General features: G+C 41.2%; 1 long non-coding RNA gene and 1 pseudogene across 1 annotated transcript; one reads left to right on the top strand and one right to left on the bottom strand.

Moving 5' to 3' along the window:
* Positions 1 to 12116: 12116 nt before the first annotated feature.
* Positions 12117 to 13490, top strand: LOC122702597. Its single transcript, XR_006343283.1, has 2 exons — positions 12117 to 12326; positions 13092 to 13490. It is a non-coding gene; the product is annotated as an uncharacterized LOC122702597 (long non-coding RNA).
* An 11674-nt stretch (positions 13491 to 25164) lies between these two features.
* Positions 25165 to 71725, bottom strand: LOC122703092 (annotated as a pseudogene).
* Positions 71726 to 72089: the final 364 nt, after the last annotated feature.

Here is a 72089-nt window from a genome sequence, read left to right as displayed (position 1 = left end):
CATAATGACTGAATAATTGGGGACACTTACACAACATTTCTAGCCTATTAGGGCACAGACCCTGCCAAGTTGGCCATTTATGTTGTTAACATTTCACTGTTTATAGGTGCAGTTTCAATACGAGAGTCTTCAGAGGCCATCTGGCAGGCAATTAACTGGTGTGCTTCAAGAGAAAGGAACAGCTTTTGAATTTCTCTCAGAGCTTTGAAGGTTCCACTCATGGGGCAAACTGTTCCACAGAATTGTTTTCTGAAATATGGTGGTAGAAGCCAATTGGATACTGTTTTTACGGATCAAGATAACTGAGGTCACATTGCCAATAGTACCACCTCCACACAATCCAGGTTGGAAAGAATAATTTCTAGATCTTTTTTATTCCCCCACAATAAAATATAGGCTTTTCAATCCTACAAGAACAATTTTGTTCAATTCACAGGAAATTGCTTTGGCGTAAGATCCAAAACTATCTGTGGAACAATTTACCCATGATGATTTTTAACATGTCACAGTGGAAATGGGACTCACAACCTTTGGAGAGTCTCCCAAATGAGAGAGGACTTTTGAAAGCAGTGCTGGTGTGAGGTAACCATAGTACAGCCTTGAATTTCAGACCCTTCCTAACTTGCTAGCTGAACTAGCTTACACTGTGGATTTCATTTTATGATGCCAGGTTAATAGTGTGAAAGTTGGTAGAACCTGCTGGCTTGTTCAGTAAGTATCGGCCTTTCTGAAAGGGAAAAAGATGAAAGGCATCATTTTTCATGTGCTTGTCGTAACCTTGATTCTCTAGTGGGCTACCTGGAGGTCATTGCACACAGCATGGTGGCCCACCAGAGCCAGGATGGATTCTCCTACAAGGATTCCTGAACTCAGATCCGACACCTTGAAACAGGGAAGCTTCTCCCTTCCTGTGATCTAAACCTCACTGAGTGGATGTCAGAAAATGATGGCAATGTGATTGGTGAAAATGTACGTTGTTAAGAGAGGTGATAGTGTTAATTTGGGCTTCCCTGGTGGCTCAGTGGTAAAACATCTGCCCACAATACAGGAGACCTGGGTTTGATCCCTGGGTCGGAAAGATCCCCTGGAGGAGAGCGTGGCAACCTACTCTAGTATTCTTGCCTAGAGAATGCCATGGACAGAGGAGCCTGGCAGAGTACAGTCCACAGAGTCACACAGAATCAGACATGACCGAAGCAAGTAAGCAGCAGCAGCGTTAATTAAAAAAAACTGTATGGAGATTGTGATGAAGGGAGGAAGACTACACAGACATAAATGCAGGGTTCCCGGAATCCAAGGGTTGACCACCTGGTAGTATCATTGCCCGGTGTGAGGACCTACCAGGGAAAAGCAGCGTGCCTTTGCCATTCTCATGGGGAGGACGCGCTTAAATTCACATCCCCTGCATGACCGGACCTCACTTTGGAGACTATCTGACTGTCTGCCTATGCCTCCCGCCCCTACCCCACCCCCGCTGTGGCCCATCGCACAGAATCTTTACCATGACTCTGGATCAATCAGAAGTCAGTTTCCTACCCATCACATCACTGAGCAGACCCAGGGGGTCAGGCCTGCCTCAGGTCTATTTCTGCCCTTCAGGAGAAATTATTTTCCTACAAAATCCTGTTCAGACAATAAAACAGCTGCAGCCTCAGTTCATTCTGAGCTGGGGAGCAAGGACCACAACGTCTTTGCTTTGTCCCTTTAACGTACAGGCTTCCCTGGTAGTTCAGTTGGTAAAGAACATGCCTGCAATGCAGGAGACCCTGGTTTGATTCCCAGATTGGGAAGATCCCCTGGAGAAGGGATAGGCTACCCATTCCAGTATTCTTGGGCTTCCCTCATGACTCAGCTGGTAAAGAATCCTCCTGCAATGTGGGAGACCTGGGTTCGATCCCTAGGTTGGGAAGATCCCCTGGAGAAGGGAATACCCACTCCAGTATTCTGGCTTGGAGAATACCATGGACCAGATAGACCATGGGGTTGCAAAGAGCTGGACATGACTGAGCAACTTTCACTTTAACACACAGCCAGGGAGCTTGGGTATTTGAGCCTCTCTTTTCTGTCCTCAAGGAGACTCGCTCTCATCTGCTTTTCCTTGGGAAGATGCTGCTTGACCTCCTGTAGTAACAGCACAGAACAAGGAGAGCATCCAGGCATCAGACAGCTGTCACCAGTGTGCCAACCAGTGGATAAATCTGACTGAGATGACACCCGCAGAAATCAAGTCTTTCCTGCAGAAATCAAGTCGATAAGGCAGAGTTGTTGCTGTTGTTCAGTTGCTCAGTCGTGTCTGACTCTTTGCAACCCCGTGGACTGCAGCACGCCAGTCTCCTCTGTCCTTCACTATCTCCCCGAGTTTGCTCACATTCATGTCCACTGAGTCAGTGATGCCATCCAACCACCTCATCCTCTGCCATTCGCTTCTCCTTTTGCCTTCAATCCTCCTCCTCTTAAGGCAGAGAGACCACTCCCATCATCTTTCCTTCTTCTTCAGAGCTGTGACCGCCAAACCCAGGTTCCAGGCGGCTAGGGCTACACAGGTCTGTATGGACCCCACTGCTGGGGATTTTATTATGGAGGAAGGAAGACCCCCTTATGCAGGGGTCCTCAACCTCTGGGAGCTAATGCCTGCTGCTGAGGTGGAGCTGATGTAGTAACAGAAATCAAGTGCACAATCGTGAATCATCAACAAACCATTTCTGCCCCCTGCCCCCATGGAAGAATGGTCTTCCATGAAACTGGTCCCTGGGACCAAAAGGGTTGAGGACTGCTGCACTTACCAACCTCAAAGCATAGGCTACAATAATTGACCCAGAAGGGTCAAGTCCACCCACTGTAATCAGGGGGTGGGATCTGTTACCATTAAAAGGTAAGAGAGGTGTCCTAGGCAGAGAAGAGCTACCACATGGATGGGTTGCAAAGCTTGCTTTTCCTGCCTACTAAGAAGGCAGTTTTCATCTCCATAGAGGCCATGTTGATCTACTGGGATTGCCAACCAGTGCAGAGTGTTCAACCTAGCTGAGCAGTTAGTATTCAAGTGTCCATAGTTTTAAATAACTGTGTGAAGACTTGTTCTACCAGGAAGTAATCACTAAACAACTGAAAACTTGTAAAATCAGTCTCCATTCAAATGTCACTCCTCCTTGAGATGAGCATAACTATCCCTGATCACTCTGGCTGTGTCTTCATCAATCTCTCACAAATTGTAATTGCACATGGAAATATAATGCAAATCCCATGCAAGTTGTTTGTGAAGTGATATTGTCGAGTTTTCAAAAGATGTTGGATTTTGATGAAGTTGGTGATCTGAGACTGGAGAACAGCTGGTACCCAATGAAGAACAGGGAACAAGTAAAAACACAAGAGTACTGCTTGAAAGGAGGGGGATTTGAATAACAAAGGATTAAGAGAACACTTTTAAACCTTGGGAAAATTCATGAAGCTTTGAAGTGTTTTTGCCAAAGTGCCTCTCTTTAAGATCATCTTTTGAAAGTTGAATGGGAAGTGAAGGGCTTGGTTGGTTATATGGCAAAATAATGCCAGTAAAAACCATCAACATTAAGTTCTTTTTTTGTTCATTCTAAGAGGTAGTTTGTCATGGCAATTATAACTATTAAGTATGCTTTCATTTTTCAAAATAAAGTCCAAACCTTTTTCACTGTTTTCTGTAAAAATTTAGTTTCTATATTATGGTAGCTCAGTTGGTAAAGATCCGCCTGCAATGCAAGAGACATGGGTTTGATCCCTAGGTCGGGAAGATCCCCTGGAGAAAGGAATGGCTACCCACTTCAGTATTTTTGCTTGGAGAATTCCATGGACTTAGGAGCCTGCTGGCTATACAGCTCATGGGATTTCAGTGTCGGACATGACTGAGCAACTAACACTTTCTTTCTAGTGTCAGTTATCTTCAGATAATGATATTGCAATGATATATATATATATATTTGATGTGATGCACATAATACATGACACAATGATAAATAATTAGAAACATTTAAACACAAGGACTGAAATATAATTTTTTTCCCAGTTACTCCTCGTCAACTTTACATTCTTATAATCAGCACATCCAGATCATGAGTGAATGAACATGAATCAGAGGTCTGCAGATTTTTTACCTTGTTTTCTAAGACCATAAGTGAAGATGTGTGCCAACTGCGATTACCAGGTGAAGTTAAATAAACTTCTTAAAACCTGCAGTGCTGCATAATGCCAGCTTTATTTTTGGGGGCGGGGGCGTCTTTGTCATTATTTAGCTGTGTGACCTTTCACAAGTTACTTCCCTTCTCTGGGCCTCAGTTTCTTGACCCATAATGTTTAAGGAGGCTAAAACAGATCACTAGTCTCAACCTTGGTTAGACGTTAAAGTCAACGGGGGGAGATTTTAACATGTGTTCTCTTTTAAAAGCTCAGAGCCTCCCTCCCTCTCCCTCCTTAGATCAACTGAGTCAGAATTTCAGGGGGTAGTACTCAGGCAAGTTCCTCAACTGACCCTAATCCAGTAGGATGTGAAGTCACTGAGCCAGGTGGTTCTTATATCCATTCACTTCCATCATTATTTAATTTTCTTAAAGTTCAGTTTTAGTCCCTGGGACATAGGTAGGTGCAAAGGAGGTGTTTATATAACCCCATCTCATTCGGGTTGGGTTTTAAGCCTTCATCACAAATAGCTTCCTGATAAACAGTGAAGTCTAGTGGGGGAAAAACACCACCACTGTTCTTGCTACATTTTCTGTGAACAGTCTTTCTCACTTCAAACAACTCCCTGTTTCAGTGAAGCAGGGTGCTGCCACCCCACCATAGAAATGTCCTCCAGCTGCTGTGAAGAAAGTGAGGTGACAGACACAGAAGGGACCAGATGTGCTAACAGCATGGGCTGAAATAGTCTTTGGACTTTTCCTGGTCACTGTTGGCCCCAGGGCTCCCATGCTGTTGATCTCCCCTGGGTCATGGGAAACTGCCTGGTGGATTTCTGCATGGGGACGGGCACCCAGCACTGTTAGGTCCCAGACCAGAGCTGCTGGGCAGTACCGTCAAGACGAGCTTTTGTGCCAGAGAACTTCAGGCACACTCTGCTCACAGTAGATTCTATACAGAAATTAAACTGAAACCAGCACAACCCAAGTCCTATTACTGGGTTCCCATCTTTTCCCCCTCTTGGAAAATGAGACTATCTGAAATTATTTACTGAAAAAACAAAGGAAGATTGAGTGATAAAGATTTTGTGGCAGCTTCTTGTGATTAATTGTCACAGACGGACCCAATGACAACCAAAATTGAGTTAGTCTCCGGTGAGCTGTCTTTTTGACTAGGCCTTGCCTTTAGCCTGGGCTTCCCTGGTGGCTTGGATGGTAAAGAATCTGACTCCAATGCAGGAGATCCAGGTTCAATCCCTGGGTCAGGAAGATCCCCTGGAAAAGGGAATGGCAACCTCCTCCAGTATTCTTGCCTGGAGAATCCCATGGACAGAGGAGCCTGGCAGGCTATAGTCCATGGGGTCACAAAGAGATGGACATGACTGAGGAACTGTTTTTGTTTTTTTTTTAAATTAAGCCTGCAGAGTCCAGTTTTAGCAAGAATTCTGCTAAGGTGTTTTAGTAAGCATCCTCCCATCTTCGATATTTAACCAAATTCCTCCCTCTCCCCCTCTCTTATTATCTGATCACCCCGGCCTGACTTCAGCAAGAGTCCTGCTCAGTCAGTTTATCAAGGCACCCCTCTTCCCCTCCCCCACCAAGTCTTGATGTCCCTTGTCAGTAATTTTGCATCCACTGACACTCTCATTCTGTCCCTTGCCTATAAGAAGACTAATCCTTGCTGTATCTGGAATTCAGCCCTATCTTTCTCCCCTGTTGTAATAAATTCAAAGTATGTTGGTTGCTCAGTCATGTCTGACTCTACACTACCCCCATGGACTGTAGCCCACCAGGCTCCTCTGTCCCATGGGATTCTCCAGGCAAGAATACTAGTGTGGGTTACCATTCTTTTCTCCAGGGATCTTCCCAACTCATGGATCAAACTCACGTCTCCCACACTGCAGGCAGATTCTTTACTGCTGAGCTACCAGGGAAGTTTAATAAATTAACCTCCTATGCAGTACTGCTGAAAAACCGCTCTATGGTTTAAGAAGTGTCAGGAGAATTTTAACATAGGTACATGATAGCTCAGCACTGTCCAAGCAAAGGCTGTGGAATATTAGCTCCTCAGGATGTTTATAAAGGTTGCAAGCTTGGAAAGAGGGCCTGGGCTTCCACAAAACCAACAGTTTTCTTTCCTGTAGGACTTTTTTAAAGATCTTTTAAGATGCTAATGGGCCTTATGTCTTTCCAAAAGTGGGATATAAAATACAGAGTTTCCCAAACTTATATGATCTCTTTTTATAGAAGTATCTGTTATCTCTAAGTTCCGGTGTTGCACAAAGCCCATTTTGTAAAAGCTGGAATAGAGTGACTCAGTTGGGGGTTTCTAACAGTTTTATCAAGCATGGACTCAGAAACTGACTGCTTGAAAATGATCTGTTCGAAGCCTTTCATTGTGTAATAAATAAGCAATCCAAGGTCTAGAGAAGTTACTTGGCCTGGTACCAGGCCATATACACAATGAAGAAATTATAAGAATTAAAATTCAGACGCCCGGATTTGAGCCCCTACTCTTTAGGCTAAATCCTACTGTTATTAATCTATAATTACAAATCAGCAAATGTTTCTAAATCTGCTGCTACAATACCTGCCTTCTGCTCAGAAATCACGTTTATTAGTTAGTTGGTTTGCTCAGGCTGCCACACCAACAAACCACAGACTGGCTTAAACAACAGAAATGTATTTTCTCACAGTACTGGGGCTAGGCCTCCAAGAACAAGGAAGGTGTTCTGTGGGCAGGGTTGGTTCCTTGTGAGGCCTCTCTTCTTGTCTTGCAGAGTTTTGTCTTCTCCTTATTTTCACATGGTCTTCCTTCTGTACGTGTCTGTGTCTTAATCTCTTCTTATAAAGATACCAGTCATATCAGATTTGGGCCCATCCTAATGACCTCATTTTAACTTACCTATTTCTCTTTTTAAAAAATTTATTTATTTACTTATTTATTTATTTTTGGCTGCACTAGGCCTTTGTGGCTGCACCCGGGCTTTCTCTAGTTGTAGTAAACAGGCTTCTCACTGCGGTGGCTCTCTTGCTGTGGAGCATGGTTCTAGAGCATTTGGGCTTCAGTATTTGTGGCAATAGTTTCAGTAGTTGTGGCTCGTAGGCTTAGTTTTCCTGAGGCAAGTGGAATCTTCCCAGATCAGGGATCAAACTTGTGTCCCCTGCATTGGCAGGAGGATTCTTTACCACTGGATCACCGGGGAAGTCCTAACTTAATTCTCTCTTTAAAGACCCTGTGTCCAAGTAAGGTCACATTGTGAGGTCCTGGCGGGTAGGACTTCAAACATGAATTTTAGGGAGATATAATTCAGCCCCATGATACATGGGTAGCATAGAGATTTATTATTTAATGTAGGATGGAGATCTATTGATATTTGCCCCACAGTTTGTTTTCAGTGCTGTGAACCCACCTGGAAGGACTTACAGTGAAATATGTCTCCCATCTTCGGGAAGCCCAAGCTCTCCTTCCCCTCAGAGAAAGAGCCACATGTTTGCTGGTTTTTGATGTCTGAAGGAGGGAAGATTCCAGGCTTGAGCAGGATACCCTGGAGACCATTCATTCCAGACTTTTGTGTTTGGAAGTTCTGTGCCCTGAAGTAATTTAGCTGTATTGTCCAAGAAAAGGGACTCAGAGTTTGGGGATTTAAGGAGTTAAGAAAGAACTGGTGTCTGCTTAATAAGTCAGATTCTTTGAGATTGGGAGGGGCAGGTGAGAAGCAGGGACTACAGGGCAACTGGATGAGGATAGATGGCATGGGGCACATGCCGGAAAGAACTGAACACGAAGGGCTGTGGCCACGGAGTTCACTGTGGGGAACTGATATTAGATCTCAGATGGTTGGATGGCATCACCGACTCAATGGACATGAGTTTGAGCAAACCCTGGGAGATAGCAAAGGACAGGGAAGCCTGGCATGCTGCCATCCATGGGGTCACAAACAGTCAGACACAACTTGGCAACTGAACAACATTAGATCTCAGGATGACAGCAGTGTACCTGGGATGGCTAGTGGACACTGCGTCCATCCTCCCTTCTCCTGTTTAGGGACTGAAGCTCCAAGACTGTCAGCGGGGCACAGAGATACCCAAGTAGTTACTACGGTTCCTAGGCTCTTTGCAGAGCTGTGTGATTTCCTTGCAGAACAGGGGTGATCTAAACGCTTAGAGACAACACTGTGTGATCTTGAGCTTCTCTTTCTTCCTTCCTGTGAGCCGAAACATGAGCATGGGTGGAGGTGAATCAGCTCAACCATGCTATGAGAAGAAGCCCTGGGAGGGTGCGGATGCTGAAAGGGACTCAGAGGAATGGGACCCAGGTCACTGAACGACCCCACAGGGCAGCACTACCTCACTCATCCTGGACCTCACTGCTGGACTGTTCTTGAAAAAGAAATTAACTTTTAACTGTTTAAAGCCACAGTGTTTCAGAATCTTTTTGTTACAGCAGCTTAGCTTATACGCATACCTTAGATATAGCAAGTAAGAGTTTAAGGTAAACTATGTTATGAAGAGGGCTTCCCAGGTGGAGTTAGTGGGAAAGAACCCGCCTGCCAATGCCGCAGATGTAAGAGACATGGGTTCCATCCCTGGGTCAGGAAGATCCCATGGAGGAGGGCACAACAACCCACTCCAGTATTCTTGCCTGGAGAATCCCATGGACAGAAGAGTCTGGTGGGCTACAGCCCATGGGGTCACAAAGCATTGCAAACACGCATGTTGTGAAGAAATTTAAGTTAGTTTAATGTATGCTGATAAAGCATGTTAATGTTACTTCCTCCTTAAAAGTCAGTTACAATTGATTTTATTTTTAGATCTAGGAAAACCATTAAGTAGATTGTATTTTGATGAGCCATAGTACTTTTTTTGGACTAGAGTAAGGAAGTCTTTTTGGCAGAGGGAGAACAGTTTATGCTGACATACTTAAAAATAATACATCATGTTTTTCCCCCTTCAGTTTTATTGAGATATAGTTGACATACCTCAAGCATCTTGTAGTGGCAGAAAATAAGGGTGTGTTAAAAAAAACCAAAAAACAAAGTCAAAGCCCACAGTGATTGAGGAATGTCACAGGAACAAAGGAGGCAACTGAAAGAGCATCCAGAATTCAAAGTGGAAATGATTTGAGCAAGAAAATAAAATCATTCTGGAACCCAAAGTATAAAGTAAGTAGTCATGAGTTCATACAGATATAAAAAATGACTGAATAAATGAATACATGAGGGAGAAAAGACAGATCTGTTGTGCATAAGAATTCCAAGTGTTCAATGTAGACACTCTACCCTTTAGGAAGTAGAGCATAACCTCCCACTCCTGAAGTGTGGGCTGAGAAAAGTGACTTCCTCCCAAAGAGGACACTGTGGACAAAGGGGAAAGAATGACTTTACAGTGAGAAATCTGACAGATGCTACTTCAGCTGGGTGATCAAAGTCGACATCAGCCATGGTAAGTTTATTTATGGTCATTACCTTTGATATGATGTGATGGAAATGGAACTTCATTTTTTATGTCTTTCCTCCTTCAAACCTAAAAGCCCAGAATTATAATGAGGAAAATGCCAGACAAATCCCACTCAAGAGACTTTATAACAATGCCTGACTTTAAAACTGTCCATGTCTTCCAACACAAGGAAAGTCTGAGAAACTGTCATAGAAAAAAGGAACCTTGGGAGACAAGATAACTAAATATAATGTGGTATCTTGGGTGGGATCCTGGAAGAGAATGGGATGTTATGAAAAAGATAAGAAAATCTGAATCCAGTTTGGGATTTTGGTAAATATTATTAATTCAGTTCAGTTCAGTCACTTAGTCATGTCTGACTCTTTGTGACCTACAGCATGCCAGACCTCCCTGTCCATCACCAACTCCCAGAATTTACTCAGACTCATGTCCATTGAGTCGGTGATACCATCCAACCATCTCATCCTCTGTCATCCCCTTCTCCTCCCGCCTTCAATCTTTCCCAGCATCAGGTTCTTTTCTAATGAGTCAGCTCTTCGCATCAGGTGGCCAAAGTATTGGAGTTTCAGCTTCAGCATCAGTCCTTCCAGTGAATGTTCAAGACTGATTTCCTTTAGGATGGACTGGTTGGATCTCCTTGCAGTCCAAGGGACTCTCAAGAGTCTTCTCCAACACCTCAGTTCAAAAGCATCAATTCTTTGGCACTCAGCTTTCTTTATAGTCCAACTCTCACATCCATACCTGACTACTGGAAAAACGATAACTTTTGACTAGATGGACCTTTGTTGGCAAAGTAATGTCTTTGCTTTTTAATATGCTGTCTAGGTTGGTCATAGCTTTTCTTCCAAGGAGCAAGCATCTTTTAATTTCATGGCTACAGTCACTAACTGCAGTGATTTTGGAGCCCCCCAAAATAAAGTCTGTCAGTGTTTCCACTGTTTTCTCATCTATTTGCCATGAAGTGATGGGACTTGGTGCCATGATCTTAGTTTTCTATTATTAATTAATAGTATGTTAATATTGACCCATTAATTGTGACAACATGTGTGACTAATGAATGATGTTAAAAATGGGGGAATTGGGTACTGGGTGTATGAAAACTCTGTACAATCTTCACAATTTTTCTGTAAATATAAGCCTATTCTAAAAATAAGTTTATTAAGTAACAAAAATGAAAACAAAACTTGTATATTGCTGGTACTCAGTCCATTAAAGGATTGTAGTAGTCAGTGTTTAATTTACCTTTGGTTTTGTTTTGTTGACTCAGTGCTTATGGATGTGAAAATTATAATGTAAACTGTCATTCAGACTAAGGAAAATCTTGCAATAATTAAAATCCTAGAGGAGAGACTCTAAATTTGAATTCCAAATCTGACTCAAAAATATCAGAAATTCACATTTCAGACGTTCTTATTCAAGGTTTGTGGCTCTCATTTTATTTTATATTAAATAAAATTAGACATCAAATTGAAAAAAAATAGGGTTCTAGTTGAATAGGTTGCATTTTTTCTTTCTCAATGACTCATAACATAATGGTACACCATGTAATGAATGTATCTTACATTTGATTAAGTAGAATATTATCTTTTAAAAGTGTTTAATAACTGATGAGGAAAAGGTTTCTAATTTAAATTTGTGGGAGGGTTTAGTATTTTTATTAATTTGCACATTTTTTAGTATATTAGAATATTATTTCTCTCTTATGTAATAAATATCTCCCCCTTATATTTTTTGCCTTTTAATTTTAATTATGATGCTTTGTTATAGAGTGCCTTTGTTACCAGCACCCTACCTGGGGCTCCTCACTAAGCAGGATTTCCAGGGAGGTGGATTTTTAAGTGGCCCCAGGAATCAGTGGGTGAGAAAGGAAGGAAAGCCAGTACAGATGCATTATTGCTTTGTCTGTGTTTGTGTGTGTGTGTGTGTGTGTGTGTGTTCAGTCTCTTCAATCATGTCCGACTCTTTACCACCCCCTGGACTGTAGCCCACAAGTCTCCTCTGTCCATGGGATTTCCCAGGCGAGAACACTGGAGTGGGTTGCCATTTCCTTCTCCAGGGGATCTTCCTGACCCGGGGATCAAACCCAGGTCTCCTGCATTGCAGGCAGATTCTTTGCCGCTGAGCCACCTGTCTGTATGGCCCCATTGGGCAACAGGAAGCCCCACTGCTTTGGCTATGCAAGGACAAACAGTAACTAAGAGTGTTAATTCTCCCTGCTGCTAAGGGATTTCCGTCCTCTCCTTTTTCTCAGAGCATTTAATTTAGAAAACGGGGAGGTACTTTCTCAACTCTTTAAAATGTATTCCTTTGAATACATTAGTCTTTTGTTAGCTGGCCTTTTTTTGCATTTTTTTTAAGCTTTTTGACTCAGGAATGCTTTCTCAAGAACCTGAGAGACATCTCTTAAAAGGAAAACATTTTGAGAACCACCTTTTTGAAATTTAAGCATCAAAAGAAGTGGTTTCCTATCACCTCTACTTCAAGAAATAAAATGTCTCCAAAAAAGGTAAGAAAAAATCATTTGCAAAATTAAAAAGCCAGCCAACCCAAGAAATAAATAAAGGTGGAATCTGGGGGGAAACAAAAGAGGAAGTTTCCCTCCCTTCCAGTTCCTGGGGTGGGGGGAGGGAGGAGCCTCACTTTGGTGAGTGCTTTGCCCCAGTTTGTAAAACGACCTGCTGTCATACGGACAGAAGTCGGTTTTCCACCGGATAACCCCAGCTACAGGTAAAGTTGGGGTGAACTGTGTGACCAGTGCTACTGTCAGGTCACAGCGCTGCAGGACTAGTTAGTGTTAACCTTGAGAACACGCCGGGAGGGGGCTCTTTCTGCTTGGCAGTGGGAGGTAGGGAGATGCCTTCTGTCTCTGCATTCTTTTAGCAGGTCAATTGCCTCTGAGGCACCTGGCATTCTAGTTGGAGGCTTGTTCAATAATAACAATGTTTTCTTTTTCTGCTACCAACGTGGAGAGGATTTCTGGGTTGGGAGAAGATTCTGTTTCTGTTTCCTGAAGAGCTCCCACTGGAGGCAACCAGCTTGGGGGTCACGGCCCGGCCCGTGAGGACCACAGGAGCCTGGAAAGGATGCGCTGTGGGGCTGTGTGCAGGGTTCAGAGGGGGGAGGGCTTCGTCCCGGCCCCTACCCACACCTGGTCTAATGGCGTGCCCAGCCCCCGCCGCGCTCACGGGTCAAGGTTGCCTGAGTGCAGAGACGGTCACGATTTCCTCCGAAGGGAGGGGCCGGGCAGGGGGCGGTGACAGGTGTGGGGCTCAGGTGAGGCTGTGCGAGGCTGGTCAGAGCAGGAGCAAAGCCAGTCTAGCAGCAGAGGTTGGAGTAAGGAGAAGTGACGTGGGGCGAGAGGGGTGCTAGCACACGTGGGCTTTTTTGTTTGCTTTTAAAGGAGTAAAAACATTAGAGTAGGTTTGCTTTGGCTCCTAAGATTACCCTAAACTAACAACTGGTGTTTCCTCATTTGGTCCTGCTGCCTTGCAGGTATTTGCTTAGGAGTAGCTCCACCATGGTGTCACACCATCAGCACAGAGGAGCACCCTGGAGCACTGCAGAGCAGTGGATCTAGGGCGTGGAATCTTCTTGTTGAGGGGCACCCAGGGAACCATCCAGCCGTGGCATCCCCCCTGAAACATGGATTCCCTTGTCAACATCCTGTCCCTTTTGTCATCTACTCTTTGCTTCAGATTTCTCTGTGGCAAAGAATTCCAAATGATGGTAACAATGACTGTTTCCAGCAAACGTTGTAACATTCTTTAAATTCTTTTTCTAAATCGCTAGAAAGTTGAGCAAGTGGGCCATTAGGAAATGTTGCCAAGGTCAAGATGAAATTAGACAAAAAAATTATAATAAAATTGGTGCTTTGCTGCCTGGATAAGGAAACCGGATCTGTCTTGTTTAAATACTGAACTAGAGCAAACATTGATCAGCCATAGTGTAGCATAATGAGGCAGATATGTTACATTAATATATTCCTAACTATGAGAAGTGATAGAATATTTGCCAGAAAAGGTACAACTGTACCAAGCTAAATTTACTGAAGAAAGCCTCAATAAAAATATTTGAAACAATGAAAATTAACCCTGACAACACAACTATAGTTCCTGAGGCAACAGAACTCTTTAAAGTAGCCTTGAATGAATTGATAGCAACTACTTTTATAAAAGGGAGAAAAGAGAAAAGAAAGATTGTTACAAAAGAATGCTCTGTACCTCTGAAAGTCTGCCTTAGTGCTATAAATGTTTGCAGAGAAACCCAAGACATTGGGGGAGTTGTCCAGAACAGAACTAGTGCAGTAAAGACACAGGGGGGGCTGATAACACACCAGCAGAGAGAACCCGAACACAGCTAAATTATATGAACAGATGATAAGGATGCCAGAGGAATGAACCACCCTAGATAATGAAATAAGATCCAACATAGCAATAATGTTGGTACCCAAGAAACCAGACACTGCAATTACACAATACTGTAAAGCAATTATCCTCCAATTAAAAAATAAATACATTTTAAAAAAAGAAATTATTAGAGAAGATATTCCTGACATGAAAGCCTGTTTACTTGTGGCTCTTGAGAGAGGTGTTTTCACAAGGGACAGAGGAAGCAGAGACATTGTTCTGAGAGGGTGGAGGGCTAGACTGAGAAATTAATTTACCTTTCAGAACTGTGTCAGCTAATTTCCTGTGTCTAAAGTTAATGTCCTGATTAGAAAAGACTGGGCATTCTGGCAGATGGACTGGGACTCTGCATGTACGTGGATGAGGTATGGGTTCCTATCTGCCCACACCTCTGTTGTTTATGCCAACTGGAGTTGGGATGCAGCCTGAGGATGTAGAGAGGCAGAGTTCTCAGCTATTGTAACTTGCTAGTCCCCATCTGTGTGCTGAGGCTAACATTGTTAAGAGGAAGAGAAAGTTGCTAGCTGATCTTGGGCCAAGACAGTTAAGTAAGAGGAGCCATGAAAATATCGTTTCTCATGATGTACTCTGCATATAGGTTAAATAAATAGGGTGACAATATACAGCCTTGATGTACTCCTTTTCCTATTTGGAACCAGTCTGCTGTTCCATGTCCAGTTCTAACTGTTGCTTCCTGACCTGCATACAGGTTTCTCAAGAGGCAGGTCAGGTGGTCTGGTATTCCCATCTCTTTCAGAATTTTCCAGTTTATTGTGATCCACACAGTCAAAGTCTTTGGCATAGTCAATAAAGCAGAAATAGATGTTTTTCTAGAACTCTCTTGCTTTTTCGATGATCCAGCAGATGTTGGCAATTTGATCTCTGGTTCCTCTGCCTTTTCTAAAACCAGCTTAAACATCTGGAAGTTCATGGTTCATGTATTGCTGAAGCCTGGCTTGGAGAATTTTGAGCATTACTTTATTAGTGTGTGAAATGAGTGCAATTGTGCTGTAGTCTGAGCATTCTTTGGCATTGCCTTTCTTCGGGATTGGAATGAAAACTGACTTTTTCCAGTCCTGTGGCCATTGCTGAGTTTTCCGTATTTGCTGGCATATTGAGTGCAGCATTTTCACAGCATCATCTTTTAGGATTTGAAATAGCTCAACTGGAATTCCATCACCTCCACTAGCTTTGTTCGTGGTGATACTTCCTAAGGCCCACCTGACTTCACATTCCAGGATGTCCGGCTCTAGGTGAGTGTGAGTGATCACACCTTTGTGATTATCTGGGTCGTGAAGATCTTTTTTGTACAGCTCTTCTGTGTGTTCTTGCCGCCTCTTCTTAATATCTTCTGCTTCTGTTAGGTCCATACCATTTCTGTCCTTTATTGAGCCCATCTTTGCATGAAATGTTCCCTTGGTATCTCTAATTTTCTTGAAGAGATCTCTAGTCTTTCCCATTCTATTGTTTTCCTCTATTTCTTTGCATTGATCACTGAGGAAGGCTTTCTTATCTCTCCTGGCTATTCTTTGGAACTCTGCATTCAAATGGAAATATCTTTCCTTTTCTCCTTTGCTTTTCACTTTTCTTCTTTTTACAGCTATTTGTAAGGCCTCCTCAGACAGCCATTTTGCTTTTTTGCATTTCTTTTTCTTGGGGATAATCTTGATCCCTGTCTCCTGTACAATGTCACGAATCTCCGTCTATGGTTCATCAGACACTCTATCAGATCTAGTCCCTTAAATCTATTTCTCACTCCCACTGTATAGTCATAAGGGATTTGATTTAGGTCATACCTGAATGGTCTCGTGATTGCCGGGAGAAATATCAATAACCTCAGATATGCAGATGACACCACCCTTCTGGCAGAAAGTAAAGAAGAACTAAAGAGCCTCGATGACAGTGAAAGAGGAGAGTGAAAAAGTTGGCTTAAAATTCAACATTCAGAAAACTAAGATCATGGCATCCGGTCCCATCACTTCATGGCAAATAGATGGGGAAACAGTGGAAACAGTGGCTGACTTTATTTTTCTGGGCTCCAAAATCACTGCAGATGGTGATTACAGCCAGGAAATTAAAAGACGCTTACTCCTTGGAAGGAAAGTTATGACCAACCTAGATAGCATATTAAAAAGTAGAGACATTACTTTGCCAACAAAGGTCTGTCTAGTCAAGGCTACGGTTTTTCCAGTGGTCATGTATGGATGTGAGAGTTGGACTATAAAGATAGCTGAGCACTGAAGAATTGATGCTTTTGAACTGAGGTGTTGAAGAAGACTCTTGAGAGTCCCTTGGACTGCAAGGAGATCCAACCAGTCCATCCTAAAGGAGATCAGTCCTGGGTGTTCATTAGAAGGACTGATGTTGAAGCTGAAACTCCAATACTTTGGCCACCTGATGCGAAGAGCTGACTCATTTGAAAAGACCCTGATGTTGGGAAAGAGTGAGGGCAGGAGGAGAAGGGGACGACAGAGGATGAGATGGTTGAATGGCATCACCGACTCAATGAACCTGAGTTTGGGTGAACTCCAGTGGTTGGTGATGGACAGGGAGGCCTGGCATGCTGCAGTCAACTTCATCTAGTTGAATGGATCTTAATCAAAGTTAATTATGTGTCTATATATATATAACAACCAATTATATTAGCTTGCCAATTTCTCCCCACATGTTAACGTTGCTCTTGGACCTGAAAACAGGGACATGCCCTTCAGTTGATCCACGTAGCTGGATGACACATGCCTGGCACCAGGGTCGTCTCACTGCCAGTCCTTCTTGAACGAGTAAACCTTCAGAGATTACTGGTTTTGGATTCATCAGTTAAGGCTGATAATAGTCCAGCCATGAATCTTAGCTTTACGTCTGAACTACTTGGTAGTCCTCATGTTGTTGTAGTTCAGTTGCTCAGCCGTGTCTGACTCTTTGTGACCCCATGGACTACAGCACTCCAGACTTCCCTGTCCATCACCATCTCCCGGAGCTTGCTCAAACTCGTCCGTTGAGTTGGTGATGCCATACAACCATCTCATCCTGTCGTCTCCTTCTCCTGTCCTTAATCTTTATACTTAATGAAAGATACTAGCATCATCCCTCTTTTAAATATAGGAAGAAAGCCATGATCTGGCCTATCACCATCCCCTTTTAAAAATACAATTATTTATTCATTTAATTAACTGCACCAGCTCTTTGTTGTGGCCCTTGAGACCTACGATCTTCATTGCCGTACGTGGGAGTCTTTAGTTGTGGCATGTGGGATCTAGTTCCCTGACCAGGGATCAAACCTGGGCTGTTGACATTGGGAGCACGGAGTCTTAACCACCAGACCACCAGGGAAGTCCTTGCCATTCTTACTTAGTATAGCACTTGTGCCAATTAGTAAGCTGTTGTCTCTCAACTCTAAATCAATTTTTCTTTGAGCTGCTCTGTGAAATGGGGCTGAGACTCTGAGAAAAATATATCTTCTTTGCCACGTTAGATTTTATCAATTGGAGGCAGGATAGGAGACTGAAAGGTAGAAATAGAGAGAAGGGAGTTGATCCTTCAGTTTTGCTTGCTTTTCTAACAATTTTCCCCTGCAGTGACTTTTCACCTCAGTGGTAGTGGTTGGTTCTAGTATCCAGCTTTGTTCCCGATGATCACAGGATCAGCCTCATTCCACCCACTCAGTTAACAGACAGCAGTCAGTCTGTGCCCTTTCTCAAAATTCTGAGTCCAAGCTCTGATCTGGATTCAGACACTTCAGGAAGGAACCCTGGCAGTCAGGGTGAGAAGCAGGAGCAAGCACACAGACAGGAAGTCTCAGGGCTTCCCAGGTGGCACAGTGGGAAAGAGACCTGGGTTCGATCCCTGGGTCAGGAAGACCCCCTAGAGAAGGAAATGGCAACCCACTCCAGTATTCTTACCTGTAACATCCCATGGACAGAGGGGCCTGGTGGGTTGTAGTCCATGGGGTCTCAAAGAGTCGGACATGACTGAGTAATACTGAGCAAACACACACATACACCAGGAAGAAGATAAGAATCCACACACAGGAGACAGAAGTCACACAGGAAGTAGACAGGGAGTCACCAGGAAGAAGACAGGAAGTCACACACAGTAGACAAAAGCCACACATGAAGTAAACAGGAAGTCACCAGGAAGCAATTAGGAAGAGACAAATTCCTTCTTCCTTCCAGTGTTGAAGACTTCCCCTAATGCCCCTATGGACAGAGCCAGACATGGATCTGCTGGCAAAATGGAAGTGTGGTTTTCAGTCTCAGCTCCAACATCACAGAGTGTGAAAGGGTGATTTTCACCTAGTAGACAATGACTTAGTAACTGGCACACAAGTCTCTTAAGCCTGTTCCTCCAACATGTTGAAATGAATGATTACCTTGCCTCTGTTGGTTTTTTTTTTTTTTATTAAAACCTCACAAACATAAGTTACTGAGAACTTATTCCTGAAAATAACAATCATAATAACGTTCTTCACATAATGACTTTCCTTCCTCTTTGTTTATACTGTTCCACTTGGCTGTTCTACACATACGAAGTCAATTTGCGGTTGGAGAAAGGCCTTGTAATGGTATGAACACCCTCTCACTCACTCTCCAATTACCAAGTATGTAGGGGTTATGTCAACACGATAGGATGTTAGAGTGACAAGTGTGCTAACATCAGTACATGGACATATTTATATAAAACCAAAAATGAAAAAGCCAAAAGTAGAACATATTAGGGGTGTACCTTACTTATTACAATGTAAGGTTTATAAATGTACATGAAAAGATTCTAAATAAAGTTGGAATAATAGTAATTGCAGTTTAATGTTACATTAAGTTTTTCTTCCTATAAAGTCACAGAAGTTCATAATTGTTTCTTAAAAGACAAAAAACGATATGAGAATATTTGCTCATTTACATTTCCCAGAATGCCTTCCTCTCTGATCTTAGTGTTCCTTTTAACTTGTCTTTTTTTTTTTTTTAAATCTTCTTTGAACAAATGGAGTAATGTTGATTTTGTCTGGACTATACTCACAGCTTTTATTTATTATTATTATTTTTTTTAATTTTTATTTATTTATTTTTTTGTCATACATTGATATGAATCAGCCATAGATACTCACAGCTTTTAAAACAAATCTTGCTTTCACAGCTGCTTATTCGAATATTAACAGGCTGAGTGGAGTTTGCCCTCTGAATTAATTCTCAAAATAAAACAAGATTGAGATGTACAATGAAGAAAAGTAAACTCTAAAAACTTAGGACTATCTATCATACAGTGAATTGTTCTTTCTCCTGTTTATTATTATTATTATTATTTTAAGAAATAGCATTACTTGACTTTGTCCCACTTTGTGCAGGAGATGTGATTATAGTAGTTTGTGTGCCTGATGATAATACAAAGTGAAAAGGAAAAGAAAAACTACCTCTTATGAAAATGTTTTCTTTAACAGGAAACTTTCTATCCCTGGTTGCAGAAAAGGAAGAGAGAAAGTAGCCAGGAAGATTCAGTTTGCTGTGTCATAAGCATCACTTTGGGGAATGATCAAGGTATCCTAAAGGCTTCCTAGGCGGCTCAGTGATAAAGAATCCACCTGCCAATGCAAGGGACACAAGAGACTTGGGTTTAATCCCTGGGTGGGGAAGATCCCCTGGAGGAAGAAATGGCAACCTGTTCCAGTATTCTTCCCTGGGAAATCCCATGGACAAAGGAGCCTGTCAGGCCCAAAGAATGAGGCATGGAGCAAAAGATTATTGGATTAGGATGACCCCAGATTCTCTTTTATTGAGCTCAAGGTCCTCTAATAACTGTTCTCACTAGCATTCTTTCCTTCTCATCACATCTATTGTTCTTCTCTTTATTTTCCCATTCATCTTAAAGGAATATTATTCTAAAACTTCAATTCAATGTAAAAGCTATATACAAAGTAATTACTATGTGCAAGATATTCCAAATTCTGTAAAAAAAAATTCCTCTCATCTTTTAAACTAGCTTGAATTTATTATATTACACACAAAGTAATTTTAACTAATGTACATGTCTTTTTGTTTTTGTTTTCTTGTTTGACTGTGTCATGTGGTATTCAGTATCTTAGTTCCCTGTCCAGGGACCAAACCCAGGTCCCCTGCTTTGGAAGCACTGAGTCTTAACCACTGGACCACCAGGGAAGACCTTATTTTTTTTCTTTTACTCATTTAAAAAGGGTTATTTATTTATTTGTTCTTATTTCTGACTGTGCTGTATTTGAACTTATTTCTGTTCTTCATTGTTGCACTCCAGCTTTCTCTAGTTGTGGCAAGCTACTCTCTAGTTGCGGTGTAAGGGCTTCTTATTTCGGTGTCTTCCTCTTATCGTATGTGCCTAGGGCATATTGTTGTTCAGTCGCTCAATCGAGTCCGACCCCATGAACTGTAGCACACAAGGCTTCACCGTCCTTCACCATCTCCCAGAGCTTGCTCAAACTCAGGTTCATTGAGTCGGTGATGCCATCCAACCATCTCATCCTCTGTCATCCCCTTCTCCTCCTGCCTTCAATCTTTCCCAGCATCAGGGTCTTTTCTAATGAGTCAATTCTTTGCATCAGGTGGCCAAAGCATTGGAGTTTCAGCTTTAGCATCAGTCCTTCCAGTGTATATTCAGGACTGATTTCCTTTAGGATGGACTGGTTGGATCTCCTTACAATCCAAGGGACTTTCAAGAGTCTTCTTCAGCACCACAGTTTAAAAGCATCAGTTCTTCGGTGCTCAGCCTTCTTTATGGTCCAACTCTCACATTCATACATGATTACTGGAAAAACCATAGCTTTGACTAAACAGACCTTTGTTGGCCAAGTAATGTCTCTGCTTTTTAATGTGCTGTCTAGGTTGGTCATAGCTTTTCTTCCAAGGAGCAAGTGTCTTTTAATTTCATGGCTGCAGTCACCATCTGCAGTGATTTTGGAGCCCAAGAAAAGAAAGTCTCTCACTGTTTCCATTGTCTCCCCATCTACTTGCCATGAAGTGATAGGACTGGATGCCATGATCTTCATTTTTTGAATGTTGAGCTTTAAGCCAGCTTTTTCACTCTCCTCTCTCACTTTCATCAAGAGGCTCTTTAGTTCTTCTTCGCTTTCTGCCATAAGGGTGGTGTCAGCTGTGTATCTGAGGTTATTGCTAGGGCACACAGGCTTCAGTAATTGTGGCAGGCAGGCTGAGTAGCCCCAAGGCATGCTGAATCTTCTCAGACCAAGAATCAAACTTCACTGGCAGATGAGTTCTTTACCACTGGATCACTGGGGAAGTCCTAGTCATTTATTTTTTAATCAAAGTATAGTTGCTATACAATGTTATATAAATTATAAGTGTACAAAATATAGTGATTCACAATTTTTAAAGGTTATACCTATACATACTTATTTCTTATAAAATGAGATCCAAATTTCTAAGAACTACACTCAAAGTTCTGTATAATCTAGATGTCTCTTACCTTTTCAACCTTATTTCTTATTGCTTCTTAATTTACATTTTTTCTCTAAACAGCCCAGCATACTCTGTGTTCTTAAATGCATCCTGTTCCTTTTTGGACCACACCTCTGCTCATTTAAATATCATTTTCACGTCACTTCCTCTCTTTGAACCTTATCCATCCTTCAAAGTCCACTTATCTCAAAGCTCCCTTATACAACAGAGACAACCCTCCTTTTGATGATTTATAGGCCTTCCTATATGTGCAACTGATTTGGCATTTGTCATATATTCTCATGAATGATTATGCATTAAATTTTTAAAATATGTATCAACAAAATTGTAAGATCCTTGGGGCCAGAAAACACATCTTTTGCTTGTTTGTGCTCTTAAGGAGAAGCAGAAACAAACACTTTCTGATTCACTATTGATGGGTGGGCCACTTCTAAAACCTATACCCAAATAGAAAATTATACTTCTACTTAAGGGAATAAAATATAACTTTTATATTCTTTCACTAAAATGTGTTTATTGGGCACATTCTGTAATAGGGGAAAACTTTGTATTCTATTACAAGTTCATCACTAAAAGGGATGTTACCCATAAGCTGAAATTCCGCATAATGGAATCCCATCTCTGGGAACTCTGCCTCCCAGATAATGAGCTTTAAGCTAAATACCATTGTTTAGCATCCTGACCATGCCCACCTGTGAAATGACTGCAGGAGGAAGAAATTAGCACACCCCCTCCAGAGGCTGATGGGTACTGGGAAGTGTTTGACTTTATGTCCTTTTTTTTTTTTCTCTAAGTATAAAAGAAGCATGAATTCTAACTCAGGCAAGATGGTTCTCTGGGGGCACGAGCCCACCATCTTCTCCATCTGCTGGCTTGCCAAGTCAAGTTGCTATTCTTGCCCCAACAACTTGTCTCTCGATTTACTGGCCCATCTTGCAGTAAGCAGTACAAGCTTGGACTCGGTAACTGTTCTAGATGCTAGGTGCTGGTGATGAGGTCCAGCGGGGTATCCTGGCCCTGCGGACCTCACGGCCACCAGCTGGGACACACACAGCTCACTGGGAGCTGAACCCAGAGCGCAGGTCACAAGACACGGACTGTCACAGGAGAGAAAGGACAGTCTGGAGCTGAAGGCCGTCAGGCTCAGGCCAGGAGCTCCATTCTGCCGAACCAGCGAGATTCCACAGCTGTGGGGCTCCAGAGGAACTAGATACAGAGCATAGCTCTCTTCCACTCCAGCATTCGAATTCAACCAAGAAAGAGACACAGGACCCAGAATGAAGGAGGTAAAGACGTGGCCTAGGTCTGTGGCAAGTGCGGTGCTATCAGCCTCCCCTCAACTGAATTTACTCCACTCACGGCTGGCCTCACCTGCAGACAGAATCTGCTCTGCTAAGCTCACTGCACACCAGATAGCAGAATAGGATCCGAGGCAAATTATCCTCTAGCCAAGTGAAAAATTCGGGAAAAACAGAAAAGGTAAACTATAGTCCTGAGATTTCGTATGGGACTAAAACCTACTGATGCATATTGTCATCTCTGCGCTCTTCTCTGGGCCTCTGGGGAGTCAAGTCGGTGACCTCTGGCCAGGTGTTACCATCAGGGATAGCATCTGGACAGGAGAGGAGTGGAGGGAGAGAAAGCCTGGGTTTAAATACCAGTTCTGTCATTTATTCACTGTAATGCTATAAATAGCATAGTGTCATTGTCTTCATCTGTAAAGCAGGAATTTTCCCTTACAAGGTTTTTATATGGTGAATATTCAATATTTTTGATGCTGAAATCCTCAAATGGGGTTGAATTAGATTCAACTGGTGTTAGAGAAGACTCTTGAGAGTCCCTTGGATTTCAAGGAGATCCAACCAGTCCATCCTAAAGGAAATCAGTCCTGAATATACATTGGAAGGACTGATGCTAAAGTTGAAACTCCAATACTTTGGCCACCTGATGCAAAGAACTGACTCATTTGAAAAGAACCTGATGCTAGGAAAGATTGAAGGCGGGAGGAGAAGGGGATGACAGAGGATGAGATGGCTGGATGGCATCACCGACTCAATGGACATGAGTTTGAGTAAACTCCAGGAACTGGCAATGGATAGGGAGGCCTGGCGTGCTGCAGTCCATGGGGTCGCGACTGTGTAACTGAACTGAACTGAAATGACCTCAAAAAATGTTCCTAAAATGTTTAAAGATTCCTTTTGGGTCTCCAACTTACCTTCTGATTAAGTAAAGCAATTTCCTCTCTAATAATAAAGAGATGAAAGTGATCTCCTGTTGCAAAGAGGATACAGTCTAGATTAGTTAACATGTGTTCTGGAAGCTTATGTGTTCTGGCTTAGGGAAGGGTGAAAACATATATAGTTAGATATAATGTCTTCATGAAACCTGACAAAACAGCAAAACTTGGGAGGAGTTGGGGTGGGGAGAGTTGATAGTTGATAAAATTATTTTAAATTGTAGAAGCCCAAAGGCCTCAAGGGTTTGTTCAAACTTCAACCTGAAACACTGCATGCATATTTCAGACATTCTGACACTTTGTGGCATCAAAGGAACACACAGTCTTTCTCAGTGACCTTGAACTCCAAGGTCATCATGCTATAAGTGCCCCACCCTCTTGTGTTAATTAGCTAAGATAAATTGTTCTGCTCTAAGAGGTGATATTCCTTTAATTTTTTTTTTTCTCTGAACACCACCCCTTCCAAATTTAATAAAAAGCCACATCTGGATTTTCCAGGGGCCCCAAGTGTGTCTAGGCACTGCAGAATGTCGTCATGTCTTTTGGTTCTCTGCTGGGGACACACCAGTCGTCAGCCTCATGGTTGGTGTTGTAATGCTTCCAGGCAGCTTTGCTATACACCGGGAGTTTTTGTATTGATTGTGTTGAGACAGCCTTAATGTAGATGACTGCCTCTGTCCCATGGCCCTCTAGAGAAGAGATCTTTAGGTCTCCTTGGAAGTACTGTGCATAAAGATGTGATATGGGTGATCCATAACCAAAACCAGTCAGGGGCACTGCTCGGGACATCTCGACATGAGGCCGGGGTGCAGTGGTGTACATGTAGTTAAAGAGTCAGTCAGTTGTCCTCAGAGGAACACCACCTCCTCAGTCACTCATCTTCACAGTCAAATCCTCCTTACCCCATGTGATGTGGACCTGAGTAGGACATTTGTCGGCGTGATGCTCCATCCTTGCTCTCACTGCATTCATTTAGTTCTTCAGTTCTAGTTTGGGAGAGTTCAGTTCAGCTCAGTCATGTCTGACTCTTTTTTTTCCATTTTTCTGACTCTTTAATATAATACAAATCACACAGACGCCTAGCATTTTCATCAGTTCAGTTCAGTTGCTCAATCGTGTCCGACTCTTTGCGACCCCATGGACTGCAGCACACCAGGCCTCCCTGTCCATTACCAACTCCTGGAGTTTACCCAAACTCATGTCCATTGCATTGGTGATGCCATTCAACCATCTCATCCTCTATTGTCCCTTTCTCCTCCTGCCCTCACTCATTCCCAGCATCAGAGTCTTTTCCAATGAGTCAGCTCTTCACATCAGGTGGCCAAAGTATTGGAGTTTCAGCTTCAACATCAGTCCTTCTAATGAACACCCAAGACTGATCTCCTTTAGGATGGACTGGTTGGATCTCCTTGCAGTCCAAGGGACTCTCAAGAGTCTTCTCCAACACCACAGTTCAAAAGCATCAATTCTTCCGTGCTCAGCTTGCTTTATAGTCCAACTCTCACATCGCCATCTTTAATAAGTTCAACCACATTGCAGTTTCGATTTATGCTTCCAAGGTGTTCTCGATGCGATAGGCTTCCTTTGCCTTTTCCACCAAATAATAAAGAGTGCTGATTAAGTAACATTCTAATTGAAATTCAACTCATGTAGAAAGGATCCAAAAATTACTTAACATCCTGGCTGATGACAGGATCCACCCCAGAGCTCTCCTTGTTACCCAACCACACCTTCAGCCATTGTGGGAATCACCTCATTGTGTCGGTTCCTGATCTGTATCACTGCATCTGTAAACTCATAAACAGTTTTAGCATCTTCAGCACTTTTGTCCTTAAACCAGCTCTGTAGCAACTGAACTGATGGTGTCCAGAGAAGATAATCTGGAAGGAGACTTACTTCTTTCATAATATTTGCCAATCTCACAGGCACCTCTTGCCGCAGAAACAGAAGTGAGGTCTTTTCTCAAGCAAGCACAGATCCGAAGTCCAGGAACTGCTTCTTGCAGCGCCCTGGAACTGCGAGAAGCGCGCAGAAGTTGCCCTTGGCCCAGAACGCCGCGCCCGGGGCCTGGGCCGGCCGCTCCAGCCTCCTGCCGAGGTCCGCCCCAGGAGCCAGGCCCGGGCGCCCGGGCAGGGCGGGACGTCAGCAACGTGGTGGCCTCGGGGGTGGGGAGGCGCGGCCACCGCCCGCCTTCCCGGAGCCCGGCCTTGAGCCTTCTTGAATTTTTCATTCCAACCGAAAAACATGAATCTACCCATGCGGTGAGCATTTTGTAAACAGAACTTAATATTTGTTTTTTTTTTGTTCAGTTGGATACTATAATGCACTCTCAATAAACAATCTTTAAAAATGCCACTATGGGGCTATTTGTACTTTTCTACTTAATTTTTATGAAAAACATTTTTTAAAATGTCATGTTCAGTTCAGTTCAGTCGCTTAGTCGTGTCTGACTCTTTGCGACCCCATGGACTGCAGCACGCCAGGCCCCCCTGTCCATCACCAACTCCCAGGACTTACTCAAACTCATGTTCGTTGAGTCTGTGATGCCATCCAACCATCTCATCCTCCATCGTTCCCTTCTCCTCTTGCCTTCAATCTTTCCCAGCATCAGGGTCTCCATGTAAATGAGGCAGCATGAAAAAGCAATAAAGGATGATTTGAAAACCAGGAAAAGAATGATATTTTATCAAAAAGGATCATCAAATTGACAAGAAGCCTGCTAGTCAGTCTGGACTATTTATTTATTGCTAGAACTTCTATTTGCTATAGTTTTGTAAGGATATCTCTCCTTATTGTTGGTGGTCTTCATTGCAGAGCTTCTAATAAAACTGGTGCTCTGTTGGTTGAAAAATTGATAGCATGGGATCCTTATTTTATTCAACAAACTCTATTGGCTGTCACATGAGCTCATGTAACCACAAAGACGTTCGTCTAAAGCAGAAAACAGACACGTTGCTTTAGAATTGGGACTATCCAGAGAGAGACAGAGGCTCTGCGACCCTTCCACTTTTATGCGATCCTTAAAACAAGAAACACTTCTCAAAGCAGGATTCTCAAAGTGGTAGTGTTCTGGAATGTTTATGTTTAACCCTCCAAGCGGTATGAGGGAAACCTTCTTGTAATCCTGTTGGTATCTCTGTAGTTATTTATAGGGCTCATTCAGAGATAGCTGGGAACAGCTGAATCCAGGCCCTGTGTAGATTGGCCCTGAAGTGCATGGACAACACAGGAGATGGACCCTGGTCTTCGTGCCTGCTCCTGGAAGAAAGACACATGAGCTTTCCGGTGGCTGGAGTGGTTTGAGCCCGTGTTTACAAGGGCAAAGATAAATGAGAGAGGAGATGACTATCTGGCCAATGCAGATAACACCGCCGCTAACTCTGCTTTTAAAGGCAAAGCAGGAGGCTTGAGCCTGAACTCTGGGGACTGGACAAGGAACCACAGCAACAGCTGTTGTCCTGTCCACATCTCACCTCAATGGCCAGCCAGTGGCAATTGTCATGGGGCCCCCAAAGCCACACACATACCCCCCACAGTTTGTCCTCTCTCACCCACTAGAGTTTAGGATACCAGACACCTGGTCACCCTGAGGCTGGCGTCACCCCAGAGTCCCTTCTCAGCCCAGGCAGAAGGTCATGGGGTTTGGGGGACGAATTCTGGCTGGGTTTGAGTTCTGTCTCCAGAACATGTGGCCATGGATACTTCCTAATCTGTAGAGTGGGCATACCAAAGTGGTAGCCAGCTCATGGAGCTGAGGTGATCAAACATGAATTGCCTAGCTCATGTAAGAGTTGTCTCAAAGGAAGTAATTTGGGGGAAGACACCACAACTGGTTTCCACATTCATGGATGACTCTTACCTAAATCGGTTATTCATACATTAGTCGCAGTGGTAATTTTTGAAGTCGATCATTCTCTCTAAATTTACTGAATGTATTAGAAGGTCTTTCTCTCCTTTCTCATGTGTTCTTCATTTGTTGTTTAATCACTGGTCTTCAGTGTTACTTTTGAGAAGTCAATGCGTTCTCATGTGGCATCCAAATCCTTATCTTCTGCTCCATTCTCTCTCCAGAAGTCTACGATTTTTTTTAAGCTCAGTAATGTGAACTTTCATTATTATAATATGTCTTATTTTGGGTCTTCCTGTCATGGGTTGTGTTGGGTATTTGAGGAGTACTTTTATTCTAGGGGTTTATAGTTTAGTTTGAGGAATTTCCTCACATTCATTCTCTGACCATTTCTTCTCACTCTTTTCTCTGTTGAATTCCTGTTACTTAGATGTTGGACTTCCTCAGTGATATTTGACATTTATTTTTTATTTTTTAGTCCACCTCAGGCAGCATGTGGATCTTATTAATAATAGTTCTCCAACCAGGGACTGAACCCTTGCCTTCGGCATTGGGAGCTCAGAGTCTTAACCACTGGACAGCCAGAGAAGTCCCAATGTTTGACATTTATACCCACCTCTCCTTTTCCATCTTAATCCCTTTATTTTACTTTTAGAGGGGGTTTCAATTTTAGCTTTCCGACCTTCCACTGACTTAATTTTTTTGACTTATCTATTTTTAATTTCAAAGAGATGAGGTCTTTCTTGCACTCTGATGACACCTTTCTTTAAAAAAATTCCTATTCTTGTGGCTATGTTTTTTCATCTCAGGATATTAATATTAACTCATGTTAACTTTGATTCATTTCCTCTGAATTCTTTTTTTCCCTCAGTTCATTTTGGCCTCTTGTTTGCTGAAACATTTTCTCAAATACCTAGCAATCCCGAAATCTCATATTTAAAAGTGGGGCACAGAAAGGCTGACTGGAAGTTGTATGTGTGAGTGCATGTGAGGTATGTGCATATGTGTGTATGATGTGTGATATATGTATTTATTCTGTGGTATGTGTGTGACTGTATGTGTGAGTGTATGGCATGTGTTTGTGTGAGTATGTGTATGGTGTGTAATAGGTGTGAGAGTGTGTGTGTGTTTGTGTGGTATGTGAATGTGTGTGGTAGATGTGTATGCATGACTGTGTGTGTGTGAATGTGTGTGCTGGGGTAGGGCAACATGGGAAGAAGGGGTTGTGGACTGTCGGACTTCCCCCATAATCTGATCAGGAAGGAAGCCTGTTTATTTCAGAGGAGAGTGGAGTTTGGGTTTTGGGTATCAGAAGTCTCCTGACTTTATCAAAGATGGATAATTTTCTTTTTTTTTTTTTAGCTTTCTTTTTTGTTTTTGTTTCTGGATGATTTACAAGAGGAGAAAGAGGTGGGAGGTGGGAACATCTTTTAGTCATCTCAAGACAAGAAGTTCTTGTCGAATTATTTCTAGCGTTTCCCAAAGTAAGAAGACTAGCAAGAGAGAACATAGGCCCAGTGACAGAAAGTCCTTACAAAAAAAGCTGCACATTTCCTTGTTTCTTTCCATGACTGTTACCATAAGTGACAGGCACACAACCAGTGTAATGTGTAAATGCAGGATTTCTCCCTCCTGGAAGACCTGTCTAGCACATTTCACAAATCTTTCTCGAATAGAAATTGCTCTTTACTGCAGGCAAAATGCTGCTGGATTTTCACAGTTATTTTGGAAAGAGTTCCATATTGTAGCAACAGAGGTGTATCTTTCTGTGAGTGAAAGTTGCTCAGTCGTGTCTGACTCTTTGTGACCCCATGGACTATATAGTCCATGGAATTCTCCAGGCAAGAATACTGCAGTAGGTAGCTATTTCCTCTCCAGGGGATCTTCCCAACCCAGGGATCAAACCCAGGTCTCCCACATTGCAGGCGGATTCTTTACCAGCTGAGCCACCAGGGAAGCCCAAGAATACTGGAGTGTGTAGCCTGTTCCTTCTCCAGGGGATCTTTTTGACCCAGGAATTGAACCTGGGTCTCCTGCATTGCAGGTGGATTCTTTACCACCTGAGCTACCAGGGAAGCCCCGAAATGGAGCAACAGGAAATGGATTTACATTCCTTCTCTGAATCGATTACAATATATACAATAAATCAGTTATTAAGACATTGGGTGTGCGTGTGCATGCTAAGCTGCTTCAGTGGTGTCCGACTCTTTGTGACCCCGTGATCTATATGTAGCCCTCCAGGCTCCTTTGTCCATGGCATTCTCCAGGTAAGAATCCTGGAGTGGGTTTCCATGCCCTTCTCCAGGGGATCTTCCCAATCCAGGGTTCAAACTCATGTCTCTTTATGTCTCCTGCATATACAGACATGGTCTTTACCACTAGCACCACCTTGGAAGATCCTATCTTTCTGGGTCTTTAAAATTTCAAATCCATAACATCTGATGACACCTATACAGATTGAAGAAGTTCTTGCAAAGTCAGGTAGTATGTAAGGGCAAGAAAACCTCAAAAGTCAGTATTCAAAGTCATTGTCCCAAGTAATCGATAAATATTGGCAAACAAACAGATTGGCAAGAGGAGATCTTGCAATTTGACAGAGTTTAGAGAGCAGCAGATTCATGTTACTGTGCTCTGGCATGCAGAATTAATTCAAATGCCAACTTTCTATACAAGTTTTTAAATTATTTTGCTCAGCAGAGTAGTTTTTCTCAAAGTGTTCCAAGAAATAGCATAATGTGTCTTCATATATCATCAATTTAAGCCATGACTTAAATGTATCCAATTACTTACTGAAACTATTGCTTGGCCCTGTGTATTCGTTTCATATCTAATATCTGCATACTTCATTGAGATAATTTTATATACTTAATAAAGCTGTGGTTCCCTTACTACTGTTTTTTTTTTTTAACAGAATTTCTTTTTTTTTTAATTGGAATATAATTGCTTTACAGTGTTGTATTAGTTTCTGTGGTGAAAGTGAAAATGAAAGTTGCTCAGTCGTGTCCAACTCTTTGCGACCCCATGGACTGTAGAATCCATGGAATTCTCCAGGTCAGAACACTGGAGTGGGTAGCCTTTCCCTTCTCCAGGGGATCTTCCCAACCCAGGGTTCGAACCCAGGTCTCCCGCATTCCAAGCAGATTCTTTCCCAGCTGAGCCACAAGGGAAGCACCACGAACTGTATAAAAGGACAAAAAGATATGACACTGAAAGATGAGTCCCCCAGGTCTGAAGGTGTCCAATATGCTCCAGAGAAGAGTGGAGGAGAACTACTAACAGCCCCAGAAAGAATGAAGTGGCTGGGCCAAGGCGGAAATGACATTCAGTTGTGGATGTGTCTGGTGGTGAAAGTAAAATCCGATGCAGCAAAGAATAGTTTTGCATAGGAACCTGGAATGTTAAGTCCATGAATCAAGGTAAATTGGACATGGTCAAGCAGGAAATGGTAAGAATAAATATCAACATCTTAGGAATCAGTGAACTAAAATGGACAGGAATGTGCAAATTTAAGTCAGATGATCATTATATCTACTACTGTGGGCAAGAATCCCATAGAAGACATGCAGTAGTCCTCATAGTCATCAGAGGAGTCTGAAATTTACTACCTGGGTGCAACCTCAAGACATAATGATCTTGGTTCATTTCCCATGCAAGCCATTCAACATAATAGTAATTCAAGTCTATGCTCCTATCACCGATGCCAAAGAAGCTGATCAGTTCTATGAAGACCTAGAAGACCTCCTAGAACTAACACCAAAAAAAGATGTGCTATTCATCATTGGGAATTGGAATGCAAAAGTAGGAAGTCAAGAGATACCTGGAATAACAGGCAAGTTTGGCTTTGGAGGACAAAATGAAGCAGGGCAAAGGCTAACTGAATTCTGCCAAGAGAATGCACTGGTCATAGCAAACACCCTTTTTCAACAACATGAGAGATAATTTAACACATGGACATCACCAATTGGCCAATAACAAAATCAAATTGAGGACAGTTTTCTGTAGCTGAAGATGAGGAAGCTGTATACAATAGCAAAAATAAGACCTGGAGCTGACTGTGGCTCAGACCATCAGCTTCTCATAGCAAAACTCAGGTTTAAACTAAAGTAGTGGGGAAAACCACAAGGCCAGCCAGGTATGACTTAAATCAAATCCCCTATGAATATGCAGTGGAGGTGATGAACAGATTCAAGGGATTAGAACTTGTAAACAGTGTGCCTGAAGAACTATGGACCAGCGGTCTGCAGTATTGTATAGGAGGCAGTGAACAAAACCATTCCAAAGAAAAGGAAAAGCAAGAAGGTAAAATGGTTATCTGAGGAGGCCTTCAGTTCAGTTCAGTCGCTCAATCATGTCTGACTCTTTGCGATCCCATGGACTGCAGCATGCCTGGCTTCCCTATCCATCACCAACTCCTGGAGCCTACTCAAAGTCATGTGCATTGCATCGGTGATGCCATCCAACCATCTCAGCCTCTGTCGTCCCCTTCTCCTCCCACCTTCAATCTTTCCCAGCATCAGGGTCTTTTCCAATGAGTTGGTTCTTCGAATCAGGTGGCCAAAGTATTGGACTTTCAGCTTCAACATCAGTCCTTCCAATGAATATTCAGAATTGATTTCCTTTAGGAATGACTGGTTAGATCTTCTTGCAGTCCAACAGACTCTCAAGAGTCTTCTTCAGCACCACAGTTTAAAAGCATCAACTCTTCAGTGCTCAGCTTTCTTTATAGTCCAACTCTCACATCCATACATGACTACTGGAAAAACCATAGCTTTGACTAGATGGACCTTTGTTGGTCAAGTAATATCTCTGCTTTTTAATATGCTATCTAGGTTGGTCATAGCTTTTCTTCCAAGGAGCAAGTGTCTTTTAATTTCATGGCTGCAGTCACCATCTGCAGTGATTTTAGAGCCCAAGAAAATAAAGTCAACCACTGTTTCCCCTGTTTCCCCATCTATTTGCCATGAAGTGATGGGACTGGATGCCATGATCTTAGTTTTCTGAATGTTAAGCTTTAAGCCAAGTTTTTCATTCTCCTCTTTCACTTTCATCAAGAGGCTCTTTAGTTCTTCTTCACTTTCTGCCATAAGGGTGGTGTCATCTGCATATCTGAGGTTATTGATATTTCTCCCAGCAATCTTGATTCCAGTTTGTGCTTCATCCAGTCTGGCATTTCTCATGATGTACTCTGCATGTAAGTTAAATAAGCAGGGTGACAATATACAGCCTTGATGTACTCCTTTCCCGATTTGGAACCAGTCTATTGTTCCATGTCCATTTCTTTTTTTTTTTTTTTTAATTGTTTATTTATTTGGCTGCATGCAGGATCTAGTGAAGTCATTCAGTGGTGTCCGACTCTTTGCGGCCCCATGGACTGTAGCCTACCAGGCTCCTCAGTCCATGGGATTTTCCAGGCAAGAATACTGGAGTGGGTTGCATTTTCCTTCTCCTCCATGTCCATTTCTAACTGTTGCTTCTTGACCTGCATACAGATTTTCAGGAGACAGGTCAGGTGGTCTGGTATTCCCATCTCTTGAAGAATTTTTGAAGGATCTTGAAGATCAGAGTTTGTTGTGATCCACACAGTCAAAGGCTTTGGCGTAGTCCATAAAGCAAAAGTAGATATTGTTCTGGAACTCTCTTGCTTTTTCCATGATCCAGCGGATGTTGGCAATTTGATCTCTGGTTCCTCTGCCTTTTTAAATCCGGCTTAATGTCTGGAAGTTCACAGTTCATGTACTGTTGAAGCCTGGCTTGGAGAATTTTGACTATTACTTTGCTAGCATGTGAGATGAGTGCAATTGTGCATTAGTTTGAACATTCTTTGGGATTGCCTTTCTTTGGGATTGGAATGAAAACTGATCTTTTCCAGTCCTGTGGCCACTGCTGAGTTTTCCATATTTGTTGGCATATTGAGTGCAGCACTTTCACAGCATCATCTTTCAGGATTTGAAATAGCTCAACTGGAATTCCATCACTTCCACTAGCTTTGTTTGTAGTGATGCTTCCTTAGGCCCACTTGACTTCACATTCCAGGATGTCTGGCTCTAGGTGAGTGATAACACCATCGTGGTTATCTGAGTCATGAAGAGGAGGCCTCACAAATAGCTAAAGAAAGAAGAGAAAACAATAAGCAAAGGAAAAAGGGAAAGGTATATCCAAGTAAACCCAGATTTCCAAAGAAGAGCACAGTGAGAAAACAAGGCCTTCTTCAGTGAACAGTGTATAAAACTAGAAGAAAACAACAGAAGGGCAAAGACTAGAGATCTCTGCAGGAAAATTGGAGTTATCAAGGGAACATTTTGCCCAAAGATGGGCACAATAAAGGACAGAAATGGTAGAGACCTAGTGGATGCTAAAGAGATCAAGAAAAGATGGAAAGAATACATGGAAGAATGGTACAAAAAAGATCTAAATGAACCAGATTACTACAATGGTGTGGTCAGTCACCCAGAGCCAGACATTCTGGAGAGTGAAGTCAAGTGGGTTTTAGGAAGCACTGCTGTTAATAATGCTAGTGGATGTGATGGAATTCCAACAGAACTATTCAAAACCCTAAAGGATGATACCACCAAGGTGTTGCGTTCATTATGTCAGCAAGTCTGGAAGACCGGGCAGTGGCCACAGGACTGAAAGAGGTCAATCCTCATCTCAGTTCCCAAGAAGGGCAGTACCAAAGACCGTGCTAACCATCGGATAATTGCACTCATCTCCCATTCTAGTACGGTCATGCTGAAAATCTAGCATGCTAGGCTTCAGCATTATGCAAACCAAGAACTTCCAGATGTCCAAGCTGGGTTTAGAAAAAAAAGAGGAACAGAAATCAAATTGCCAACATTCTCTGGGTCATAGCGAAAGCTAGGGAATTCCAGAAAAACATCTACCTCTGTTTCATTGACTACCTCGAAGCCTTTGATTGTGTGGATCATAATAAACTGTGGAAAGCTCTTAAAGAGATGGGAATACCAGACCATCTTACCTGTCTCCTGGGAAACCTGTATGTGGGTCAAGAAGCAACATTAGAACCCTGTATGGCACAACTGATTGGTTTAAGATTAAGATAGGAGTATGACAGGGTGGTCTGCTGTCACCCTGTTTGTTAAATCTATATGCTGAGCATATCATGAGGAATGCTGGGCTGGATGAGTTACAAGCTGGAATCAAGATAGGTGGGAGAAACATCAATAACCTCAGGTATGCGGATGATACCACTCTAATGGCAGAAAGTGAAGAGGAACTAAACAGCCTCTTGATAAGGGTGAACAAGGGAGAGTGAAAGAGCTAGCTTACAACTAAATATTAAAAAAACTAAGATCATGGCATCTGGTCCCATTATTTCATGACAAGTAGCGGGGGTGGGGAATGGAAGTAGGGACAGATTTCCTCTTTTCGGATTCTAAAATCACTGCAGATGGTGACTGCAGCCATGAAATCAGAAGATGTTTTGTTCTTGGCAGAAAAGCTATGACAAACCTAGACAGTGTGTTGAAAAGCAGGGACATTACTTTGCCAACAAAGGTCTGCATAGTTAAGGCTATGGTCTTCCCAGTGGTCATGTATGGTTGTGAGAGCTGGACTATAAAGAAGGTGGAGCACCAAAGAGTTGATGCCTTTGAACTGTGGTGTTGGAGAAGACTCCTGAGAGTCCCTTGGACTGCAAAGAGAGCAAACCAGTCCATCTTGAAGGAGATCAACCCTGAATATTCATTGGAAGGACTGATGCTAAAGCTGAAACTCCAGTATTTTGGTCACCTGATGTGAACAGCTGACTCATTGGAAAAGACCCTGATGCTAGGAAAGATTGAAAACAGAAGTTGTTAGAGGATGAGATGGCTGGACGGCATCACTGACGCAATGGACGTGAACTTGGGCAAACTTTGGGAGATGGTGAAGGACAGAGAGGCTGGGACAGAGAGGCCTGGCTGCAGTCCACGCAGTCACAAAGAGTCAGACATGACTCGGGGACTGACTAACAACAACAGTATATATGTGTGTGTGTATGTGTGTGTGTGTGTGTGTGTGTGTGTGTAGCGCCAGAATTCTGAAGCATGTTGAGATACTATTTTGCAGAGGCTACACAATTTGGATTCAGAAGCAGATTAGAATTACTTCCATAATATATTTAATAACTGGCCCAGGGATGATGATATTACCAAAAAGCATGGAAACAAAGATTGTTTATCCAAATTTTTCAATTGCATCCCTAAGAATATAGCAAATGCCTTTGGGTGATGTTTTTGTTTTTTAAGTCTTTCTGCGTTTCCACATACTCTGTAGTGACTAGGTATTTCCTTAACAGATACATCAAGATTAATGAATTCTGCTTTGAAACCTTTACAATCTAAAATATATAAATGAATTTATGGGGGTTTGCAACAGTAAATACTTTTGACACACTCAAAGAGAGTAAAGCATATTATTATCATCTAGGTAAACAAGAGCAGAAAGTTCTCCTGACATCTGGTTTATATCCTCCACCCTCGATTATGGCATGATGTCCTAACGGTAAGTGTTGGAATCTTATCTCCCCAGACACAAGGGAGAGCATAAGCATACTCACTAGAAGATACACTGAAATTCTGCCCCGCCTTCATGAAAATAGATATTTCTCTTTTAGCCGTAATTTCTTGTAACTCACATTTCAAGGGTCACACTCTGAACATGTATCTTGAAATTTTCCCCAGCTCTTTTCTGGGTGTGATTCCAAGTTGGCAGGAAGGACTTTGCTTGTTAACTGCCAGATAATTATTTCATCAAAGGCTCACGAGAGAGTCTCTGTTACTTCTATTTGTGAGGATGCAAATTGATGCTTTTGAACTGTGGTGTTGGAGAAGACTCTTGAGGGTCCCTTGGACTGCAAGGAGATCCAACCAGTTCATCCTAAAGGAGATCAGTCCTGGGTGTTCATTGGACGGACTGATGCTGAAGCTGAAACTCCAGTACTTTGGCCACCTGATGCGAAGAGTTGACTCATTGGAAAAGACCCTGATGCTGGGAGGGATTGGGGGCAGGAGGAGAAGGGGATGACAGAGGATGAGATGGCTGGATGGCATCACCGACTCGGTGGGCATGAGTTTGAGTAAACTCCAGGAGTTGGTGATGGACAGGGAGGCCTGGCATGCTGCAGTCCATGGGGTCGCAAAGAGTCAGACACGACTGAGCGACCGAACTGAACTGAACTGAACTGAACTTCTTAAAGGTTCAAACTCATTGTACAAGGGATGGAAAAAGATACATTACACAGATGCATGGGGTCTGAATTTGGCAGAAGCAAAATACTTTTGAGATATTAGCTTTTCCAGTTGCACTGCCTCGCAGAATGTTTGCCAGATTTGGAGAGGTGTATGCATATTTGGTGTATATAAAAAAATGTTCTGTTCATGGAAGTAACAAAGGTGCAGGGAACCCTATGTTGTGGGCGGAAGACTAGCAAGTGGAATGCTTGGGTCTTGGGCCTCAGCAGCAGATGGTATATATCATCTTGGATAAAGTCTCTAAATGAGAGCTGTGTGCCTTGGTTTTTTTTAATGTGAATCTATCAAAGTCCACTATTCTGTTGCCCCTTCTTAGATATTATGAGAAAAAAGCACTGGAGTAGGAGGTAGACCAAAGCTGTGGTCCCCTCTAGGTCACTTATCAAGTGGCAAGATATCTGAACTTCTTTGAACTTCAGTTTCCTCACTTGTAAAATGTGTGTGTGTGTGTGTGCGCTTCGTCGCTCAGTCGTGTCCGACTCTTGTGACCCCATAGACTGTAGCTTGCCAGGCTCCTCTGTCCATGGAATTCTCCAGGCAAGAATACTGGAGTGGGTTGCCATTTCCTTCTCCGGGGGATCTTCCCAACTCAGGAATCAAACCCAGGTTCCCTGGCTACTTAATACGTTTCATAATCATGACATAATAAGTGAAAAAGTATTCCACAAATTGTAAAATGTTATAAACCCTTAAGGCATTACTATTAAGCTGACCATGTTGGTAGGGGAAACTTCAGTTGTGTAGCAAAGTACAGATATTGTTATTGTTCCATTTTACTTATTGTGCTATGAAAGCTTGGGATTTGGGAGTGCTTTTTATACCATTCTACTGCTGCCTTCAAGGTATTAACTCTGTAAAAGGTCCTCCTTGGGGACTAGTATTTGCTGGTTTCCTCATCAGAGAGCGAGCACCACAGGGCCTGGTGGAGAGAGTGCCTGACGGGACCAGATGTCAGTGGCACATGGCTTGGGTTGCAAACCACTTATAAGGCTTTTGGAAAGTCACTGAGCCTTGTCTTTGTCTTGACATGAGCCTGGCAAGCTACAGTCCAAAGGGTCGAAAAGGGTTAGACACCACTGAGCGACTATAGCATGCATATGCTCATGAGAGGTTGAGCTAAATAACCTCTGAAGTCCTCTCCAGTTGTAAAATTCTATTAACTCTATTTAGAGTATCCATTGCTTTTGAGGGTTCACTAGGGGGATTCAGAGTCCCGGTGTGTCCCAGTTGCATGGGAAGCCCTGAGCTACTTTTGTGCTGGAATAGGAAGAGGGATTGCATTTTACTGCCCAGGGTTGGACCCCACCCTCCTCCACACCTAGGTGCCCTGCCCCCCAGTAGAATATTCAACAACCTAGGAGGCATTGTGAGATGAAAAAGCAACAGAGATCCTGCCTGCAGGCCTAGTGAGGTATGCTTTGTTGCCAAGGTGCTCCAGGGGCCGCTAATGTGTAAACCTACACCAGGGGACCTGACTCTGTGACCTTAAAATTACTTATGGACACAGTGTGGGGAGGAAAAAGTGGGGCCAATGGAGACAGTCGCGTGGACATATATACACTACCATGTGTAAAATAGATAGCTGGTGAGAAGGTGCTAGATAACACAGGGAGCCCAGCCTGGTGCTCTGTGATGATCTAGGAGGGTGAGGTGAGGGGAAGGGAAGGAGGTGATATATGTATAATTATGACTGATTTGTGTTGTGGTATGGCAGAAACCAACACAGCATTGTAAAGCAGTTTTCCTCAAATTAAAAAATAAATTTAAAAAATCACCCATAAAGGCATCAGGATGAATAAAAAAATATAAAATTACCTCTTACTTTAGAGTCCTAAGACCTAAATGTCCAGGGAATTAATGAATGCATCAGGCATTTCTGAAAATTAGATTTTACTTTGAGCCAGTTCATAAACCAATGGCTTTCGACAGGAAAAAAAACACAGGTGTTTGAATTGGATAGACATTGATTTGAATCTTAGATTGAATTTACTAGTGGGCGATATTATTAATGGGTAAATTGATGTCTTGGAACCTCAGTTTCTTTACCGTTAAAGTGGGATAATAGCTACTTTGCAGACTTACTATCCAGAAAACACATTAAAATACCTAGCCCATACTAGGGACTCAATAAATGGTCATTGTTCTTCATTGCTGAAAAATTATCACTAAAATTTTGTGATTAATTACACAATTTAGCTAGGAATGAGTGGAAGGGTTTCAGATCAAAAAGGAGCTTGAAAATTTTTTGTCTCAGTTTTAAAGGTTTAAACTGTACACAAACAGAGCCTTTATAGAACTTGTTATTCTTCATATCAAGTGTTAAAAGAGTAAAGAGGTCTTCCTTATAAACATGATTTATGTAGTATTTATGTATATTTTAGGGCTTTTTTTTTTTTTGCTTTTTTCCCCTCCAGTTTTCTTTAAAATAACTTTCCTTCTGGAGCCATATGAAAATCTGGAAGATAACAGAGTTGATTCGGATTCCATGGTGTGCTGGATTTGGCTCAGACAGTGCCTGAGAGCTGTGTTAGCATAGGTATTCCTAACTCTGCATTCAGTGACATCTCCTTGATGCTGAAATTGGCCATAGTGGGAGTATTTACACCACTGTATGTCAGAAAACAGCACAAGTCAGATCTCTTTAATTTTTCCAGAGTCAACTGTTAAACACAAACACACCACTGGATACAAAATTCCTGGATTTTTTTCATGTTTGGCTTTATTATTTAAAATATAGAGACTTCTCTGGTGGTCCAGTGGTTAAAATTCCACTCTTCCAGGGCAGAGGGCATGGATTCCAACCCTGGTAGGGAAACTAAGATTCTGTATGCTGTGTTTGGTGGCAGCCAAAAAGTAAAAATAAATACATAATTAAATAAAATATACCTTTCCAAGTTGTTAATATCAGTCTCCCCTTGAATTAAGAACAAGGACTTTGTTTTATTTACTGATGAATCCCAAACATCTAAAACAATGAATATTCCAATAAACATGGGGAATAAACAACTACTTTATTACTGTTTTCCCATCACATACTTAAAAATCACTAGTATTCTTAATCTCTTCGAATGTTCAGACTGTCACAACATTGAGGTCAAAATTTCACTCTCTAAAGCATGAAAGCCTTAAGAGATTTTTTCAGAAAGAAATGAGTTATCAGTGCCAACTTCCTGTGCAATGTAGCAGGTCTGAAAAAAAATACAACTTTGAGTTCAACTGCGTTTAGTAAGGTCTAGCTAAGTTATTCACAAGACAACCAACAACCTCCAGATCATGTGAACGAGTTGATCTATTCAGCAGAATTGTTTGGCTACAGTCCATGGGGTCACAAAGAGTTGGACATGACTGAGCGACTTCACTTTCACTTTTCACTTTCACTTGGGACTTAGACGGTAAAGAATCTGCCTGCAATGCAGGAGACATGGGTTTGATCCCTGGGTCAGGAAGATCACCGGGAGAAAGGAATGGCAACCCACCCCAGTATTCTTGCCTGGAGAATTCCATGGACAGAGGAGCCTGGTGGGCTATAATTCTTGGGGTCAGAAAGAGTCAGACACGACTGAGTGACTCACTCTTAACACTTATCTATCTAAATGCTAAATAGACAATTCTGACTTTGATATAATTGATAATAAGATGTTCCTCTAGGGAGTAATTAAGACTACAAGTAGCTTCTAGAAACTAGCCCTTAGAAATAATAAGTCCCTGCTGTCAACATATAAAATGTGCTTACCTTCTTATTTGATGTTTGACTAGAGTGAGGCACCTTTTTTTTTTTTGGCTGCATTATGTAGCTTGCAGGATCTTAGTTCACTGACCAGGGATTGAACCCTCACCTTTGGCAGTGAAAGCATGAAGTCCCAAACCACTGGCTTGCCAGAGAGTTCCCTGCACTTCCAATCAGACCTAATAAAGTGGAAATGGCAAAAAAGAAACTTTTTTGTTTTTTTACTTCTAAGCTTTTATTAGTTGATCCACAAATAGCATATCTTATATAATAGAGCATTATTCCACAGATGCTAAAGGATGGTCAGTTATAATATCTGAAGTTAATCTAAGAACACATAAAAATGTGTATATGTCTGAGTGTAGATTTCTCAAGAAAAATATACCACTTTCACTGGAAATAAATATCATGTTTAAAAACTAGCCAATTATCTCAAACAGTAATTCAGAAACTAAAATATGAAATTTGGTACTCAGAATAAGAATACATTGCGTATTGGAACTGCAGTTTTACTGGAATAAATTTGTTTAGAAGAAACATTTTTAGAGATCTTAAGGACAAAAGAATTGACAAGAAAAGGATAGATGGATCAGACAGTTTGGAAGGTGTTGTCAAAAAATTGAGTTTGTATAAAGATCTCTTGAAGAGTATAAAAGTGGAGGACCAAGAGTGTCCTACCACTATTTGAAGAGGAAGACAAGGAGCCTGATTTTTGAAATGTGACGTTTCAAGTGTCAGAGACTTTCAAATGGAGACAGTCATGGAGGAAAGCTGGGACTTGATAAAGCAGTCTCCCAACCCTCCCATGTGTTTAGAGAGCAGTTGCTTTTCCCAACCATGTTTCCCCAGGCACACCTTCCTTCTTACTATGCCTGCAATGACCCTGTTCAAACAGCTTGTTAAAATACACCTCCATCGTAGGAAGGAAGTTAGAGAGTACAGCTCTAAAAAGTTAAACCACATACAATGCTAAGAGCTCAGGCTCTGAAGATAAACTCTGCATCCTAGCTGTACAACTTCCTAGAGGCAGGACCATGGTCAAGTTTTGCATTCTTGCTAACCCTCAAGAGGGTTGCCCTGAACATAACTCACTTTGCAAAGACCCCAAGTTCAAATAAGGAGGAGGAACACGGCACACATCTGAGATTATCAAGCTGTGAAAGACTCAGAGGAGTTCTGAAAATAAAGAAATCCTTCAGACATTTTAAGTCCACACTTTCTGAAGTGATCGGATCACAGAACACTTCTTTATACCATAAATAGAAAATTCTACCTCCAAACACTCCCTTCTGGGCATTTCCTGTCACATTTCATTTTGGTCAGATGAATGTCCTTCTCCTAGACCTTGATCTTTATGGCACAGTCCTTGTGATTAATGCACATGACTCTTCCTCTAGCCACACATAAACTACTGTTTTAATCTTTTTTTGTTTTTCCCTTAGACTGGAAGTCTTTCTCTTGGGGTCTCTGATTCATTCCAGTGGTCACTAATTCCACTAATCCTTTTAGCTATGACTTTACAGATGTTATTGCTTGTATTAATAGCCCATACATTTGATTTCTTAGAGTGGTGCTGCCCAATAAGATTTTCTGTGATGGTGAGACTGCCCTCTCTTTCACTGCTCTGTCTAGTCTTCTAGCCACTGGCCATTTGTGGCTACGGAGGACTTTAAATGTGGCCAGTGCAACGGGATTCGTAATAGAGCTGAATCTTTAGTTTTGTTTAATTTTAAGTAATTTTTTTTTTTTTTTGGCCAAGCTGAGAGTCATGCGGGAACTTAACCCTGACCAGGGATAGAATCCTTGACTCTTGCATTGGAAGCACAGAGTCCTAACCACTGGAGCTCCAGGGAATTACATAATTTTAATTAACTTAAATTTAAGTGGCCACATGTGGATAATGGCTATCCATATGGCCACAGTTTTTGGACTGTGCAGTCTTTGTGGATCCTCTATATCTCTGTCGGGGAGACAAATTGAGTAGAAGTCATGTCAACAAGGTAAAGCCAGAGTGACTCCCACTATGCAGAAAGCATTGTTGATCACCAGTTATCTCTTTAAAATACACCACGTTGAAAATTTTTCAATGCAGATTCCACACTGTTCACAAAAAGGGCACCTCACGTCTGGTAACTCGACTGTTTTGATCTCCCTTCCTTGTGCAACACTGGTACATCCTTCAGATACCTATTAGAGACGCAAGTAAGGAACTGTCTGCACCAAGTTCTTGTCAAAAGTCCCTGAGACAAATTGTACTTGGAAGGACCTTGTCCCTCAAGGTTCTGTAAGTTTTCTCCCTATATCAGATCAAATCTCTAGAAAGCGTGGAGTCAGCTTTGGCACCTAAGTCATGGAGGAAAACTTCACCTTATGCCTCAGCTTTTATCAAAAGGCCACACAAGAAACAGCCCTAAGTAGAACTTCTGTGCCTTCTTTGTGAGCCTACTGGGAGGACATTGTCCAGAGCAATTCACGCTATCTACCAACTGGAGAAGTTTGGCTCAGACACCAGAACCAGAAAATGCTTGTTTCATGATGAACTGGAATGTTTTACTTTGTCAGGCAATAAAAACACGCTGTGTCTCCCTCCCTGCTTTCTTCCCCAAGAAACTCAAGGCTGGATTTGTCCTTATTTGCAGTAGATTCTCAGCCCAAGATATCTATTATAGTTTTTCTCTTATCTTCCTTCACTAATTCTTGGTCACTTTATTTTTGTTGTTACATAAATGATTTTTATTACAGTCATTATTTTTACAGTTGGTTGTTGTTTAGTCGCTAAGCCTGTAGCCCTCCAGGGTCCTCGGCCCATGGGATTTCCCAGGCAAGAATATTGGTGTGGGTTGCCATTTCCTTCTCCAGGGGATCTTCCCAACCTGGGGATCGAACCTGTGTCTACCGCATTGGCAGGCAGATTCTTTACCCCTGCAATGCCAGGGTCATCATTCTTATGGTACTCTGCATCAAATCCATGTTGGAAAAGGTGACAAAGATTCTTTCCTGACCAAACTCAATTCATGCTCCCCTGAACTTTACAGACAAGCCCCACTTTTCAACTTCTGTGTCCATTTCTGAATTACCCAATCGTAGCAAGAATCCAGCTAGGTCAGTTTAGAAAGCACCCCTATCCTCCATATCTGATCACCACAGTTATATAATCAGGTTTCTCATCCTCCACTACCCACCTGAGAAGTCTGATCCCCCTGGTCTGCCTCCAGCAAGAATCCTGCTAGATCAGTTCAGCCAGAATCCCCCTTGATCCTGGTGTTTTCTCTCAGCGATTTTCCACCCACTGACCCCTGCCCTGCTCCTTCACTGTGAATTCCCACTTACCTACGTAGTATACTGAGACTTGAGCACCGTTCTGGACTGAAGTCTCTTTCTCTCTATTGCAGTGGTCTTGAATAAAATCTGTTATTGTTTTAACTAATATCCAGCTCTGGCTTTTCCTTAACAGAGGGCAGAATTTAAATATAAATTCATGTAAACGAATTCATTTTCCTTCCTTTGTGCCCTAAAAAAAAAATGGGATACCTTCTTAGAGTTATTATCTGCCTTCAATGCAGGAGACCCCAATTCAATTACCGGGTCAGGAAGATCCCCTGGAGAAGGGATAGGCTGCCCACTCCAGTATTGTTGGGCTTCCCTTGTGGCTCAGCTGCTAAAGAATCTGCCTGCAATGCGGGAGACCTCGGTTCGATCCCTGGATTGGGAAGATCCCCTGGAGAAGGGAAAGGCTACCCACTCTAGTATTCTTGCCTGGAGAATTCCATGGACTATACAGTCCATGGGGCCGGAAAGAGTCGGACATGACTGAGCGACTTCCATTTCACTTAGAGTTATTATTCTGAAACTTTGGATTCAACACCAAGAGTCCAGTCAGTGTTTTAGAGCTGGTCCTGAACCTTCTCTTCCAAGGTGCTTCAAACAGCCGGCAGGTCCCCTCCACATCACAATGTCACCGTGGGTCACAGCTCCCCAGCAGAACAGTTTGTCAAGTGTCATTCCATCATTTCTCATTTCAGGAAATGTCCCAGAGCTTCTGTCATTCAAAATGGAAACAAGAGTTTTGCAGCCCAGTTTTAAAAGTTCTTCTATTTCTCTCATCTCTCTTCATAGCATCAATGGAAAGCCTTTTCACACTGAGAGCCTTCATCAAGGATGTTTTCAGCAAATATTCTTCCTTCTGAGCTAACAGCAGAGGAAAAAATGTGTATGTTGGCCGAAGGCATATTTTGCTAGATTAAGGGGAAGATAAATCTCTGCAATACTTTGGTCACCTGATGCGAAGAGCCGACTCATTGGAAAAGACCCTGATACTGGGAAAGATTGAGGGCAGGAGGAGAAGAGGGTGACAGAGGATGAGATGTTTGGATAGCATTGCTGACTCAATGGATATGAATTTTGAGCAAACTCCAGGAGACAGTGAAGGACAGGGAAGCTTGGCATGCTGCAGTCCAGGGGTCATGGAGAGTCGGACCTGACTTAGTCGACCTGAACAACAAATTTCAACTCCATGCTGCTTTATTTTCTTTAATATTTATTAATTATAAACATTTCAAAAGGATAACTATGTAATACAGCAAAAAGCATTCTCCAAAAAATATTTAGGTCGGACAAAATTCACAAACGAATCCAGATCTTTCCTCCCCTGCGCCTCATACTTCTACTTTAACCTTCTCATTTTGCTTATGATGATCAGAATTAATATGAAATAATATGAAATATTTTCTGCCTTCTAGATAGTAAAAAGAAGTCTCCACCTCAGAGTTTTAAACTTAACATCTTTTCAGGGAATTTAGAATTGCAAAATGAAACAGAGGATTTTGCTGCTGGCTCTCACTGGGACACTTTTTTCTACACTGGAGGGCAATCTGGTTCATAAGATGTGGATAGGCTGATCATCTGGTTTATCACAGATGAATCATATGCAACAGAGATGAGTGTTTCTGTGCTCACTTAAAAAATATGGGCATTCCTTCAGAGAAATCTGGGTCCCTTTCTTATGGCTTTCTCAACATTTACTTGCTTTTCCTTTTAACTGAAAACCATGATTTACTTTTTTCTCTTTTTTGTGTGCATATTCAATTACTCACCTGAGTATACTGTTAGTTATCTGATATACATTGTAAATATATGTGTGTGTGTGTGTGTTAGTCATGTCCAACTCTTTGCGACCCCATGGACTGTGGCCCACCAGGCTCCTCTGTCCATAGAATTCTCCAGGCAAAAATACTGGAGCCGGTTGCCATTGCCTTCTCCAGGGATTGAACCCGGGTCTCCCACATGGCAGGCAATATGTTTACCATCTCAGTCACCAGGGAAGCCTGTAAATATATGTACATTGCAAATCATATGCATATAAGACAAGTAAAATCCTTTATTTATACTTTTACAAATCTAAAGGACACATGCACCCCAGTGTTCATTGCAGCACTGTTTACAATAGCCAGGACATGGAAGCAACCTAGATGTCCATCTATAAATGAATGGATAAAGAAGATGTGATACATATATACAGTGGAATATTGCTCAGCCGTAAAAGAGAACAAATTTGAGTTAGCTCTAGTGAGGTCGATGAACCTAGAGCCTGTTATACAGAGTGAAGTAAGTCAGAAAGAGAAAAACAATTATTATATATTAACACATATATATGAAATATATATATATATGGAATCTAGAAAAATTCATATATATATGAAATACATATATATATATATATGGAATCTAGAAAAATGGCTTTAATGAATCTATTTGCAGGGAAGGACTGGAGACGCAGATGTAGAGAACGGACTTGGGGACACTGCAAGGGAAAGAGAGAGAGGGATGAATGGAGAAAGCAGCATTGACTTGTATATACTACCATGTGTAAAATAGATAGCTGGTGAGAAGTTGTTAGATAACACAAGAAGCCCAGCCTGGTGCTCTGTGATGACCTTGAGGGGTGAGGAGATGGGAAGGGAGGCAGGCTCAAGAGAGAAGTGATATATGTATAATTATGGCTGATTTTCACTGTTGAAACCAACACAACATTGGAAGGCAATTTTCCTCCAATTAAAAGATAAATTAAAAAAAAAAAGAAAGAAAAGTTTAGGCACCTAAAGATGGTAATAACACCATAATTGCTGTTATGCAAAAATCAGAATTAGGAAATAAATTTCTCCCTCCCTGAGTACCCTCAAGACTGTTTTCTTTGAAAATCTCTAAGATACCTAAATGGCTTCAATGTCAAATATCATTAAAAAACAACAACAACAACAACAACAAACAAAACCCCAAAAGCTTGATTAACTGAAACATCTGTTCTACCTGCGAGCTGAAGAGTGGTAGTACTGGTTTTACTACTCAGAACTTGCAGGACAATTACTGCAGCCTCAGCAGCTTAGGACCAAAATTCTCTTCATGGGTCAATAGGAACAATAAAACTTTTCACTCCAGGGTTCTTACCCTTGAAAGCTATTTAGCTGCGAAGGCAGGGGAAGCTTGTGTATATACGGGCAAAGACCAGGGTTGTTTCTGGAACCAGTATCATTCTTATGACAATCTGGGGAAATTATAGCCAACAACTTCAGAGATAAATGAGATAAGTGAGAGACCGTGTAGCAACTTCCTCATTTTACTGATGAGGAAGGTGAGACCCAAGAGTGACTTACTGGAGATTGAAAGTGAAAGTGTCTCAGTCACTCAGTCGTGTCTGACTCTTTGTGATCCCATGGACTATATCCTGCCAGTCTCCTCTGTTCATAGGATTCTCCAGGCAAGTATACTGGCGTGTGTTGCCATCCCCTTCTCCATGGGATCGTCCTGACCCAGGGATCCAATCCAGGTCTTCCACATTTCAGGCAGATTCTTTACTGTCTGAACCACCAGGGAAGCCCCACTGCAGATTAGTCAGCTGGATCCTAAATAAATCGAGAGAAAAGTTCTACCCTCTTGCTACTATACTATGTCACATATATGTAAATATTTCTGGGCAAAATTTAGCTTTAGGGAATATGAAAGATATGATGTCACCAAATTATCAAAGCAAAGAATTGAAAATAAATTAAAGCTATTAAAACCATTAATCCTGGGAGTTCCTTGGTGGTCCCGTGGTTAGGACTCAGAGCTTTCACTGCCAGGTTCTAGGTTCAATCCCTGGTTGGGGAACTAAGATCCCACAAGCCTTGGAGCATGGCCAAAAACATAAACGAATTAAAAAAATAAATAAATGAAACCATTACTTCAAAGGCTGATGAGGGAACATTGTAAAGGAAGGATCAGGCTGTTAACACCTGAACCCACTTTCCAGTTCAGTTACTCGGTCGTGTCCGACTATTTGTGACCCCATGAATCGCAGCACACCAGGCCTCCCTGTCCTTCACCAACTCCCGAAGTTTACTCAAACTCATGCCCATCAACTCGGTGATGCCATCCAGCCATCTCATTCTCTGTCGTCCCCTTCTCCTCCTGCCCCAGTCCCTCCCAGCATCAGGGTCTTTTCCTATGAGTCAACTCTTCACGTGAGGTGGCCAAAACATTGGAGTTTCAGCTTCAGCATCAGTCCGTACAATGAACACCCAGGACTGATCTCCTTCAGGATGGACTGGTTGGATCTCCTTGCAGTCCAAGGGACTCGCAAGAGTCTTCTCCAACACCACAGTTCAAAAGCATCATTTCTTCGGTGCTCAGCTTTCTTCACAGTCCAACTCCCACATCCATACATGACCACTGGAAAAACCATAGCCTTGACTAGATGGACCTTTGTTGGCAAAGTAATGTCTCTGCTTTTTAATATGCTATCTAGGTTGGTCATAACTTTCCTTCCAAGGAGTAAACGTCTTTTCATTTCATGGCTGCAATCACCATCTGCAGTGATTTTGGAGCCCAGAAAAATAAAGTCTGACACTGCTTCCACTGTTTCCCCATCTATCTGCCATGAAGTGATGGGACTGGATGCCATGATCTTAGTTTTCTGAATGTTGAGTTTTAAGCCAAGTTTTTCACTCTCCTCTTTCACTGTTATCAAGAGGCTCTTTAGTTCCTCTTCACTTTCTGCCATAAGGGTGGTGTCATCTGCATATCTGAGGTTATTGATATTTCTTCTGGCAATCTTGATTCCAGCTTGTGCTTCTTCCAGCCCAGCGTTTCTCATGATGTACTCTGTATATAAGTTGCTCAGTATATAAAGTATATATATATATATATATATATATATATACACTCTGTATATAAAGTCGCTCGGTCATGTCCAGCTCTTTGCAACCACATGGAATGTATAGTCCATGGAATTCTCTAGGCCAGAATACTGGAGTGGGTAGCCTTTCCCTTGTCCAGGGGATCTTCCCAACCCAGGGATCAAACCAGGTCTCTCGCATTGTGAACAGATTCTTTACCAACAGAGCCACCAGGGAAGCCCAAGAATATTGGAGTGGGTAGCCTATCCCTTCTCCAGCAGATCTTCCCGACCTAGGAATCGAACTGGGGTCTCCTGCATTGCAGGAGTATTCTTTATCAAGTGAGCTATCAGGGAAACTCTCTAAAGGGCAGAAGCTATCTCTATTTAAGATTCCTGTCCCTGGTCTATAGGACAGGATTTGAGGCCTTACACATAGCTGTGAAAAGAACAGAAGTGAAAAGCGAAGGAGAAAAGGAGAGATATACCCATTGGAATGCAGAGTTCCAAAGAGTAGCAAGGAGAGGTAAGAAAGCCTTCCTCAGCGATCAATGCAAAGAAATAGAGAAAAACAATACAATGGGAAAGACTAGAGAGCTCTTCAAGAAAATTAGAGATACCAAGGGAACATTTCATGCAAAGATGGGCTCAATAAAGGACAGAAATGGTAGGGACTTAACAGAAGATATTAAGAAGAGGTGGCAAGAATACACAGAACTATACAAAAAAATCTTCATGACCCAGATAATCACGATGGTGTGATCACTCATCTAAAGCCAGACATCCTGGAATGTGAAGTCAAGTGGGCCTTAGGAAGCATCACTACAAACAAAGCTAGTGGAAGTGATGGAATTCCAGTTGAGCTATTTCAAATCCTGAAAGATGATGCTGTGAAAGTGCTGCACTCAATATGCCAGCAAATTTGGAAATCTCAGTAGTGGTCACAGGACTGGAAAAGGTCAGTTTTCATTCCAATCCCAAAGAAAGGCAATGCCAAAGAATGCTCAAACTAACGCACAATTGCACTTATCTCACACGCTAGTAAAGTAATGCTTAAAATTCTCCAAGCCAGGCTTCAGCAATACGTGAACCATGAACTTCCAGATGTTCAAGCTGGATTTAGAAAAGGCAGAGGAACCAGAGATCAAATTGCCAATATCTGCTGGATCATCGAGAAAGCAAGAGAGTTACAGAAAAACATCTATTTCTGCTTTATTGACTATGCCAAAGCCTTTGACTGTGTGGATCACAATAAACTGTGGAAAATTCTGAAAGAGATGGAAATACCAGACCAGCTGACCTGCCCCTTGAGAAACCTGTATGCAGGTCAGGAAGCAACAGTTAGAACTGGACATGGAACAACAGACTGGTTCCAAATAGGAAAAGGAGTACGTCAAGGCTGTATATTGTCACCCTACTTACTTAACTTATATGCAGAGTACATCATGAGAAACGCTGGGCTGGAAGAAGGACAAGCTGGAATCAAGATTGCTGGGAGAAATATCAAAAGCTTCAGATATGCAGATGACACCACCCTTATGGCAGAAAGTGAAGAGAAACTAAAGAGCCTCTTGATAACAGTGAAAGAGGAGAGTGAAAAAGTTGGCTTAAAACTCAACATTCAGAAAACTAAGATCATGGCATCCAGTCCCATCACTTCATGGCAGATAGATGGGGAAACAGTGGAAGCAGTGTCAGACTTTATTTTTCTGGGCTCCAAAATCACTGCAGATGGTGATTGCAGCCATGAAATGAAAAGACATTTACTCCTTGGAAGGAAAGTTATGACCAACCTAGATAGCATATTAAAAAGCAGAGACATTACTTTGCCAACAAAGGTCCATCTAGTCAAGGCTATGGTTTTTCCAGTGGTCATGTATGGATGTGAAATTCGGACGGTGAAGAAAGCTAAGTGCCAAAGAACTGATGCTTTTGAACTGTGGTGTTGGAGAAGACTCTTGCGAGTCCCTTGGACTGCAAGGAGATCCAACCAGTCCATCCTAAAGGAGATCAGTCCTGGGTGTTCATTGGACGGACTGATACTGAAGCTGAAACTCCAATACTTTGGCCACCTCACTTGAAGAGTTGACTCATTGGAAAAGACCCTGATGCTGGGAGGGATTGGGGTCAGGAGGAGAAGGGGACAACAGAGGATGAGATGGCTGGATGGCATCACCGATTTGCTGGGCATGAGTTTGAATAAACTCCGGGAGCTTGTGATGGACAGGGAGGCCTGGTGTGCTTCGGCTCATGGGGTCGCAAAGAGTCGGACACAACTGAGCGACTGAACTGAACTGAACTGAACTGAAATAAAGAAATGAATTTTAGGAAAAATGTTTTTGTTCTTTGCTGTTTTAATCAATTTTTTGTTTCTTTGTGTTGAAATGCTAATCTGTCTTTATTGTTGCTGGTTATTAATGGTTCCCATTAATGAGAATGGGAAACAATGTTTAAAGAAATTAAAAAAAAGAATAGTGAAATCCCCATCTACAGCTCCCACCATCTGCCCCCATCCTTCAATTTTCAAAACTTTATTTATGAGTGTGTCTGTGTGCTCAGTGGCTAGGTCCTGTCCGCCTCTTGTAGCCTGCCCAGCTCCTCAGTCCGTGAAATTTCCTAGGCAAGAATACTGGAGAGGATTGCCATTTCCTAGTCCAGGGATTTTCCTGACCCAGGGATGGAACCCTTAAAAAAATCATCCCTGTGTATCTGCCTCAGAACTTTCCTAGATTCTCAATGAGTGAAGAATAAATGAATGTGTGAAGAAATAAACAAATAGAACAAATGATAAAGCAAATGGGGTAAATGTTAACAGTACATGGATCTGAATCTGGATGAAGGGTATACAAGGGTTTCTTGAACTATTTTTATTTTTGTGACTATTTTGAGAATAAAACTATTTTCTGATAACAAGTTGGAAAAAGTTCTACTGTTCTAAGGTATAGTTCATGAAACTATTTTTCAATCCTCCGACCAATACTGCTTCCCTTCTCCAAATATGTAAAGCACTTTACTCTTTTGTTTTTGTTTTATTTATCACATGCAAACTTGTTATTTAGTCATTTCAGGTTGTTTTGGGTGTGGAAGGCCGACCCTTCATCTTCTCAATTGGATATTCTGTCCATGGTATGGTCTTTGTGACTCTCTCTTGGCCCCCGTCTAACGCTGGCACAGAGGAGGCTCTGCAGAGTCTGGAAAGAGTCCTAGGTGAGGAGACTTGGCGTGAAGTCCTTGTTCTGCCACTCAGTTGCTCTGTGAACTTGGACAAATTAATACATGACTCTGTGCTTCAGTTTCTCTATTTGTTCAATTAGAGGGCTGTAGGAGGCTTTTCCTGTTCTAAAGAGTGGTTAAATACCTGATTACATGGAAGCAATTTAATATTCTAGAAATATCTTATAAAAAAAAGGGGGGGGTGAAATTAGAATATGAGCTTCTCTATTAAAAAATGCTTATGGAGAAGGGAATGGCAACCCACTCCAGTATTCTTGCCTGGAGAATTCCATGGACAGAGGAGTCTGGTGTGCTATAGTCCATGGGGTCACAAAGAGTCAGACATGACTGAGCAACTAACACATAGCAGGTATAAAGAGAAAAGTGCAAAGAAAAAAATGCTTAATAGCATATCAGGCTGCAGCTATGAAAAACAGTTCAACAATTTTGGCAGTCCAAAAATCTTAGAAGTGACATTTTGAGCAAATCTGTTGAACCACACACAGATCATTCTCTTTGTCTCATTTTGGCAACATTTTCTCTTTACCACGAATACTGGGATAAATGCAGACTGAGAAAGCTGACTCTCCTCACCCCATGCACTTGACTTGTCTTTTTTCAGCAGTTGAATTGGTTTTACAGTGATTTATCCACACTCTTCCCACACTCCCCTGTGGCTAATGAAACGTGTGTGTGAAGTACATGGCTGTGGGGATTAAACATGGCCGAGGTCCTTGGCAGTTTGATGTTCACTTATTAATTCTTCCTTTCTGACTTTATTATCTATTTTACACTGATGATTTTGAGCAAAAACCCAAAAGAAGAGTTTTAGTCTTTCTCCCTTCCTCCCAGGGCTAACAATTGCTCAGTTTTCAGGTTGAAGCTCATTCGAATACTATTTTGTTACTGAAAGTTTAAAATAATGGACATAAAAGGTGTCCCTCTATTTCATTGGTTGAAATGTGCTCTCTTTTAATTTGACTTTTGTCTAGTTCATATCTATCTAATCTACCATCATATTAGGATTTTATTATTATTTTACTTTTTAATTTTTTGGACCGTGTCACATGGCTTGTGGGATCCTAGATCCCCAACAAGAGACTGAACCCAGCCGGGCCCAGGGCTGTGAAAGTGCCAAGTCCTCACCAATGGACCACCAGGGAATTCCCAATATTAAAATTTTAAAAAGTATCAGCCCTTTTCAAAAAAATTTGATCCATTGATAAAATAGGAAAATATACTCTAAGTTTTATTTGTATCTGCAGACAAAATTTTAGCTAATAAAAAGTTATTAACTAAGCATCATGCTTTCCAATCATCAAAGCTCCTATAATGTGTATGAGAACTAAAGGTGGTGAGTGAACTGAGATTCAACATATATTTAAGGAGGTTTGCAGTTCATGGAAAGACTGTTAGGTATATTTCTATTATCTCTTCAGTAAACACAAATATTTTCTGGGTAAATGCAAAATTCTGCAATATCACATGGACAGAGGAGCCTGGCAGGCTACAGTCTATGGGGTGGCAAAGGGTCGGACACAACTTAGTAACTGAACACACACGTGCACAATTAATACTTAAGGAAATGTTAATTTGATGCACTTATGAATTTTTAATTATTCTCAAAAAACTCTATCAGTGAGCTGGATTCATCTTGATCTTGTCACCTGTGGACGTTTTAAAGACATAAGTGGAGTTTCTAAAATTTTTATACTGGGATCACTAATGCTAATTTTGCTTATCCATTCAGATTGGATCAGATTTACTTAATTCTTCAGATGGGAAAGTGTGTAGTCAGTTAAAATAGCTATGACCTCAGAATGAATAGTCTTCTTTTGCATAATTATGTGTCACCCCTGAGTCCTAGTTTTCCTCTACTGCATCACTGTGTTTGTGCTTTACATTGGTTAATTTAACTTACATTGGGGATGGTGGAGAACATTCCATGATTGACGTTGTTATTTGCATTGCTACTTTTTAAAGATTGAAGAGAATTTTATCTTATGCCATAAACTCTTACAGACATCAAAATGGCCACAAGTGAAAATATTGTTCAGAATTTCAATCTTGTTAGCAGCAAACTCTTGAGAGTCCATTGGAGAGCAAGGAGTTCAAACCAGTAAATCCTAAATATTCAGTAAATCCTTAATATTTATTGGAAGGACTGATGCTGAAGCTGAACCTTCAATACTTTGGCCACCTGACTGCAAAGAGCTGACTCACTGGAAAAGAACATGATGCTGGGAAAGACTGAAGGCAAGAGGAGAAGAGGGCAACAGAGGATGAGACGGTTGGATGGCATCACCCTCTGTCATTGTTACTTCTGTAAATAAAAGGATAATTTTTGACTTTGTGAATACAATATCTCAGGGAGTAAATGCTTGATTTGTATATGGAGAATCAAATGTATCACACAAGCCAGTAAATGAGACCACTGTCCAAGGCCAAAGATGCATTTTACCTTCTACAGCGATACCATCAAGGAGAAGTAATATTGTGTGAAGTTTATGTCCATGTTATAACCCACTGCCCACACCTTCAGCAGGTTTTTCTAAAACTAATGGATTTTCAATATCTTGGTGAGTTTATAACCCACCATTTTCCTTTTAAATGAAGTGTGTATCTTCTGTAGAAATTCAAGATATGTTTCAACTGGGAAGTTCAGTGGCTTATTATGAGACTGCATTTTAGTTGAAGGTCAAATTTTTTTCACTAAGTTTTTTGCCTGGAGAAATGTTTAGATCCCTATTCTTGACAAATATCTTTAATCAGATAGATTTATACTTTCATGCCTAATGGGGGAAATTTGGCATCAGAAATATTACTATAAGTTTTTAAAATTCATACATGTAATAATTATCTTTATTAAAAAGTCTTGATAATATAAATATGTCTTCAGAATTAGTTAACATGGTCCAGAACCAAATATGAATATTGCTTATGTGTAGCATGAGATATTTTAAATTATAAAGATGTATATGTGTTTGTTTTTCTTTTCTACATAAACTGTAATTCTTAGCAAGTATACAAATATGAATTTGGGGTTGGTATTTAGAAACTATCACTGGGTGAATTCATAATTCTTTGATATGGTGCTATGTCTTATGATGTATAAACTTGGCTGATTTAATGAGCATGCAGTTCAAACAGAACATGGTTAAAATCAATACCTTAATAAATATTAGTGACATTTATTTGATGTTCTTTTGATGATCATGCTATTTTACTATACGCTGAGGCAGATTCTCCTTGTAAGTGTACTGAAATCCACTATTTCAGCAAAACCTGCCCAGCATGCTCTAAGAATTAAGTCTGCTTTTTTTTACTTTGGAAACAGTTAACATTTAATGATGACCCTATATACGAGACAGCAAAAGAGACACAGATGTAAAGAATAGACTTTTGGACTCTAAGAGAAGGTGAGGGTGGGATAGTTTGAGAGAATAGCATTGAAACATGTATATTATCATATGTGAAATAGATCACCAGTCCAGGTTCGACGCATGAGACAGGGTGCTCAGAGCTGGTGCACTGGGATGACCCTGAGGGATGGGATGGGGAGGAAGGTGGAAGGGAGAGTCAGGATGGGGAACACATGTACACCCATGGCTGATTCATGTGAATGTATTGCAAAAACCACCACAATATTGTAAAGTAATTAGCCTCCAATTAAATTTAAAAAAGAAGATGTTATGAGTTTAGTGCTGATTGTGTGAAACAGAAGCATGAGGTAAGTCTCATAGTTCTTGATATTCTCACTTGTATTTCATAAGTGATGGATCTAATAATTACGCAAAAAATATAACATAGTCAGCTAGTTGATGGGTATGTCTTTGCACATATATCTGCGTGTGTTCTGAGTGCTTCTTTTCTTTTGTTGCACAAATTCCCTTTCTTCTTCTCTTTTTCTGCTATGCTGTGTGGCTTGTGGGATCTTAGTTCCTAATCAGGGATCGAACCCAGGCCCTCAGTAGGAAAAGCACAGAGTCCTAACTACCGAATGGCAGGAGAAGTCCTAAAATTCCCTTTCTTCTAATAGGAAATTATTTTAATGTATGAAATGTATGTCACTATTATCTCATTTTGTTACAGTTCTTCATTACAAGAAATTTCAGAGAGGGAAATGTACATAATTTTTGTGAATGATTTAATGAAAAATATTTGAAGGAAAAAAATCAGTTAGGAAATAGAAGATAAAGTTGAGGCAGTCTTATATTAACACAAGAAAAGACAAAGAGCTAGAAATAGGGAAAAATTAAATTAGAAGATCACTTCGAAGTTCAGTATTTTATAAATAAGAATCTCATAAAGAGAGCAAAGATAATGAAGAAGAGAAAAATATCAAAGAAAAAAAGAAAATTTCTCTGAATTGAGGATCATGTGTTTCTGGAAGGAAAGGATCCACAAAGTACCCTGGAATGAATAGAAAAGACCTGCATTGAGTATTCAGGGTTGATTTCCTTCAGTGTTGACTGGCTTGATCCCCTTGCTGTACAAGAAACTCTCAAGTCTTCTCCAGCATCACAATTCCAAGGCATCAGTTTTTCAGCACTTAGCCTTCTTTATGGTCCAACTCTCACATCCATACGTGACTGCTGGAAAACCATAGTTTTGACTATATGGACCTTTGCCTGCAAAGTGATGTCTTCGCTTTTTAATATGCTATCTAGGTTTGTTATAGTTTTCCTTCCAAGGAGCAAGTATCTTAGTTTCATGGCTGCAGTCACTGCAGTGATTTTGGAGTCCAAGAAAATAAAGTCTGTCACTGCTGCTACTTTTTCCCCATCTATTTGCCATGAAGTGATGGGACCAGATGCCATGATCTTCATTTTTTGACTGTTGAGTTTTAAGCCAGCTTTTTCATTCTCCTCTTTCACCCTTATCAAGAGGTTCTTTAGGTCCTCTTCACTTTCCATCATTAGAATGGTATCATCTGCATATCTGAGGTTGTTGATATTTCTCCTGGCAATCTTGATTTCAACTTGTGCTTCATCCAACCCTTCATTTCACATGATGTACTCTGCATAGAAGTTAAATAGGGTGACAATATACAGCCTTGTCATATTCTTTTCCCAGTTTTGATCCAGTCCATTGTTCCATATAAAGTTCTAACTGTTACTTCTTGACCTTCATACAGGTTTCTCAGGAGGCAGGAAAGGTGGTCTTGTATTCCCACTTCTTTAAGAATTTTCCACAGTTTGTCATGATCCACAAAACAAAGGCTTCAGTGTAGTCAGTGAAACAGAAGTATATGTTTTTCTGGAATTCCCTTGGCTTTCTCTCTGATCCAGCAGATGTTGGTAATATGATTTCTGGTTCCTCTCCTTTTTCTAAATCCAGCTTTTACATCTGGAAGTTCTTGGTTCATGTACTGCTGAAGCCTAGCTTGAAGGATTTTGAGCATAACCTTACTAGCATATGAAATAAGCATAATTTTACAGTAGTTTGTACATCCTTTGGCACTGCTCCTGTTTGTGATTGGAATGAAAATTGATCTTTTCCAGTCCTGTGACCACTGTTGAGTTTTCCAAATTTGCTGACATATTGAGTTTAGCACTTTCACAGCATCATCTTTTAGGATTTTAAACAACTCAGCTGGAATTCTGACACATCCAGTAGCTTTCTTTGTAGTATTGCTTCATAAGGTCCACTTGACTTCAGACTCCTGGATGCCTGGTTCTGGGTGAGTGACCACACCATTGTGGTTATCGAGGTCATTAAGCCCTTTTTTGTATAGTTCTTCTGTGTATTCTTGCCACCTTTTTAATCTCTTCTGCCTCTGTTAGGTCCTTACTTTTTCTGCTGTTTATTGCACCCATCCTTGCATGAAATGTTCCCTCAGCATCTCCAGTTTTCTTGAAGAGATCTCCACTCTTTCCCATTCTGTTGTTTTCTTCTACTTGTTGCACTTTTCATTAAAGAAGGCCTTATTTCTCCTTGCTGTTTTCTGGAACTCTGTATTCAGTTGCGTGTATCTTTCCCTTTCTCCATTGCTTTTAGCTTTTCTTCTTTCCTCAGCTATGTGTAAAGCCTCCTCAGACAACCACTTTGCCTTCTTGAATTTCATTTTCTTTGGGATGGTTTTGGTCACCACCTCTTGCACAGTGTTACAAACCTCTGTGAGTAGTTCTTTAGGCATTTTGTCTACCAGATCTAATCCCTTAAATCTATTCAACACCTCCACTGTATAATCCTGAGGGATTTGATTTAGATCATGCTTGAATGGCCTAGTAGTTTTCCCTACTTTCTTCAATTTAAGCCTGAATTTTGCAATAAGGAAATGATGATCTGTGTCACAGTCAGCTTCATGTCTTGTTGTTGCTAACTGTATACAGATTCTCCATCTTTGGCTGCAAAGAATATAATCAATCTGATTTCAGTATTGACCATCTGGTGATGACTATGTTTAGAGTCACTTGCTGTATTGTTGGAAAAGAGTGTTTGCTATGACCAGTGTATTCTCTTAACAAAACTCTGTTAGTCTTTGCCCTGCTTCATTTTGTACTCCAAGGCCAAACTTGCCTGTTACTCCAAGTATCTCTTGACTTCCTACTTGTGCATTTCAGCCTATGATGAAAAGGACTTTTTTTCCCCTTATTTTTGGTGTTAGTTCTACAAGGTCTTGTAGGTTTTCATACAACCACTCAAGTTCAGCTTCTTCGGCATTAGTGGTTGGGGCATAGACTTGAATTACTGCTATTTGAATATTTTGCCCAAGAACTGAGATCATTTTGTCATTTTTGAGATTGCACCTAAGCACTGCATTTCAGACTCTTTTGTTGACTATGAGGGAGCTACTCCATTTGTTTTAAGGGATTCTTGCCCACAGTACTAGTTACAATGGTCATCTGAATTAAATTTGCCCATCCCATCCATTTTATTTATTTATTTTTTTCATTTATTTTTATTAGTTGGAGGCTAATTACTTCACAACATTGCACTGGGTTTTGTCATACATTGACATGAATCAGCCATGGAGTTACATGTATTCCCCATCCCGATCCCCCCTCCCACCTCCCTCTCCACCCGATTCCTCTGGGTCTTCCCAGTGCACCAGGCCGGAGCACTTGTCTCATGCATCCCACCTGGGCTGGTGATCTGTTTCACTTTAGATAATATACATGCTGTTCTCTTGAAACATCCCACCCTCGCCTTCTCCCACAGAGTCCGAAAGTCTGTTCTGTACATCTGTGTCTCTTTTTCTGTTTTGCATATAGGGTTATCATTACCATCTTTCTAAATTCCATATATATGTGTTAGTACGCTGTAATGTTCTTTATCTTTCTGGCTTACTTCACTCTGTATAATGGGCTCCAGTTTCATCCATCTCATTAGGACTGATTCAAATGAATTCTTTTTAACGGCTGAGTAATATTCCATGGTGTATATGTACCACAGCTTCCTTATCCATTCGTCTGCTGATGGGCATCTAGGTTGCTTCCATGTCCTGGCTATTATAAACAGTGCTGCAATGAACATTGGGGTGCACGTGTCTCTTTCAGATCTGGTTTCCTCAGTGTGTATGCCCAGAAGTGGGATTGCTGGGTCATATGGCAGTTCTATTTCCAGTTTTTTAAGAAATCTCCACACTGTTGTCCATAGTGGCTGTACTAGTTTGCATTCCCACCAACAGTGTAAGAGGGTTCCCTTTTCTCCACACCCTCTCCAGCATTTATTGCTTGTAGACTTTTGGATAGCAGCCATCTTGACTGGCGTGTAATGGTACCTCATTGTGGTTTTGATTTGCATTTCTCTGATAATGAGTGATGTTGAGCATCTTTTCATGTGTTTGTTAGCCATCAGTATGTATTCTTTGGGGAAATGTCTGTTTAGTTCTTTGGCCCATTTTTTGATTGGGTCATTTATTTTTCTGGAATTGAGCTTCAGGAGTTGCTTGTATATTTTTGAGATTAATCCTTTGTCTGTTGCTTCATTTGCTATTATTTTCTCCCAATCTGACGGCTGTCTTTTCACCTTATTTATAGTTTCCTTTGTTGTGCAAAAGCTTTTAAGTTTCATTAGACCCCATTTGTTTAGTTTTGCTTTTTTTCCAATATTCTGGGAGGTGGGTCATAGAGGATCCTGCTGTGATTCATGTCAGAGAGTGTTTTGCCTATGTTCTCCTCTAGGAGTTTTATAGTTTCTGGCCTTACATTTAGATCTTTAATCCATTCTGAGTTTATTTTTGTGTATGGTGTTAGAAAGTGTTCTAGTTTCATTCTTTTACAAGTGGTTGACCAGTTTTCCCAGCACCACTTGTTAAAGAGGTTGTCTTTTTTCCATTGTATATTCTTGCCTCCTTTGTTGAAGATAAGGTGTCCATAGGCTCATGGATTTATCTCTGGGCTTTCTATTCTGTTCCATTGATCTATATTTCTGTCTTTGTGCCAGTACCATACTGTCTTGATGACTGTGGCTTTGTAATAGAGTCTGAAGTCAGGCAGGTTGATTCCTCCAGTTCCATTCTTCTTTCTCAAGATTACTTTGGCTATTCAAGGTTTTTTGTATTTCCATACAAATTGTGAAATTCTTTGTTCTAGTTCTGTGAAAAATACCGTTGGTAGCTTGATAGGGATTGCATTGAATCTATAGATTGCTTTGGGTAGAATAGCCATTTTGACAATATTGATTCTTCCAATCCATGAACACGGTATGTTTCTCCATCTGTTTGTGTCCTCTTTGATTTCTTTCATCAGTGTTTTATAGTTTTCTATGTAGAGGTCTTTTGTTTCTTTAGGTAGATATACTCCTAAGTATTTTATTCTTTTTGTTGTAATGGTGAATGGTATTGTTTCCTTAATTTCTCTTTCTGTTTTCTCATTGTTAGTGTATAGGAATGCAAGGGATTTCTGTGTGTTGATTTTATATCCTGTGACTTTACTATATTCATTGATTAGCTCTAGTAATATTCTGGTAGAGTCTTTAAGGTTTTCTATGTAGAGGATCATGTCATCTGCAAACAGCGAGAGTTTCACTTCTTCTTTTCCTATATGGATTCCTTTTACTTCTTTTTCTGCTCTGATTGCTGTGGCCAAAACTTCCAAAAGTATGTTGAATAGTAGTGGTGAGAGTGGGCATCCTTGTCTTGTTCCTGATTTCAGGGGAAATGCTTTCAACTTTTCACCATTGAGGGTAATGCTTGCTGTGGGTTTGTCATATATAGCTTTTATTATGTTGAGGTATGTTCCTTCTATTCCTGCTTTCTGGAGAGTTTTAATCATAAAATTTTGAATTGAATTTTGTCAAAGGCTTTCTCTGCACCTATTGAAATAATTATATGGTTTTTATCTTTCAATTTGTTAATGTGGTGTATTACATTGATTGATTTGTGGATATTAAAGAATCCTTGCATTCCTGGGATAAAGCCCACTTGGTCATGGTGTATGATTTTTTTAATATGTTGTTGGATTCTGTTTGCTAGAATTTTGTTAAGGATTTTTGCATCTATGTTCATCAGTGATATTGGCCTGTAGTTTTCTTTTTTTGTGGCATCTTTGTCTGATTTTGGAATTAGGGTGATGGTGGCCTCATAGAATGAGTTTGGAAGTTTACCTCTTCTGCAATTTTCTGGAAGAGTTTGAGTAAGATAGGTGTTAGCTCTTCTCTAAATTTTTGGTAGAATTCAGCTGTGAAGCCATCTGGTCCTGGGCTTTTGTTTACTCATCCCGTCCATTTTAATTCACTGATTCCTAGTCTGTGGGTTCAAGTCCCAGACTGAGTCGCACAGTTTCATTTTGGCAGATGTCATGCACATCTTGACTGGTGCAGGCAACACCCACCCTCCCTCTCCCTTTTTGACAGCCTCCCTGTGCTTTAGTCCCAAGAAAGCTAAAACCGTATTTTCCAGACTCTCTTGCAGTAACAGTTCTGCATGTTACCAAGGACTCATCATGCAAACTCACCCATAAGAGACTTGAAGGGTGGAGAAGTGTGGAGTGGTGGTTACGTAGGGTACCTGACATTTTGGGGCATTGGTGACCAAGGCTATATTAGGTCAGTGTTTCTCAATCTTTTTCCTCTTATTATTGATCTCCTAAGGAGTCTTTTTAGACTTGCCCCCTTAATTTAAATAAGCTATATATATATATATATATAAACTATATAAACAAATAAACTATATATCTATTTATGTACTAGATGTGTGTTTTGTGTTTTAAAGAGTAAGTTTGCTTAGCCTCCCCCTTCCTCCAAACAATTTTTGCTGCTGTTGAGGAAATACCATCCCTGTTGAGTATGAGTGTACCATCTGGTTCCTAAAATCCTAAGTACCAAACAGCAGGGGGTAGATGCACAGGATGGTGGTGTGTGTGGGGGGGTGGTGGTTACTATTTGAACAGTCCCGTGGTGTGACTGAGTGTTGTTCTTGGCTGTGCAACATCCATGTGTTCCAACACAGGACAGAAGTGAAAGGAATCCTTTCATGACACCAAAAAAAAAAAAAAAGATCCTAGGCTCAAGGCTCACTTTAGAGTTTAGAGAGCAGCAATCCAGAATGGATAAGGAGAAAGTACTGTTCTGGAACATAAAACTGAGAGATTATACAATGCATGTGATCATGGTGATAAGAGTTTTAGAGTCATGTAGTAGGATTTAGAGATGAATTAGTGATAGTTACATGGAAAACAGAATGAAGAAAATGAAAAGGCAAATGTTAACTCTAGGAAAAATATAAAGTAGTAGCAAAATGGAAACATGATCATAGTATACAGTGTGACTTATCTTTGAATGATATTTATGAGGTCCTAATAATGAAAATTCTGAATATTTACTTAATCCAAGGTAGTGATACAATTATATTGGGAGGCAAGGGTTGGAGGGAGAATGAGAAAAGAGCTGTATTCAGGCATAGTAAAATCGTCGATGTATAATATTTAAAATGAGGAGGTCTTGAAATGGCAGTGTAGGGACTTTCCTGACAGTTCAGTGATTGAGACTTTGCCTTCCAATGTGGGGTGGTGGTGGGCGTGGTGGTGGTGGTGGTTCAACCCCTGGTCAGGAAACCAAGATCCCACATGCCTCATGGCCGAAAAAACAAAATATGAAACAGAAGCAATATAGTAGCAAATTCAAAAAAGACTTAAAAAATAGGTCCACGTCCAAAAACCTTAAAAAAAAAGAGAAATAGTAATATAAACTTTTTTTTTTTTAAAGAAAATGCAGAGGACAATGCCAACAGAGACAGTTATAAGAGTTGACTCCAGCAAGCAAAACAGAAGTGGGGGCAGGTGGGACTAGGGACTTGACTTTTTCATGAAATACAGTTCTATTTATCTGATTTTTAAATTTACACCCATTTTACTTCACCTCGGTATGTACAGAGTTTTCCACCATTTCTCCTCTTCACTGCAAATCTTTCAAGAGAAAACACTGATAATCAAAAATATCTGTGCTTTGGACTTCCTGATGGTTTAGTCGTTAAGACTCTGTGTTTCCGCTCCAGGTGGCATGGGTTCAATCCCTGGTTGGGGAAGTTCCACTTGCCACCTGTGAGATCATAAAAAAAAAATCTGTCCCTTGATGCTGAGGTCATCCAGCTCTGCCTCGTGTGTATATCATACCCTCAGTGACAGGCTCTTTTATATTTGCCCAGTTAATCTGCACTGGGGGAAATTGATCAGAAAGAGTGAACAAGCTCAAAGGTATGTTAATAGGGAAACACTAAAATGTCATTATTGTTGTTATTGTTATTGTGCAGTTGCTGAGTTGTGTCTGACTCTTTGCGACCCCATGGGCTGCAGCAAGCCAGGCTTCCCTGTCCTTCACTGTCTCCTAGAGTTTGCTTAAATTCATGTCCATTGAGTAGGTGATGCCATCCAACCATCGCATCCTCTGTCACCCCCTTCTCCTCTTGCCCTCAATCTTTCCAGCATCAGGGTCTTTTCCAATGAGTCAGCTCTTCACATCAGGTAGCCACAGGTAGCCAAAGTCTTGGAGCTTCAGCTTCAACTGGGCTTTAGTTCATGGGAAGCAAAGAATCGGACACTACTGAGTGATCTACAAAACTTCAGTATATGCATGAGAATTACACATTGCTAAAATGCAGATTCCAGTTCTTTGACCTAGAAATTATTGTTCTCATTTTTCTCCCTTTTTAAAAAATATTTTGATTCTTTATGTGTTTGGTATGGCCCAGGAATCTGGATTTTAAACAAGTGTCATGGGTAATTCTGATTAAGGTGGTACTGTGGAAGTCATGTAGACACACTCACTTTTTGAGTTGTGTCAGACATACTAGAGTTGATTTTAATTTTCTTTTATTTGAGTGACACCCAAGGAATTCCAAAGGGAACAATTTTAACTGCTTTCTCAGCTAAATATCTAGGGACCAGTAGCTGAATATATTTTACATGAAGAGGAATGGAGTAGCTTTATGCAATAAGATCAAGTTCCTGGCTCCTGTCCTAGAATAATGTAAGATCATTTCATTGGTTACCAGTTGGATGCTAACCAAAGAAAGATAAATATTTGTGGATTCAGAGATAGTATTTAAAGAAATACTGTAGAGAAGGATGAAGTCTAATGCTACCTGGAATTTTCAAAATCATCAATCAGAGTAATAATTTATAAATGCATCACAATGTAATATGGCAAATCATAAATTATACATTCATTTGCTTAGTTCTTACCCATGAAATTCTTACATAAATTACTGTTTGTCTTTTTTTCATCCTTTTCCTTCTGTGTAGGTTGTAAAGGCTCAGAATAGACACTGACAGCTGAAAAAAATAATATAACTTACCATAATATGTTCCAGCATCTAAGAAGATGAAAAAGTTTAAACCTAGCTGTCATTTATTTTTGTAAGTATAAAGCTCTATTAATACTTTCAGGTGAGATAGGCCAGGACTGCTGTAAATCATCTAAGTTAATGTCTTTACACTCCAAATCTTAGCCCTTAGTGTTCCCCACCCCCCAGCCCCGATTTGGAGGCAGAAGCTAAACCAGCCTTTGTTTCTAATCTCCACTTCTACTTTGTATATTGTGTCTATGGTAAATGTGACCATATACTGTAAGGTCAGTTATTCCTAAAATAATAATGGTGCAGAGGATGATGGTGATAGAGGTGATGATGGTTAGTATTTATTGAGAGCTTACAATGTTATGAGCAGTAAGTGTTTTATGTGCATAAAGTTATTTGAATGGCATAAATCATTATTATTCCCATTTTACAGATGAGAAGATTGAGGCTCAGGGAGGTTAAAAAATCTTGCCCAGTATAAATTAAGTAACAACTAGGCTTCAAATTCAGATATGCAGATGATACCACTCTAAAGGCAGAAAGTGAAGAGTAATTAAAGAGCCTCTTGATGAAGGTGAAAGAGGAGGATGAAAAAGCTGGCTTAAAACTCAACATTAAAAAACTAAGATCATGGCATCTGGCTATCACTTAATGGCAAAAAGATGGGGGCAAAGGGACAGATTTTATTTTCTTGGGCTCCAAAGTCACTGTGGACAGTGACTGCAGCCGTTAAATTGAGACACTTGTTCCTTGAAAGGAAAGCTATCACAAACCTAGACAACATACTAAAAAGCAAGGACATCACTTTGTAGACAAAGGTCTGTACAGTCAAACTATGGTTTTTCTAGTAGTCATGTATGGATGTGAAAGCTGAACCATAAAGAAGGCTGAGTGCTGAAGAATTGATGCCTTTGAACTGTGGTGTTGGAGAAGACTCTTGAGAGTCCCTTGGACAGCAAGGAGATCAAAACAGTTAATCCTAAAGGAGATCAACCCTGAAAATTCATTGGAAGGACTGTTGCTGAAGCTGAAGCTCCAATACTTTGGTTCCCTAATGCGAAAGGCCGACTCATTGGAAAAGATCCTGATACTGGGAAAGATTGAAGGCAAAATAAGAAGGGAGTGACAGAGGATGAGATGGCTCGATAGCATCATTGACTCAGTGGACATGCATTTGAACAAACTCCAGGAGATAGTGGAGGATAGAGGAGCTTGGCATGCTACAAACCATGAGGTCGAAAAGAGCTGGATACGACTTAGTCACTGAACAGCAACAACAGGCTTCAAACTCAGGCAATCTGATTGCATGGCCAATTTCTTTAGCTGGTGCTTTCTATAATCCCACCTTCCTAATGCCTCAACAAAGCTAGGGGTGATATCTCAAATGAAGAATCTGAGAAAGGGGCTTCCGCTGAGGTTATTGCCCCCTGCTTTACATTCTTGTTTTGGACATGGCAACACATTATATATAAATTTAGTAATACAATTGATTTAAACTACCTTGGGATCATTTGGCATCTCTTTCATTACAGTCTTTCCCTTAATTTTAATGTGTTGTGATTTTCATAAGAACTATCATGTGATAGACAGTATTTTAAGCCTAGGTCAGAATTTACATACAAAAACCTAAGTAAGAGAGAATAACTATTGGCTTTCAAACAGAAAATAAGTGAAAAGATAATTTGATGAAATAGAAACCAGGCCATAATCTTTTTATAAGGATGTTAATTAGCAGGTGAAGTGAAAGTCACTCCGCTGTGTCTGACCCTTGCGACCCCATGGACTGTAGCCTGCCAGGCTCCTCTGTCCATGAAATTTTCCAGGCAAGAATCCTGGAGTGGGTTGCCATTTCATTCTCCTCCTTAGCAGGTATACCTTATGTTTAACCAGAGGAGTCACCTGTCCAGGAGAGCAAGTCATTTTGGCCAGGGGACAGGGCTAGGTGTGGTAACCAGAGTTTACACACGGACATGATCGCATTCCTAATTCCTCACCACTTAGGGCTCTAGCATTGGTATTGTAAGCCATGGACAAAGCCCAGCATCTGGAAAATGACAACAATATGGAAAGGATCTAAGGAGAAAACAACACATGCTTTTCAACACTCATGCAGAGGGAAACTTGCTGAAAGTGACAGGCTTCTGAGGGGCAACACAGAATTCTTTGGTGGGCTGGAAACTCACCAAAAGCTTTCTTTTTGTCCCAGAGCCAGCAACAGAAGAGGTGAGGAAGCAACTCCCGCTCTAGCAGCCAGACCAGACTATTTAGAAGAGCAGTCAACATCTCTACTTGACATGTCTCTGGTTAGAGACGTCAACATATTTAAGGAAGGGAACTCTTCTTATAATTATAGACAAGCTGAAATAACCTGAACTATTAGACAGAACTGAGAAAATAAGTCCTTCTTAGCCTATGTGTTAACCCAAGTAGAGGCAGTAGTACAGCTAGCAGTGATGGTGATTATGATGAAAGCTGTCGTGGGTATTTTGACTTACATTTAAGATGTTTCATAATTTGGACACAAATGCTATTATGCAAACATGGGAGACTGCACTCTGTTTTTCTGGGCCTAAACATCAGAGGGTTTCAGATGGTGTCATTAAAGTAAATAAGCACTAAGGGGGTGCTCTTTTAATTGAGATGATTCATTGATGTAACAGTAGGAAAGCCAAATAAATCTATGAGGGAAATATTTCCCCAAGATCCACAGACACAACACAGAAATCATCACAGATCCTTGAGAATCACAAACATTGTTGAGAAAAAAGTTGATTAGAGATGTAGTAACTTACAGGTAGTTATGAAACCAATGAAACAACTGGAAGGCCATGCAATTCTCCAATTGATAACAGGAGTTTGGCTTGTATCTCTTAGTCAAACAAAACTAGACTAAATGGCTCAGAGAGACAGAAAAAAATTCTAAAAATTCTTGGGAGTCATAATTTCAGAAGGAACCATTGAAATTATTTAGTTTTTTAATCTCTTATAGACAGTGAAACTGAAGATAAGAGGTTTGTTTGTTGTTAAAGGTCTTCTTAGAGCCAGTTAACAGCTGCGCCAGGACTTCAATAGCTCCAGGCAAGTCTCCTAACCTCTACTGTTTTCTGTGCTTGTTACCTCTGGTTCAGTTTATTTTTTGATGTCCTAACTGAAGCATATATGTTTTAAAGAGTGACTTTCTGAATTTCATGTTTTGGTCTCAAGCTAGGGTTAGCTTGTTGTTGTCGTTGAGTCATGTCTGACTCTGCGACCCCTATGGCACTCCAGGCTTCCCTGTCTTTCACTATCTCCTGGAGCCTGCTCAAATTCATGTCCATTGAGTCAGTGATGCCATCCAACTGTCACCCCCTTCTCCTCCTGACCTCAATCTCTCCCAGCATCAGGATCTTTTCCAATGAGTCAGTTCTTTGCACCAGGTGGCCCAAGTATTGGAGCTTCAGCTTCAGCATCAGTCCTTCCAGTGAATATTCAGGGTTGATTTCCTTTACAATTGGCTGGTTTGATCTCCACGCTGTTCAAGGGACTCTCAAGAGTCTTCTCCAGCACCATGGTTCAAAAATATCAATTAACGGCTAGCTTATAAGTGCTTAAAGATGCCAGTTGGTTACCTGGGGCTTTTATTATGCATATGGTCCAATGCCCTTCATCAGAGTTATCCCAAGATATAAGAGCAGAGAATAGGCAAAATAATTGCCTTGCAAACTCAAATTTCATGACACATACTATTTTTATTTATTTATTATTATTTTTTTAGTTCTACCACTTTATTGCTACCAACCCATCTCCCTCCACCCTTGTGCACACATGCTCAGTCATGTAACCCCATGGACTGCAGCCTGCCAGGCTCCTCTGTCCTTGGACTTTTCCAGGCAAGAAGACTGGAGTGGGTTGCCATTTCCTTCTCCAACATACCATTTTTATGAAACAAAAACAGCGTGGCAAATTATCAGCGTGGCAAATTATTCATTTCTTCTGAGTGGTTTATTCAAAGTTAAGAATAAGTTGGGAAGGGAAACCTTCATTTTTGCAATCTTCAATTACCATAGCCAATTTAGTGGGGGAGACCTAGGTAGCCAGGATGAGAACTTGGGTAGATGGTCATTTTATTATATGTGAACTCTTAATGCTCTCACAATTTGGTCCAAGTAATTTTTGTTAAAACGTGCTTGCTACATTGAAAGCTCTTTCCTGCTAGTTATCATTTCTCATACTAATATTACTAATATCTTTAAAAATAATTAACCTATTATTAATTTTACACTGATACGTCACTGCTGTGTGGGCTTTTCTCTAGTTGCGGCGAGTAGGGGCAACTCTCAGGCATAGAACCTGTGTCTCCTGCACTGGTGGGCATAACAATCCATATTTAAGGCACAGAGATTTGAGACAGATTTCTCAAGTTCACAGCTGTTTGGTGCAAAAATCAGGATAAAATGTTTGGGGTTAAAATATACACACTAACATTATATATGCAATAGGTAACTAAGAAGGACCTACTGTTGGAGAAGGAAATGGCAACCTACTCCATTATTCTTGCCTGGAGAATCCCATGGACAGAGGAGCCTGGTGGGCTCAATCCATAGGGTTGAAAAGAGTCGGACATGGCTGAAGCGACTTAGCACAAGAACCTACTGTATAGCACAGGGAACTATACCCAATATCTTGTAATAACCTATAATGGAAGAGAATGTAAAAAAAGGAATATATATTTATATATATACATGTATTGGAGAAGGAAATGGCAACCCACTCCAGTATTCTTGCCTGGGAAATCCCATGGACGGAGAAGCCTGGTAGGCTATGGTCCATGGGGTCGCAAAGAGTTGGACACGACTGATTTCACTCAGTCCATATAATGGAGGAGAATGTAAAAAAAGGAATATATATTTATATATATATATGTGTATAACTGAGTCATCTTGTTGTACACCTGAAACTAACACAATGTTGTAACTCAACTATATTTCAATGAAAAAAAATGTCAGGACTAAAGTTCAGGTCTTTTGACTTTCAACCAAGTTTCTTTCTCCTGGATGAGTTCTTTTCATTCTAACATTAAAAAAAGGATCTTGTTTTGTATTTTTCTTATAACAATTCACTGTTTTATGAATACATATGACTCTTGTTTTGATTATAAGCATCATTTACTCTTTATAGCATGTCCCACCCCACAGTTCACAAAGATAGCAAGTACTCAGTAAATGTCTGTTTTTAAGATCAAGTACGTGACTTTTATAAGATGAATGTTATCTGAGTTAGGACAGTGAGGCATTGTATATAATTAATTCAATTCTTTCCCCCATCATCACAGTTTAATAAGAGCTTCAGGTCTAATTAGCAGATACTGGTCAAAAGGCCTGCATCAAATTTATGCTATCATCACTGAGTTATTAGCTTGAAATATGGGCTTCACTTCCTTCATTAAAAACATGAGGTGCAGTACTTTTACTATGAGAAAAATACTATTTTCAGAATCATATCTCTTGGATGGTTATGAACATTTCTTAAGTCTTAGTATATACGAAGCACAGTCTGAGTTCTTAGGTAAGCTTTTATAACTTTATAACTCAGAGCTGGTGCCATATTATGCTTTTACATATGAAGAAACTGAACCTTAGGTTAAGTAACTTGCCCAAGGTCTTGCAGCTAACAAAACACAGAGACAGATTAAAAACCTACATGGGTGTGACTCCCAAACAAAGTTGTTAATACTCTACTGTACTATACCTATAGCTCTGACACAATTATAACACAATATTGACACAGCTAAACTTACCAGTTGGATAATATTTTCCCCACTGCAGTTATTAAGTTAATTTCATGCAGTCACCTCAAATAGTGAACTCTGTTCTGTCATGTCCTACTAAAATAAAAATTCAGTCTAAGGAAACTCCTTTTTGTAGGCATTAGTTATTCCAGACCTGAGGTTGTATCTTTATGCTACTTTAGGTTGCAGTATGTTTCCAATGTCAACTTTTTAAGTTTTTAAAACAGTATTTCAAGTTTTCCTTCAGTTTGTATGCTTAGCCACCTGCATGCTTTTTCTACACTTCCCCAAAGTGGAGGAAGGGAAAAACAGAAAACTTTCTGAGATTAACAGAGAGCTCCATATCATTGGGATAATATGTTTGAATGCACAGCCCACTGAACAGACTTGGTTTCTAACTGATTACAGCTCCCCACGGAGAAGAAAGACCCTGGCTTTTTTATTCTCTGAATCTCTTGTTCAGTTTGGTTGTTAGGATTAAGTTAAGCAAGCAAAGAAGGTTAGGCAGGAAGCGATTGAATCAATTAGTTCAACCGCCTCCTTTTCAGAGAGACCACCAAGTTCCAGGAGAATTGATGCTTTACTGAAGCCTGTGTACACAAATCTGTGCCGTCTCACCGTCCCAAGAATCTACAGTAGCTATCAAGTAAATGGCACGCTTGACAGTAGGTGAGAATTTCTGGGCTGGGTTTAAGAGCGAAGAGGAAGAGGGTGTAGTATTTAAGAAAAACTCCCAAGGCCCATTTCTTGGATCCCAATCCAGCCTCGGCTATTTATTCACAGTGCTGTCTTGGGCAAGTTACTTCTCTGTGACTCCATTTCTTTAGTTGAGGGTGTTAACTAAACTAACTATAAACTAGTTAACGGTACCACCCTCAAGTGGTTGGTGTGGGGATTAAGTGAGCTACACCTTTAAAACAGCAATGAAAGCATTATGAAGGCGTGCGGTTGAAGTCTAACGAATCATTGTTTCTACGAAAAATTTCAGACGCTTAGATCTTCCAATTTTGAGCTCTCCCATGCTCTATCCTGGCATTCCTCAGCGTTTTGAAACCTTCTAAACAAAGTCGACACCTGCATTTTCGAAGAACTCAAATGGTTCACGTTTATGAAATACTGAACAAACAGATACACATTACACACACCAGCACACATCGAACGCACGTGTTAACAGCACAATAAAAAGAGTCTGGGGGAGCAGGTGCTTCAGGGGTTATTAAGAAATGCTGAGAAACAGCGTTCGATCCGAGCAAGGCGGTCCTGGGATGTGGATACTGGCAGTTAAGGACACACACAGGCCGCAGGCGCAGGCACGGGTGACAACTGCGTCCCTCCCTGGGGATGGGCGCCATTGCGGCGTCGAAGGGGACCAGTCTCACCCCGCCAGGCCCAGGTGGGTTGCACGGTGACCGAAACGCACACTCAACCGGAAACTGGCCCCAAGTTTGGTTTTTTTTTTTTTTTCACCGCAATCGTGTGATGCTGGCGATGGGACAGGGAGGCCTGGCGTGCTGCAGTCCATGGGTTCGCAGAGAGTCGGACACGACTGAACAGCAATCTGAAGACAAAGGCACTTCTTATCTAGGTCACCATTTTGGGGGTTCTGTGGCCCTCCTCCTCCTCCCGGACCCCCCCCCCGCCCCCCCGGCTTTGTCCCCAACTTCCCCCAGCGCTGGTTCGACGGCGCCCCGCACGTCCGCCCGTCTTTGTCCGGCG

The sequence above is a fragment of the Cervus elaphus genome, chromosome 11 (genome assembly GCF_910594005.1).
Source record: "Cervus elaphus chromosome 11, mCerEla1.1, whole genome shotgun sequence".
NCBI classification, from domain to species: domain Eukaryota; kingdom Metazoa; phylum Chordata; class Mammalia; order Artiodactyla; family Cervidae; genus Cervus; species Cervus elaphus.
Note: the sequence above shows the minus strand (reverse complement) of the source record. Positions and strands in the feature narration are given on the sequence as shown.